Source organism: Tauraco erythrolophus, chromosome 6 (assembly GCF_009769465.1).
Source record: "Tauraco erythrolophus isolate bTauEry1 chromosome 6, bTauEry1.pri, whole genome shotgun sequence".
In the NCBI taxonomy this organism is placed as follows: domain Eukaryota; kingdom Metazoa; phylum Chordata; class Aves; order Musophagiformes; family Musophagidae; genus Tauraco; species Tauraco erythrolophus.
The window spans coordinates 55,002,447-55,074,535 of NC_141470.1; the positions used below are offsets into that span (position 1 = coordinate 55,002,447).

The following is a 72,089-nucleotide window of genomic DNA, read 5'->3' on the forward strand; positions in this document are numbered from 1 at the left end:
TGCAAAAATCAGGTTTCAGACAGGTCACTGACACAGTGTGGGGACTCTCATACTGCAGTAGAAGACTATCTAATCTTGTAGTGACCAAGTGCTCAACTCTTGCCCTCTGTAAAATTTATTGCTGAGAACTGCCCTGTCATGGACATTTCAAACACATTGCAAAAACTCAACCTTGGAAAGTGATTTCATATGAACCTTTTGAAGAAAAGATGGCAAATTATTTTTCCCTAATGCACACTCTTACTTAAATCTGAAGTTACTGATATGTATTCATAAAGTCCGAGCACAAAAGCTTCAGCTTTCGTAGTTAACAATCTGCCACGCAATGCACAATTTTCAGAAACAAAGTGCTAATCTACACTTGGGTGTGATCACGTATGATCCAGCCTCAGACTTCCATCTCTCATTTCCATTCGTATGTGATACATTAACCTACAACATCACGGTCGTTGCAACATTGGTGCTCTGAATGTCCAAAAGGAAATCAACTATTGCAGAAAGGGTCTCTTGTTTGCAAAGGAACTGAATAAACTCCCCTTCACAGGAAGCACTGTGGTGCAATCAAAGCCATCTTCTGTAAATGCAGTAAGGAAGCAGGACATAACATTTAGTATCAAATTAATAACTAATACTATTTAGATTTTTGGAAAAAGGGGAAAGAATGTAGTCACTGAATTAGACCCAAAGTTTAATTGCTGTTTTTCAATTGAGTATTAGAATAAATTTCAAAAGATGGTATCCTTGTAAAGAGTTTATTTTATAACCATCTTTGATTCACTAAAAGTGGTATTCCAAAGGGAATCAGAGGTTTCAAAAAAAAAAAATACCACTAATGCCATCTTCCTTTAGCTTTAATTCTTTCTTTTTTATTTTTGTAAGTCAAATGAGTCGATATATTGGTATTCCTAAATTGTCCATCTTGCATTTTGATGAGTTAGTCCATCATCATTGTTCTGAGTTATGAAATTTCAAAGTCTCTTTGGAATACTAATTTCATATTTATAGGTTTATTTTTTTTTATTCCATCCTATTTACCTGAATTTGTTCTCGACAGTTGCTGATGTAAAATTTAATATAAAATATTTAGTCACAAAATAGTATTGCTTTTATGCACATTGTGGTAATTATTTTTTTTTCCAATAAAAACTATACCATCTTCCATAAAATCCTAAACATATTAAGAACTGTGATGCAGAACAAAATTACACAGGGTGAAACAGGTACCAGCACAACAGTTGAGATTATATTACATCAAAAAATTTTAATGGTCCCAAATATATACTCAACAACTAAGCATACACTCAGGGGGGCAAAAAAAAAAATTATGACACAAAAGTGACCACATCTAGAATTCCACTCAATCTTTAATCAAGAAGGGACAAACAAATCCCCCACCTCCAAAAAAAATTCTGCAGTTTAAAGGGCAAAGGGAACAGATTAAAAAAAAAAAAGAGGAAACTTTATATTCGGCCCTCCCCCATAGAGGTTTTTAAAACCTGTTGTAGCTTGACTAAAATGTTCAGAATGTACGATTTCAAAGGCAGGTCTCTTTTATACAAAGAAACTGCTGGCATTCTCAACTAGTGAAGAATTATGGCAAAAACCACCTTTTCTTCAGAAGTCTCACACCTGGTCCAAGAAAGCATACTCTGATTGCAGCAACTGACCAGCCAATCCAGAGTTCCACTAACAAAACTCCTGCCCTGTTGGCTTTTGTTTGTTTGTTTGTTTTCCATTTTTCCTTCCCTGAGAAAAGGGCAACATGTGGTCCAAGCTGGAGAGCTCAAAGGCGTAAGTCTTCCCGCTAAACAAAGTATTTCCTCTCCTTTTGCTCCTTTGAATTGGCACTTGATTGGCAGAAATCCGTTTGTATAGGTTGGTCTGTGTCACACACAGTAATTCACAAAAGATTGCTGCTTGCTGTGGGTTTGTTTTGTTTTTGGAAAAAATATCCTTCCCCCAACTCGTAATGTTCTTCAGCAGTTGCCATTATGATGACTCAAGCTTTGCTTTCTTTGACAAAGGTAAAGTTTCCTCTTTATCTTCATCTTCATCATCCTCTTCATCATCATCAGGATAATCTACAAGCCCAACGAGGCCTCCCTACAAAGACAGACGCAATTACTATAATTAAGAAAACGTTTGCACATTGATACTTCACATTTGTATTAGAAAACGATGCTTGCACACAATATTGCCATAAGCATACTGATTCATGAAGCTTTGAACAAAATGAAGCAGAACAAAAATAAATCCTTCAAAATGAATGAAAATGACATTGTCTGAAAAATGTTTAAATGAATAAATCCAAAATTGGGTTTTACCTATCCAACTGGATAGAAATATTTCCAGTTGAAATTCAAGAAAATCCAAAAATCTACTTAGTTTTGCTAAGTGTCACTCCAGCTCTATCTGTAAAGATGTACTTTTTTTTTTTTTTTACTGAGCATAGCTGACTGCAGCAACGAGCAATCTGGAAGCACTTCAGAAACAAATACAGAATATCTTTCAATTTGAATTACAATACTTTCAGAACACTGTCTTCGCAAAAGATTTTTTCATGTAATATAACTGAATGAGGTGTACAGGTTACAAAATTTAAACGACTTGGCGACTGAAAATGAAAGCCTATCTAGTAATATTAAAAACTCTCTTGTATTGCAAATAACCACAAATTTTAAGATAGACAGCTCTGGACCCATGAAGAAGCAGCATGAACTTCTAAAACTTCCTCTAACTACAGCACGTTGCAATTTCTGAAGCTTAACCATCATTTGACTACAATGGCACTTACTGGTACTTTACTCAAAGATCACATTACTTATTCAGGTGCCTAATGATAGGCATCAAAATCAGAAAATTTCAGCCAACTGAAATACATACCAAAATACAACTCAATAATTACACCCATTCTATACAGTCACAGACAACGTAACACTGAGTACACTACACCTAAAACAACAGATCAGATAATTAATGAAAAACCCAATTTCAACACTGTTTCTAGTTTGTGACTGTGGCACATTGGCAAACAGTGTGCATTTTAGCGAAAGAGGGTAGCTTATGCCCGAATCCATGAATGTTTTTTCAGTGCACTGCATACCCAGTATAACGTGAGCATTGCTCTTTTGCCACCACAACTTGAAATTTTGGAGCAAATACTGTATGCGATATACTCCATACGTAAAGACTCCATTTCAGATTAAAGGAATTATACTGTCTGGGAGAGAACAAGCCTCCAGCAGAAATTCAGAATAGACTGAACTAAATTCCAAGCCAGTTCTATCCCTTTTAAAAGCAGCGCTTGACTAACTACTGTATTTTTTTTTTTTCATAAATGAAATAAACCTGCCTCACTTTCCTCCACAAAAGGATTTAGAGGAAGCGTCACTTAGTTCTTCCATGGGCCAAACTCTTCTAGTTCAGGTGTTTTCAACAGAAGGTAATCCAAACACAAACTACAAGAAATAAACTAAAATCCCATTTGCCTTTACTTGAAGTTAGGTGAACAAGTAGTATGGTGGCACTAAAAAGTAAGGATGAATCAGAGTTATTCCAAGGCTACCTGAAAACTGAGATACATACCTGACCTTTCCTTTGGTAGGAAAGTAAAGTCTCATTATCCGAACTATGTTGTACCAACACCACCTTATCTGACCCCTAGTGCTGAGAAAACACGTCACTCTATTTAAACCAAGTCAGGGAAGTAGAGCTTTAGCCAAAAAGCTGATAAAATCCAATAGCGTCCTAAAATGTATTTTAAAATGCAGGTATTGGATATTCACTGCAAATTAATACTGACTCATTTAGATGGGCTTTCTTCTTCTACTTCAGTATGTTCCAACCCAAAACTATATGTTATTTCAAAAGGTAAAAAAGTCAGGCTAGGATATTAAAAATTGCTTACGTTTTGGCTTAAAGCAATCACCCCTCCATAATACAATTTATTTCTTTCATATGCGCCAGATATCATTCTGAACAATGTTAAAAATGGTAACAGTAGAAAGTCTCAATGGGGGTGGTGGGACATCATGGAGTCTAGCAAAATTTGGCAACATTTCCAGAGTATTTCTGTATTTCTACCTGCCAAATATCCCTGTGCAATTTAACAAAAGTGAAGTGTGGTCTGCATTTCACAGTAAAGATCACTGCAAACAGTAGCTAGCTGTATGCTTCATATTTTAAGAGTTTGGGCAGTAAAAGAGCTTTTATTTCTTCTTTTTATATACATGTCAGATCTTAAAAATGCTGAAGGCCAGACAAGAAGTACATGCAAACCAGACAGTCCATTACTGCTTAACATAATTCACACAAACTTCAGAGATGCTAAAGCAAATTCCTAGCCCATAACAAAGAAGTCAACCTATGTCCATCCAAAATTACCTTAGTTGTAATAGCTGCCATCTGAGATGTGCTTTTAGAAACTGATCCTGGAGACCCAGGGGACCCTGGGGATCCAGGAGACCCTGGGGATCCAGGCAGATTACTTGCAGATGACTGGCTGGTAAGGTTAGATTTTGTACCACTGGAAAAGGAAAGCTTGAAACTTGGGCTCTGACGACCTGAAAGGTTAGTTTTCAGAAGAACTTCTTTTTCTTCACTCTCTTTTACTGGAGAGAAAAAAATAAACACCAAAAAAAAGCAAAAGTAAAGCAATATTATTGAGCAAAACATTTACTCACAAATCACTTTACTGTGTGGGAAAAGGCTTAATGCTTTATGTACAACTTGGTAAAGTGAGTTATCATGGACTTTTTTTTCTTCGTATTATTATACCACCTACCAGCTCTTGTCATTGGCCAGGAATGAACACTTTTTTTCTACCAATGATATCACCTGAACATTTACATCAAAAATTTTCAATTATAAACCCTAATAAAACACAAGAAAACTTGACTCTCAAGTTTGGTAAACTACCAAGATTATAAATCAAATGCTTTAAGAAATCAACGCTATTTTGTATCACTCTGCTTTTAAAGAAAACAAAACTTCTTTTGAAAGGGTGGTCCACCAACTTGGTGTCACAATCTCAAAATCTAAGAACTTCAGAACAAATACATGCAAATCCTTCACTGCAGTAGGACTAAAGACTTTAATGCAAGTTATAGCTTCTGCATAAGCCACATAGCACTCTTCTCATCACTTACATTTTTTCCTTTCCATGAATTTACTGATAGGGTCCATAATATCTTCATCATTTTTAGTTTTGTCAGAAGGGGGCACCACTGCCTCTCCATCTTCCATATCGTCTTCATCAGTATTGAACCACATTTCCTCCTCATCCTCCAGAGTTCTTGCATCCCTTCTGTATCTATGGTTTCTCAAAATGGAGCGCATGCTGCAGAACAGTAAGTTTTAAAACTTTTGATTCAAAAACCAATTCATATTAATAATAAAACTTCTACACGACATTTACAGTGACAGCTTACTGATACAAATATTGTAGATCAATAAAAATACCAACAAATCGTTCTGTAACGTGAATCTTTGTATTTTCAACGCAAATATCATCAAAAGCTTTTCTTTATAAAGAATCAAATGAAGTACAACTCTGCTAATAGCACATGCGGACTACTCTCTGTTCAAAATCCTGTAGCTTACTAATTACTAATTACTAATTAATTACTACTAAAAGTAATTTTAATAAATATCACTGAAGGGTTGCATTCGGGCTTGGTTTAACAGTTTGCACTGGTAAATAAAAAGTTATAAACAAAGAGTTTGGAAACTACAGACTTCTTTCCTGAAAATACTTCATAACTTGTCAGTATTTGGGGTCCAATGTGTTAAAAAAAACCCACAACACTCAAAATCTAATTTAAAGATGACTCCAGTTTAAAACAGATATATTAGTTACACAGCTATCTTTCTGCAACATCCATTTGTTACAATTTTTGGTCACTATCAGTACTTTTCGTTCTTCAGAGCCTTGGATACAAGTGCTACTTCTCCCTCTCCACTTGATCTATTATTAGTGTTGGTCTATCTCAGCTCCACCTTCGTTTTCTGTTTTCTCACAGAAGCAGTATTATGGCCTTGGAGAAGAGAGAGAGTGATGTGTGCTTTGAGGAATGGGGAGAAGTGGAAGAGAAGCTGAAAACACTCTGTTCATTGCTAGATGTTGATTCTAACAGTCAGTTTCTACCGAAAGTGTGAAACTCTTGACAAATTTTCTGTAGCGGTTCTTCACAGTTTACTGGCCACAACGTAAGTCTGAAATTTAATGTTTTTCAGAAAGTCTCTGTTACTGGAATTAAAATGTTTATAATACAACCTAGGCTTATTCTGTTTAGAGAAAAGGTCTTGCATTACTGATTTCAGGAAAAAGCTAGAAGGGAAAAATTAGGAAATTACAAGGTATTAAATAAGAACACTAAATGTACTTTTAAAAATAAATCTAATTCTGAATAATTTGCTTGCCAACACTATCATCTGGATCTCTACATACTGCATCATTTTACAGTGCATGCAAATTCAAGTTCTGCTAGCAGTGTAAAACTATTGCTTAAGTGGCACCCTTCTGTGTACTTTTGTGGCCCATGTCAACAACATTTTTGGCCTCCTTCCTTACTGCACTGTTCTTTGCTAAAATGCGTAAACAGATTCTTGTTATTTTTGCGTTTTATTATTTCTGGGTTTTCACTTAAGAAATTGCATGGACTGTGACAAGGCTTGAGCAGCCACTATGTAAGATGTACGAAGAAGGTAAAAACTGAGCTGGCTGAGCTGCAAACCTCTGGAAGCTATAGTTTTCTGTTGGATAAACTCATGTGGTACAACTATACAAAATCACTGAGCTCAACTTAAGCCAAGAAAAGACTAATGTTTTACTTCCTATACTGGATAGAAATTACTGAAGGAAGTGGCTGGGTGTTCTTTCCAACACATGCGTTAACGTAAGAATCGTAGGTTTGAATTTCACCACTGTTTAAGTGATAAGCTTAGCTGATACGAGCCAAATAACAACATCCCACCTGTAAAACATTAGTACTCAAAACTGCATATCTCACACATACTCTTGAAAATGCTTGAATATTTTAATATGAATCTAGGATTATACTCTCATTTTAGTTGTTCAAGTCTCAAATTTAAATATTGGTTAAGAAATTTTGTGGCAGGAAATAAAATAACTTAAAAGTCTGAAATTTCAAGATGTCCTAGTCTTACTAATCAGGATAAATTTTTTTAATGTTTTCAAACTAATCCAAGACAACAGAACAAGAAGAGGTCTTGATAACAATTCTAAAGAGTAACTCACCTATTCACACAAGCAGTCCATTTTGTTTTAATGAAAATAAACATAAAAGTAGTATCACTTGCCAAAAATAACTGGAGTAAAGCCCTAAACTTCCTGGTTTTATACACCCTAATCTTTTAACCTTCAGTAACTATGTACTAAGGAAGGAACTTTTGCTCTGGCAAATAGAGTGATTCAAGTGTTACATCACATTGGTTTTTACTCCATCAGCAAATCTAACAGTGAAAAAGTATCCTCTTGAAAATTTCTTCGTATGTTTTATTTGTCAGTCATTTTGGTAGAGTGAAAAAGTATCCTCTTGAAAATTTCTTCGTATGTTTTATTTGTCAGTCATTTTGGTAGACCTTATCTAAATATATATTCTCAAAACTAACTAAAATAAAAGGAAATATGACGTGAATTTTTGAAGGAAAAATCCACAGAATGATAATTCACAGCTGAACAATCTATCAAATCAAACAGTGGGACTCTGTTATTTAAGCAAGTGAGCTTCAGGTACTTGATAGACTTCCAGCTTCATTACAACAGTGTACATAAGTTTAGGCTATGACAATGTAGCATTGTTACTGGGGTCCAGCAACTCATGTTAGCTGAAAGCTGATCAAGAGTTTGAAGCAACGCATCTGGAAATTACACTTTTAATCAAGTAAATTCAACAATACAAGCAGTAGTCTAAATTATTTACATCTCCCACTATCACAGAACAACCCACCAATATTCCCAAAACAGAATTAAAGCACTAATATAGTAATAAGGAGCATTTAGTGCATTTCACCTGTCAAGTTTTGGATTATCTTGTCTTTCCCTTTGTTGCTCAAATCGCAGTTTCAGTCCTTTGAATGTCTGCACATAATCTACATCTTCCAGTGCCTTCCAGTAATTTTCAATTACATGAGCCGTTAATGATTTTATATCTTCCTACAGGAATGAACAAACGTAAAGTGGCTTATTTTCATTCAAATGAATTCATTAAATATAATCTAAAAAAGTAACTGAGAGATTATTTTTAAACATTGCATAGGAAGCATCATATTATTTATCTTATGCAAAAATTAGAATTATACATACAAGTGTACGTAAAAAACTAGAGCTTCAAATATTTGATTAGCAAAACAGGCGTAATAGCAGCAATTTTCTAGCAATATCTCCTTCAAAACTCAAGTAGTACCTAAACCCCTGGTACCAAAACTAATTCTAAAAGGTCTTTCCCACTGCAACTTATAAATATTTTCATACTGATAGATGAACTGATATCTGTTATCATCAGTCAACTGAAAAATATGTTTACAAGATACAGACTTGGAATTTGTATTGTTTCTTTCCTCGCTGCAAATAAATTATTTATGTAAAAATAATTACTCAATGCACTTGTTTAGGATGAGAACAAGGAAGATATTTTGCATCAGAAACTACCGTCGGGTTTTTCCTTTGTGGCCACACAGTGCTGGTCAAGGTCCTTTACAAAAGCCTCCCAACTGTTCTGCTACTTCAGTTGTGGCTGCCCAAAGCCACTCTAGACAGCTGAGACTACCACAGGTCTGCATACTGCAGCAGGAAAATTGCTTCTGTGCATTGTTTGGCTTTCTTAGCAGTGCACAGTCCCTGGAATACATTACAGAATCAACACCTCAATTACCACCTACTAAGGACAAGCAAAGCAACGTAAATCTTAACACACTGATTATCTTCCTTTTTGGTTACATGCTCAAAGGTCATCTCTTATGACTTGTAATACATCAGTAACAACAAAAGCACACTTTTTTTTAAATTTTCTCTCTTTAAAAACAAACTTGGATGAAAAAAAATGACAAAAATTATTGACAGATATCAAGAAGTATTCTTGAAATGGAACCTGGGTATCTATGCAAAAAGGAGGATAAGAAATTACAAGATGATTGATTTCTCCATAGCATGAACTGTAGAATCAGCACCCAATCTCACGGAGTACTGAAAGACCCCAGCACTGAAGTCAGGGCTACCTATATAGATTAACTTTTTTCATAGCTTCAAAACCATTCTTAAATCAGTGATGATTCTACGATTATCAGGTCATCTCAGTCTTGAATTACCTTGAGTCTCAACTCAAAGACAACAGAGGTCATCAGCACAAAAGACTGAGAGGCGACAAAGCCTCCTTCCTTCCTTCCTCACCCACTTACTCTGCACCCTAGCTTGGCCCTGCTTACCACATTTACAGCTTCCTGTCAGAATCTGGATGCAAACAACAGTGAGAAAACAGTGCCAAACTGGCATGAATATTTTAAGAGACTCCTCATGGAAGGAACTTTGTAGCTCCCCATTAATATAATCAAAGTTAAGACTGGAATCTCTTCTGTATGTTTCCACACTCTGTTGAACTGACATTACAGAGCACAGCTAAATTTGATGTTTTTGTAGCAGTAGTTTCAAATTACATTCCTGTCATAACAGGCCCATCCAATCTGCATGATGAAACTTGATTAGTGCTGCCTTTGCAGATCTGTGTACTGTGAGCACACTATTGAGTTTATTTAATTTTCAAGTCACAGTACTATTTGAACATAAGAACTAACAGGTACAAATATGTAACAGTGATATAAAAGAAAGTTCATTTAAATACAATATCATATGGTCTCATTATGATAGCACAATTTAGCGCACAAGCAAAAAGAAAAGTCATCTTAAGCTACAAGATTAAACAACACAGTAATTATCTTCAGCATATAACAGCACTCACCACTCTGATAAATTCAAACATCTCTATGATGGCAGAGTTCATCAGATTATAACGGGAACCATTATTTAGAAATGCTTTGACCACAGGTTCAAACAAAAAACTTTTCATTATGTAACGGTTGTAGAATTCATCCTTTAGTCCAATTATCTTCCTCTTGAAACGGAGGGCACCTGAAACAGAAGTGTTGTCAAAAGAATTTTTAAATTTTTAAATTTAAAATTAAAAAAAAAAAATCCAGAAATTACTCAGCATTAGTTAGAGGAATTTGCAACCTCAGTTCTTATACAACATTACATTATGAGAACCAGGTAATATTTTCAGCTATTCTCTGCTTCTCAACAGTTTTGACTGTACTGCTGAAGACTACTTATCTATTTTATCATAAAGAAAGCCTCCATCATAATTGTACAAGTGAAACCACCTCTATGCGCTGAAAAAATAATATGCTACTGTTCAACTATATTACTACTAACATAAAGGTGTATTTTCAATTTTTTAAATTACTTATGATAAAGGTAAAAGATTTTCTCAGTAGAAGAACTGGGAAATTTGCTTATCATTACTATTATTAAAATGCAAGTTTGATTACATTTAATTAAGTCCTATTTGATTAGGATGCAAAGCATCTCGTTTTAAAATTGGTAAATGCCATTTTCATCACACACATAGTAAAGCAAAGACTTAATTTGCACCCAGTTTAAAGCTCTTTCTGAAACTCCAAAGCGTATGCAAGTATGTGACTGTCCATGCACAACCAGGAAGGAGAGTGTCATCTTGCTGTAAAGCAGCACATTTTGGTTAGCAACTATGGGTCCATGAAAACAAATTATTCAAGGGTTCTAAAACCAAACTCAGGTGATTCCATTACAAATTTAAAAGGTACTACTTATTGTACAGTACTGCTCAGTCAACTTTGGGCTTTTACTCTATATGCACAACAGAATCATGGAAAAAAAAAAAAAATCTCTTACTTGCCTTCAGAATTAAGTCACAATGCTTTGCTATTACTGTGCTGAGCATCGTCAAGAAACTACCAGAGTTTGAAGAGCAGCACACTGAGCTTCTGTGTGTTTAATGCAGTCAGATAATCATATCTCTAATTAAATATCTCTGATAATTTCTACTCAAAAAATATCAAAACTTACAATGGCTTTCTTAGGATATTCCATATTGAGATATCATCTTTTCAATTCACCTCTAGATCAAGATTTAAAAAAATCCTTCTGCGTTTTTGAAAAAAAGACATCTATAAATGCAAAATTATTTACTCATACTCACTGACGTATCTACAAATTGGTATGAGAAACACAGTTAATAGTAGAATTTCTGTATTCGGTCACAAATTGTCATCATCTGTGAACAGTTTTCTTCCAGCAGAACGCAGATAAATAACACTTCACATTCGCAAAACACTGGTTTATTCTTTAGCTTTCAGACTTACACAATGCCAAGAACGCGTGCTTTGAGGCCATGAGAACAAGTACCCTTCGCAGGATATCTTTGTTAATGATGTAGTTCTTTATGTGGTAAGTGTGATGTTCTACACAGAAAGTTAGCAATTCCAGTATTAATGCCAAGAGCTGGGCTGTCTGAAAATCATCTGCAATAAAAAGACCCAACAAAATAATTAAACGTATCTAGGATATTGCCTTCAGAAGCTAACTTCAAATATCCAACTGCAGTCTGGTAACCTTTTCCAAGTTCTTGTATATTCCCACAGATAGTTTAGGGAACATGCTGAAGGGTATGTTTAGTCTTTAGCTTTAGGTATTGAACAAGCTTGTTATGGACTAAGTATTTTCTATTTATACACACATGGCAGGAAATCCTCTTAAACTATAGAAACAATTACATTTTGTCTGTCTTAAATCAGTGTTTGAAGGTTCAGAGAACACAGAACTCAACACTAACACAAGCGGTCAGGCTTATTTAACCCGATCTCATGATGGTGTCTGCACGCCTACATCAAAGTATTGCCCTACATGCAGTGCTTTGACTAAGTCTGCACCAAAAACGTGATCTATCACGGCTTTTAACAAAAGTACTATGCAAGAAATATCTCAAATCTCTTTTAAATACTTCTAGGATATAATCATATCAGCGTATACAAAACATAAGTCAAATCTTGCTTTTAAGTAGACAAATAATAAATTGAATACACTTTAGACTTAATCTTTTTATAAAAGGTACTGCTTTTTAAATATTGCTAGATTGCTGAGCATTAAAGAACACAAGTATTTTAAATAGTAAAAATCTCACTTCCAATCTATCTGGAAGTCAGCTGAGATAAAACAGATTAATTTAGCTAATCCCTTAGAAATCTATGCAATAAATTAAAAAGTCTACAGAACATTTGTGTATTATTTACTTACCTACTTTTACATCCATTTTGGATGCATTATTCTATTAATAAACAAACAGCACTGTTGCTAGTAGCCAGCAAGAACAGCTACTTCATCACTGATCTCTGCTTTCTTAAGTCTGTTGCAGAACCAATACTCTAGTAATCCCTGACCTTAAAACACATTTACGATATTTACAAGTCTATGTCACTGAGCAGTCCCATGACTTACTAAAAATTACACAAATATTTTAATTTTTGCTGAAGCAAAATCTGCAGCAAACGCTGTTCTCTTATTGGATCAGGTCTCTGTTGAATTTTATACTTACAAATTATTCAAATGACTAAATCACGAATCAACATTTTACTTTTAACTATGTATCATAGTTTCAGATTCCCTTTTAAGATAGAAAATGTCTTTTGGCAGTTATTCTATTTTAAACATTGACATTCAACAGCCTTGATGTGCCCAAAATCCAGAGTGGCATTACCTTTGCTAGGTTTGTCCTCTGTAGTATTGGCCAATAAAGGGGCTGTCAGAACATGCATACAATGCTTGTAGAAGAAACCCAAGAACTCTGTCTTTTCTGTTTTCTAAAGAATGGAGGGGAAAAAAATTATATATGTAACACATATTACCAAATATTCTAAAAAAACAAATGTAATTTCATTTGGAAGTATTTTACTTACATTGGCAGTGGCAAGCATATTTTCTGGATCAACTAAAGTACGAAGCAAACCCATAAGTAGCACTGCCCCTCCAAGTTCTGGATCTGTGTCACAAATCATGTGTTCTATAATAAGGTTAATGAGCAATATATCCTGACGGGAGGAAAAAAAAAAGCAAAAATCAATTCTAATGCTACTCCCTTGCCCCAAATCTGAAATTATCTTCTAAAAGGGTTACTGTCGGATTAAAAATAGTGTTCTATCAAAATTTTGCAAAATGTAAACAGCTACCAAACAAAAAACCCCAAACTTAACAGAAACAAATTAACTTTACATGCCAGTGACACATTCTTGTCAGTGGTTCAACAGTAAGAAGGCAAGCAGTGAAGAAGACTCTTTCAAAGCAACTAAAAATGGTTCAAAGGTTAACAACCTAATTTAGAATTTATCTTCTGGCATTTCAGTTCAGACTAAAAAGTTCAACTGATTTCTGGAAGCGTTTTCAGAGTACAGATGTTTTAATTTGTATTCCCCTTTAGAATACATACTAAGAGTTTTATTTCCACAAAGACACATCAGTAGATTTTATAATGCTATTGAACTTGATAAGATTATTTTCACCTAGAAATAAACCCAATATGTTTTTGCAGAAAACAAGAATAACACATAAAAGTACAAAATAATATTTACATTTACAAATCCCTACACTAAATTTGCTCAGTGACCACTGTCCCTCCTATAAAAGACGACAGTCATCCGATGCAAGTGGCTGGAACCACCACCCCTTTCTTCCAGTACAGAAGTAGCAGCACCAGCAGCTTCCTGTTCTCTGACACGGTTTAGAAGATACAGGAAAAAACATTAACTGTCTCCTCTATGGAAAAGGCAGCACGATGTTTTTTCTCCACTGAATACCGCTTTGAAATACCTTTCTTACTACTAGTTGCGTGCTAGCAGTTTGTATTAATCAGCTACAGAGGATCTCTGAGAACGCAAACAACCTTCGTCAAAAAGTGTTCGTAAACACTTAGGACTGTAATTCCACTTTCAACGCGTGTCACAGTAAACCGAAACAGGTTTCTTACAAGTAAATTAAAAACACACGTACATGCTAGGATCAAGACTGAAATTTGTATTTCGCATTTTAAGGAGGCCATCTTTCAAAACCAAGTTTTGCTTGTGTAACAGCTGATGTTAACCAAACAGTGGTGTATGGTAACTTGTTTTACTTCACACACAACAGAATCAGAACATGTAAACAAGTAAACCCTCATGTCACCTAAGAGAACTTTTAAAAACATGGTACTTCAGCAGCCCGTAACCATCTGGACTATATTCCATACTTCTTCAGAAGCTCTTGTCATTAATAGAATTGTAAATATAAAACAGCAATTTCAAAAAACAATACACACATTTCTGGGGACCCTCTACTTACATCATCATTCTGCTGCGCCTCCTGCATAACAAACTCTCGTACCATGGATGGGTTGTATTCAACCAAATATGAGAATATATCAGTGGCCGCACTTCGTACTTGTGCATCATCCATACCCTGGAAAAGTGAAACAAAAATAATTTGTTTCCTTAAAAGAAAAGGTTTAAATGGAATGAAAAACAGCAAACATATAGCTTTTAATTCCTACTTACAAGTCATACATAACTATTAATAAAACTGTATTCTAAAACTGAATTGCCTGTAACTTCTTCTTTGTACATTTGACAACTGTTGGGCAGAATGAATTTTATTGTTTCCCTGCCCTTTGGTCTATTTCCCTATTTCCTTACTTAACTGTGCACCAAGAAGCATGTAAAGACAGGAAAGTGAATAATAAAAACATAAGAATGCAGGGCACTTACCAATGTCATGTTGTAACTGCCTTTATAGTTTTACAAAAATATTTTACATGTTCTGAGTCTCAAGCTAAGACAAGACAAATGAAGGAAACGCTTCAGAAAACCATGTGACTGAAGTCTGGCATACTTACTTTTTTTAAAAAGTCTCTCTGGAGATAAACAAAACTGTTATCACAAATAAAATTGAACTGACTTACCAATATGACTTCTAGTGCTGGCAGTATGCCCATATTTGACAAGGTTTTGAAAAATGCATCTCTGTTTTGAGGTTGCAGTGTTTGAGAGAATGCACAAAACTCTTTCAAAAAATTTACCTGAAAAACAGGAATAATATACTAGTTAGCAATTAAAAAAAAAAAAAAGGCACATATCTCTTTTTAGTAACTGTCCCTTTCATGTATATTTTACAGATTTCTTACCAATTCCTGTCTTTTCTCCTCATCTGTGGCTTCATCTGTTAGTTGTGCAAACAAGTCTGTCAGAAATTTTTCATCTTCCTACAATGGCAAAACAATACCATTTGTTTATTTGACAATATCAAAAGGCATCCAAGTATAAAAAAGTTCTTCTAAACCATGCCTCCTGCAATTAAGAAAACATATGCTTGTGTACCGTAGTTAAATCACAGCAGCATCAACTTTCTAATTCAATTTTCAAACCAATTAATACCAATCTTGTTTTTGAGCTTTTACCATGTTCAACACCATCCCACTCTGCAGCACTTCACTCTCAGTTACGATATATCTTGTATTGCCTTTTTGCTGTCCTTTTTCTATTTTCTACTGCCATTCTTATCATTTTGCCTATGATTTCTTCTCTAACTTCCTTCCTCCTTATATTGTGATTTAGGGAGACAGGCATGTGACAACACCCTTGCTTCAATTGTTTACATATTTTGATAAACATGATCTTCCAACTCAGCTCTGTACACACACATATCTTTGGAACGTTATGAGATCTTTGCAGCAGAACTAAAGCAAGGACATGACGAAGGGAGAGCTGCCTAACAGCAGGAATGAGGTGAGATTCTTTCCCCGCAATGTTGTGAAAAGGGTGAATTCTAGAAAACAAATCAAAATAAGTGTTCCTATTATGTACAGCATCTATTGGGCATTCTGGCTGGCAGCAATCAAAAACCACTCCGTTATTTTTCATGCTGCTGTACCTTAGCAAAACTACAAACAGCAACCAAGACATGACAAACATGCATTTAGACTTAAAGAAGCAGCAATACTTAGCTTCCCATAACCTTTACAGTCCTAAAAACTAGAAGATTATTTGAACAGAAATAAACCTTCGCCCATTGTTTCTCCAATACTATACAGCAATAAGACAGCACTTGCTCGAAAAATACAGTACAAATAGATTTTTTCAAAAAGTTGCCAGTGTCATTTCTTGGGAAGTCAGTAACACCACGTGCAATATCCCTCCATTCCAAAACCACAGTGCTAGAAACCGAAGTTGCCTTGCTTGTGCTTACACAGCGTAAAGCAGAACCATTAAAGGACTTAAGACACATTCATGTAAACTTTCTTATTTTGCAAATTATCTAGGTACCTCATCCAGGCTCACCTTGCAGCCTTGCTGAGAAAACACATACCTCAGTTCTGACAGCCCAGCATGCTAAAGCAGCCATGACACTGTCACAACCCAGGCCAGGATCTCTTCATGGCACTGCTCATGATAAACCCAAGATAGGCTGGCATGAGCTACTACCCTACAAGGCACTTCACCACGCTATAAGGTAAACCCTGTATTTAAGATAGGTCACGTGTTTCCTCTTGTTTGATGCTGTGCTGTGCTTCTAACCTGACCCAACAGCCTAGTGACAACGAAAAAGAATGATTTCTGGACACAATTTCAGGTGCTATTTCTGTGACTGCTTCAAAATCAAAACAAAAAGAGAGCAGAGGCCTTATTTTAAGTTTATCAAGATTCACTCTGGAGGATCAAGCATGGGAAATTTAAAGTTTGACTTTCAGATTTAACAGTCAATGTTCAAAACAACTATTAAAGTCTTTAATTTCAAGAAACGTAACTTAAGATGTGATTAAAGAATACAAGGATATTTGACTGCCTGCTATCCAGCTGTTATATGGCTTGCTAAGTTTTCTGTTCTAGTATTTAACTCGTCAGACATTACAGGTAACATAACTAACTCACAGTAGAGATACTGACATGCTTGTTTACTGTAATAAGAAAAACAACACAAAACAAAAAAACATAAAGAACAGTTCTTCTGAAGAACATGCAAGTTATTCTCCACGATTAGCAGTGCATTGAAGAACAGGCTAAGTAGTTTGCTTTCATTTGTCTTTTTGCTATTTTGATCAAGATGTAAAACTAAGCTCATCTACCAAAACTATTGAGAAGATGCATACTTTTCCCCAACTGGTAACCCCTATTTCCATTCTCACCATGAAACGAACTTTTCACTTCCTTCATAACACCTGACAGTAAGCGCAAATCAATACTACAAAAAGATCTCAGAATGATCATTGGGAAAAAATAATGGAAATTTCAGCATTTAAATACATCAGAGCCCTGGTTAGTGTGCTTCTGCATAAAGGAAGGTACACAATACTACCTAAAATATCAAATTATTTTTCTTAAGTCAAAATGTGGAAGAAGAGAAGACCGTGCACTGCTGGTGATACCTGGGTCTCATCTGCGACCCACTGCAGAACCCCAGGGACAGAGGTGGCCGGGGAAGCTGCACCTCCAGCCCTACATGGCAGAGCACAGCAGGCAGGGCCTCGATGGGCAGGAAGGCGCAGGCAGGACCCCAGCTCAGTTCTCTGACCAGATCCTGCCACATCCCTGCCCACTTCAAGTTGTGGTCATTGGCAGCGGAGGCCAACACACTCACCCTGTTACTGGGCTTGCAAACATCTGGGACTTGTAGAGGGCACTTCCTAACATTGGGAAGCAACGAAGACTTCAAATGCTGACATTTAATGTTTCAGAAGTTCAGTATGTAACCATTTTTCAACCTTCCACATACATACTACAATACAGTATTTTACAATTCTGTATCAAATACAGTATCGAAGCATTTCCCACACCATCTCCTCTCCCCAACTCCATTAAATACATGGTATTTTTAAATTAATAGGATTATTTGAAATCTCTAGGCTTCAGAGCAACTGTGATCTATTTAAAATCAGATGAATTGTGATGGATCTGAGTGATTTAAAACATCCCAGCCTTACATGGGTAATATGCAATAAACGGTAGTTATTCCAAGAAAATAAAAACAACCTACTAACTTCACAGTCTTAGCCCTGAAATGCATTTGGGCGTTATCTCGTCCCAGATGCTTAAAGAAAGATAGATGGGTTGTTATTGATGGGAAAACACCAACCTTCTCACATTTGCAAAAAAACTGTGATTGCAATGAAGATTCTAAATACAAGATTCTCTCTCTAGCTGTAAAATTGCTGAGAAGAGCAGCATATCTAAAGATACATTCCTCACCAACACTGTGAGATCTATGGAAATGCACAGTCTGAGAGCAGAGTTTACACACTTTAGAAGTCAAAGCACCAACATCAAATGCTAGAATTACATGAGCTTAAATGTTTTCCATTTTTTTTCCAACTTGCAAAAATTCCCCCAAATATGTCTGTGAAGCAAACACAGCAGAAATGCATAATTCTTTGCAGTATCTGGCCTCTTCATGCAGACAAGTATCAAACCCCATTTGGATGCATCTTAGAAGCTGCGAAGGTTTCCAAGAAAACAAAGCTGCAAACAATAGCTTATGGGGTAATTGTAGAATCTAGCTATTTTCCCCATGCACAGAAATTATTAAACATGCAATACTTAACTTACGAATTTACCAAACACTAAGTATACTCATTTATGCTTTTGCAAGAACTAAGTACATGCTCCTGGGATTTAATACCTTTCAAAGTTCTTGAAGACAAAATTACACCAGGCCATCTGCTCACTCAATCATTTCATAGAATCATAGAATCATAGAATGGTTAGGGCTGGAAGGGACCTTCAAAGGTCATCTAGTCCAACCCCCCTGCAAGGAACAGGGATATCTCCAACTAGATCAGGTTACTCAGGGCCTCGTCCAACCTGGCCTTGAACGTCTCCAGGGATGGAGCATCCACCACCTCTCTGGGCAACCTGTTCCAGTGTTCTACAACTCTCATGGTAAAAAATTTTTTCCTAATATCCAATCTGAATCTACCTCCCTCTATTTTAAAACCATTACCCCTTGTCCTCTCACAACAGGCCCTCCTGAACAGCCTCTCCCCATCTTTCTTGTAGGCCCCCTTGAGGTACTGGAAGACCGCTATAAGGTCACCCCGGAGCCTCCTCTTCTCCAGGCTGAACAGCCCCAACTCTTTCAGCCTGTCCTCAGAGGAAAGGTGCTCCAGCCCTCTTATCATCTTCGTGGCCCTCCTCTGGACCTTCTCCAACTTGTCCATGTCCTTCTTATGTTGGGGGCTCCAGAACTGGACGCAGTACTCCAGGTGAGGTCTCACGAGGGCAGAGTAGAGGGGAAGAATCACCTCTCTCGACCTACTGGCCACGCTCCTCTTGATGCAGCCCAGGATGCGGCTGGCCTTCTGCGCCGCAAGAGCACATTGCCGGCTCATATTGAGCTTCTCGTCCACCAGTACTCCCAAGTCCTTCTCCTCAGGGCTGCGCTCGATCCATTCACCACCCAGTCTGTATTTGTGCCTGGGATTGCCACGACCCAGACTTATGACTGGGTTATTTACGACTTTAAAGACTCATTATTTATGACTTTATGACTCATTATTTATGACTTTAAAAACAAGAAAACCCACAGACAAAGTAGGATCACAAAAAAAGACACTATTTACATTTGCGATTCAATTCTCAAAGCAGTTCTCGTCCCAAAAGGCACTTAAAAAAAGCATGCTTCAAAAGCAGGCCTCTTAAATATAACTAACTTTCAGTTATCAGATACTTCATATGTCCGTGATTACAGATGAATGATCAAAAACATCCCTTCTCAAAAAAACATTCAAGAAACTCAATGACATCTAAGTTGAAAAAAAAAAAAAAAAAAGAGTATACCTTCCATTCTATTTTCCACCTCCATATGCATGTCAGGCAGAAATAATACTGCAGCCCAGAAAGTGGAAGTTTCATAAAATGTTACCAGCAAACAGAGAATTACAGCTTCAAACATACATTCCTTCCTGCTATCATCCCAGAAGATTTCATAGCTTACAATGTTTCAATCTCCTTTAGCTCACCCTGCCTTCCCACGCATGCCTTCATTTCACTATCAATAAGCTATTTCCACTTGAGACAACATGCAGAAACAGCAGCGGGATCCACCTAATCACATTTGGAGTTTCCGTACATTGAAAATAATTTTCTACAATGAAGAAGTTAATCTCAGAAACTGTTAGCATCCACCACTTGCAAACTTCCTTCACGAAGTCATTTTCCCCATAAAGTGTCATCCTTTTATACTTTATTGCAAAGTAAATTCTGCTGAAAATAAATCTCCAGAGTTTTTTCCTGAGCCAACTACTCCAAAACAGCAGACTGGCAGGAGACATTCCAATTCTAATACATCTGGGCAAAACTATCAACATGCACTGACACAATTCTTCCTCTAGAACAACTACAGATAATTACATTTACATCCACGGGGTTCTGTTAAGAACAACTATCTGTAAAACCACTTTCAAAATTAAAGCGCCTGTAGTTACATATAAATCCAGTAAAATACACAAATGTTCCTAAATGCCTACAATTTTTTAGTTATTGAAAAGGGAGATAGGCACTGTCAGTAATATGATTTCGGTATTTAAAAAAGCTGCTTTACCAGTACAGTAACACCATGTGATCACTGCTCTACTAGACGCATACATTATTTCAACATACGTCCAATTTTCCCCTTCCACTCGCCACTTTCCTGAAAACAAAAGACTCTGAAGTCTAAATGCACATACTTTAAAGTAATCCTAACGATATTCTGCGTTCTGCAAGATAAAAACACCGCAGGATCTTGCTGGCAAAAAGAACACGCCAATGAGAAAGGGGGGAGAGAAAGGAAGGAAACAGTGTTTGCTCACTCTATGGCGCAGTTTTGCAAGTTTTTGTTTTTTAAGAACTAGTTAATAATACAAAGGGAAAGAACTGGTGGCCTCCAGTGTGAACATTAGTATGTATTTTTTAAATTGCAAAAGAGCGTCATATAAAGTAAGAAACACCACTTACCTGTCCCACCCCCACTCTCAAAACTTGGTGAACTCCATGTTTCAGCAAGGTTTCTTGGTGGCTAGGACATCTCAAGACTAGAACAGGCTGGACCCCAAGCAGTAAGAGCATATTAGGAGGGGCTGAAATTGGAAAAAAATGTTATATATCTCTTTTGTATTTACGTACAGCAAATCATAAGACCTGTAATTGAGCAGGTCTCCACAGTGGTTAATTCTGTAGACTGGAAATACTGGTATCATGGGTTTGCTATCCATCATGACCAACAGTATCTAGTTTAGTGACATCTTGATGTAGTTACTTAAAATGATGGATCTTAGACAACGAAATCGCAAATAAACTAACGTCCATTTCTCAGAAAAGACCATCAGTGTAAGCATTTTTATAAAGATTATGGGAAAGCTAACCTTAATGAAGGGGGAGGTAGGAATACAGTTCACAACCCTAAGTGTCAAAGGTGACTCATTTCAGTTTTACCACAGAACGTGCAAAAGTTATTCATCTACTAAAGAAAGCAAAATCATGGATGCAGGTATCTTCCGTGACTACAGAATTTACATCTATTTTATATCCTAATAAAGCCAGAATTCATAGAATCAGCGTACTGTCTTAATAACAGAATTCACTACTTATAATTGAAAAATTGACCTTAAATGTCAGTGACGTTTAATGACCTTAAATGTCCTATCTTGACATCAAATACCTTAAATAAGACACAGCGGCAATTCACCCAGCCTGTGAAAAAACGTAAGGCACAATCTGCACAGTCTTGTACAAATTTCTAGTCACTTTTCTGTAACCAAGTTATGGCTGAGTTAATTTGAGATGAGGGTATTGCAAAGTGCCACTCCAGTTAATACACAGCCTGACATGAAAAGGACTCTTTAGAGCTCATCTTTTTTTCATGGTGGAGGTAACAGCTTTTCTTCTCCTTTCCTTCACAGCCAGTGAGAGAGGAAGGAATAGAATATAAAACAACTCAGTTGTACACACAATAGTTGCAGTGTGTCACAGGATATCAGCTGCTCAGGGAGTTTACTTTTAATCTGAAAAGTAACACTTCCTAAAAAGACATGTCTTTTGTCACACCTCCGGTGGTCCAGGAGAGACAACCTAAAGTCAACAGCAGAAGCATTAACAACTTGTATTACACATCAACTGAGAACTCGAGACTCTTCCATGGCTCCCAGTAAACTACTATGAAGCATCCCACCAGAAACTCTTTAATTAATAACGACTTACAAAAGAAACAGCTTAAGTAGACATGTAAGTCTAGTGACCACCTGGATCGCATAAGATCTAAAATAATGAACACCAGGAACTCAAATCACAGACAACTCTAAATCTTTCATGAAACAACACACACCAAAGTATTGTGACACAACCAGCTCCAGAAACGCATGTTAAACCATCCACTAACGGAAGAAAGTAAGAATTAGTCGCAGAAGTGAAATCAACAAAAGTAGTCTTAATTTTGTTCGCAGAAAATTATTTATTCTGCTTAAAGAAATGAGCAGGAACAGTATCATACATTTTATACATAGACTGTGGGAACGGGGGTGTTGAGAAAGCAAAGGCAGAACAAAACTTTAGGGGGCAGAGATTACAGAAAAGTGCAACCTGACATATTGCTCTATAAATAAATGAATTTTAAAATGCCAGGTAAGTAGGTTTAAACCTTGGTTTAGAGCTACAGTGTGAAAACTTGAAATTTCAATCAATCAGTCAAGCGTTTTAATCTCTTAGAAATGCAATGGGCATATAATTTCTGATTGCCTCTTAATTCCCTCAAAACCCAAGAACCAACCACCAATGTCAAATAATTTCCAACAGATTCTTATTTATTAACTCAATGCTATAGAGTGTACCATGAAAGGACTAGGAATGCAATATAGCACAGGGTGTATTTTCTTCCTTGTGCGCTACCACTCTTGGCTCCTCAAAGCTGTAGAAAGCACTTGAACAATTAGAAATATTTATTTAACTTTGAAAATTATGCAATGCTAATTCTTCTGGCTCCACCACACAGGGAGTAAGCTTTAGTTCCAACCATAGACAACAGCAACAGAAGTGAAGATAAGGTTCAGAAACCTGTGGCACACAACAAACCAAAATCAGATCTGAGCCTCTATTTCAACTGTAAACTGCAAGTAACAAGTTTCACAACCACACTAAACCTTGATATTCTAACCTAAGCTTACCCTATATCTATTAACCTAACACAGGTTGCAAGAGACAGAAAAAAGGAAACTAATCAGCCACTAGTCCTCCATCAAGTTACCTCAGGATTTCTGGCAAACACACCCTCAATGATTTTGCAGGATCAGGTCCCCTTTTTCTTTGCCCAGTTTTCCTTTTCAAAGTTCAAGATGTCTCTCACAGTCAGCCACTGACACCAAGACTCCTGAATAATTCTTCTCCTCCTCAAGCCAAAATGTATCATCCTCAGGACTTTGCTTTTAGCTTCCGAAGAGGTCAAGATATTTCAGAGATGCTAGTCACTACTGCATACTCAAGTTGAGACCCGTTAACTGAATCTTTTTCAGCACTCTCTCAAAGTCAAGCTCATAAGCTTTCTCAAACCGGCCACTCCAAAACAATTAAGGCCTGACTGTTTCAGATACACATTTGTGACTTTGTTTATCAGAGACACACGTACAGACATGAAGAGTTTGTTTCAGTTGGGCAGGAGCTGGGGTTTAGTACTACGGAAGATGCCCCAGGTGTTCTATCAAGCCTCCAGTGGCTGCTCCAATAAGTGATGGTCTGTCCACAAGGCACATGCCTCAGCTGCTAAGCCTGGGTGACATCGTGCATGTCAGGCTGCTTATCAAATACTCCATGTGTGGACACGACAGATTAAAGCTCCCAGAGAGTGGATTAAACAACAGGAGTATTCTCATCAAGTGAGTGTGGTGGATAAAAAGTTAGGAGGCCTAGTTTTGACAATGATTTGCCCTGTGAGTTTGCAAAAGGAATTTTCACTCTCCTTTGCTGTATTTTCCATGAAAGTAAACACGGTGCATTCTGAGTTTCAACTGAAGATAAACACAATTAAGGTAATCAGTAGCATCTAGCACTTTCTCCATTTCTCCAGATCAGACAGCCCCTACAAAGACAGTGGCTATTCATTTATTAAATATTAGAAGAATTAAGTTTATGATAATTAACTTCTACAAACCACAATACATGTGCTGTAACACTTTGCTGAGTTAGTCGAAAGCTTTAGGAAGTTCCCATTACAGAGATGTCCCACCTATTTCTACACAGGAAGTTCATGGGTTGGTGCCCAACACTTAAGACATGTAGGCAAGATACCTAAAGCATCATATAATCTCTTTATATTTGCAATCAAAAGTACGTCATGAAAACCTGGTAATTCCAAGCAGTATTATTTAGGAGACTTACAAGACAAACTAAGAAAACATTCAAGCACCTAAGGCAATGTTATGTTCTGAACCTTTACTTTCCAAATAACTGATGTAATTTACTTCAAAATTAGAAACAGTTATATCCTGGTTTGAGATTATATTTATGAAATTTACGTGAAGTAATTTGTGGTGTGGGTTTTTTTGTCATGGTAACATGGCAAAAATTATCCTTAACTGTAGTGCCTAAGAAATCCCAAAATACAGAAGAAAACCCCTAACGAAATCAACACCTCAAAATGCAAACAATGCAAACAATACTATTAATTCCAAACAACCTCATTCAGGATTCTACAGATATGTTTGCTCCCTTTAAATCAGTTACAGAGAATGTAGTCGAAAATCTGAAATTTAGGAACACATTTAACAGCTCAGTACTCAAATCCATGTCTTTTATATCATACTTCAAAATTACTTTCAGAATCACAGAAGTGAAGGATCCACTGAAGCACCTAAACCACTCCAAGAAAGATCATCCAACTTTCTTTGCCCAAGCACAAATAAAGAGACTGAAATTCTGAAACTTACCTGCAACATACCAACTATTTCCACTTTATTAAAAAAGATGAAAGAATGAAGTGTTGACAGCATATTTTCCTCAAAAACTGAGGGAGTGGGTAGGACCATATCTTGAATGTACTGTACTCTGTATGTCTGATGTATTTTTTGCTTCAGCTCTGGATCAGATATAGGAATCACCTCTTTAAATTTTGCCGTTTTAGTCAGAAATTCCCTGTGTTTCCGCGACTGTGATAAAGACGGATCATATTCTAGGCATCCAATTACGTCCATTATACATTCCTCAGAAAACATGACTTCAAAAAGTGCAGTTCTGTTCAAAAGGAAAATTCCCTTGATAATTTCATATAAGTGATGTAGTCCTTCAATGTTCTCCAAGTCTTCACACACATGAAAAATTTCTAAGAGCTTCTTAATATAGCCCTCATTTTCCAGTGCTAGTGCGAGTTTTTCACGACGCAACGGTGAAGGCAGTGAAGATGCCACAAGTTCTGCAATTTCCTCTAGTCGACTTAATTCACAAGATGGCAATTCTAGACCTGGTGATGACATATCATCAAAACGTTCTTCCTCAGATTCATCGACAAGGTCCTGAGTGATATCGACAGAAGGGTCTTTGCCTTGAACCTACAAAACAAGATGTGTTCAAAAAACGTTTTCTGCTACTTGAACGCTTTTTAAAAATACCACTTCAAACATTGCACGCTTTTTTTGTATGGCCAAAACAGAAGTACAAATGTAAGTTTGACATTGAATATAGCTGGTTTGCAAAATAAGAGATGATTAAAAGATTTCTTCAAACAGAAGGCTTTATAAAATTATTTCTACATTAGATATTTAATTCTATCTATTTTCTACAAAAAGGAGGAAGAACAAAGAAAAAAATCTACATTTTCTGAATACTTCAAATAAAAAAGAAAATTCATAGTTACTAGTATGGATGACAACTTTTTAATAGGCTACAGAACTAAGCTATTTGTTTCCAGTCTTTATTCTCTGCAGACAGATTTTCAAACGCAAACCAGTATTACATTATTGCAGTGATAGCTTTAAACATTTATCTATAGGCTATTTAACTGCTCTTAATGCTTTGCAAAGCTTCTGCTACCTCAAATAGAGGAGAGAGGCCAGTCTTCCTAATTTAATTGTTGCTTTCAGTTCTGGAGAGCTGCAGGTCAAAATCCGCTACCGTGCACTTTCTAAAAACTCAACAGAGGCACAGAATCCCCTCTTAAGAACAGAAAATCCCAAACCAACATTAACAAAAGAGTGGTGGAAATCTGGAGCTGCCAGAAAAACAAGGCACAGGACCTGGAAAGACCTCTCTAGAGATAGGACAAGGAAACTGCAGAAAGCAGGAATTAGTGAAAAAAAAACAGACACAGACGCCTGGGAACCAGAGTCTTTCAGCTTTAATGACATCTTAATTGTAGTATCTGCTTGGAGTCTGATGTGTCAAATCCAGAAAGGCACTGCTGTGTAGAACAGTAGAAGGTATTGTTCTTTTTAATCTTGAAAATCAGCAAAAAAATATGGGAGAAATAATTCTTCATGGATAACAGTAAGCCTATGCTTAGATTAAAATCCAAAATGCCGTTAAAACCCACATACTGTTCTTCTTATATATCAGCAACCACTTCTAGCATAAGTGGTATCAAAGTTTTCCTTTTAGAAGAAGCTTTAATGACTAAGGAAGCTTAACATCTTTAAAGTACACTAGACCAATACAATAGCATGGCCTCAAAACAGGATGTAAAGACACTGGTTTCTCACAAAAATATTAGATCTTTACATCAGGCTGAGGAAACTGGGCTTCTTATCTGGGTTTTTCCCAATAACACAATTTCCCCTTTCCTCCATTTTGTTTCTGTCCCCAACTTTTGGTCCTTTGACTGCTAAGGTGCCTGGATATGTTTCTGTACTTATTTACATAAGTTTCTGTACTTACTTGCATAAGTGGTAAACTGTTGAAAAAAATGAATGATCTACACACATGCAATTAGGAAAGCAGATTTCTTTTGCTTTATTTCTGAAATCAGTGAGAACAAACTCCAAAGGACAGAGTGAAGAGAGCTAGATGTTTTTTAAGAACACAAAAAGACAGCACATAGAGAAAGAATTAGACTAATTTAGAGAAACCCCACCTAATGTAGTATAGAAATTAGGAAAAGTTGTAATGTTTAGAATGAAAAAAAAAAGCCAAACGAGAACTGACAAATTGAACTAACACCGGTGAATATATTGACTGAACTCTTTTGGGTATTGGTCAATAGTTAATACCTGACCAAACGTTATCTGGTTGCAGAATTAAAACATGAGTTAATTAGCACATATTAAAATACATACATGCTACATATAAATTGTCTGATTTCTTTAAAATGTAAGAATTGTAGCTTTAACGTGATAAAACAGAGATAGAGCTATCTCCTACTTGAACTATCAGATCGATCTTTCATACTCTGACAGTCAACAGTAAATACTATCGCATTTACAGGGAAAAAAGTTCTGTTGAGAAAATCAGTATTCCCTCCCCATCTGAAACAGAAGAATGAAATAAGAGAAAGAAAAGAACGAGAAATGTAGAAAGAGAAATGTGAGTAAGATATGGTTAAATTAATGAGAAATACATTATAAAATTCAGTAACTGATCACGTACATTCTTCTTTTTACAATAAAACTTTTGCCAGGTAACCTTTTCCCTTCTGGCCAACGTGGAAAAATTAATTATTAAATTAACATTTATGAAACTTTTTAAGCACTCATTTTGAGCTAAACTTCCTTGGGCGATAGATAAGAGAGCTAAAAAGCTATGTTAAGCAAAAAGACCTGAGAATGCTCTAAAAAAATAGCTCAAACATAGTCAAAGTTCGTATCAAATTTCTGAAGGAAGGAGAAAGCTTTCAAACTCAACTTTCTACTCACTGTGTTCAGATTCACTTCTTAGAATAGTCTGAAAATTCTGAACACAAACATTATTTAGGTTGTCTCAATCTTACATTTATCAAACTTACCTGACATATTTTTTCCCATATTTCATCACATCCTGCTTTTTCTTGAAAGCTAAGTGCCAAATCATAATTTTCAGCTTCAGACCACACAATCAGGGTATCCTTTAAAGAGAGGAAGAGTATTCTCAGGCATATATTTCAGATTTTACAAACCTGAATAGTGTTTAAAGAGTAAAATTTGAAAATAAAAATAGCTTGACACCTAATTATGACACGATAGTATTACAATACAAATGTAATCATCATACTTTGTAAGATTTCTATGCATTCTGAGATTCTTAGTATTAAAACCACTTCTGCATAAATCAGAATAGGGAAGTTCCAGAAAGGTACTGAAAGTTTTAGTTCCTAGTTCACATAACCATAACATTGTAAATCTCAAAAAGGCTGATCTAGAATATGTACTTCTAACTCAATGCATTCTCTGACAAAATATGGTAACTAAAGCAACAGGTTTGGTTTTGGTTGTTTTTTATTTGGTGTTGTGGGGTTTTTTTGGTTGTTTTTTATTGTTTGTTTGGTTGTTTTTTGTTTGTTGTTGGTTTTTTTTAATCCGTTTCAATTGGACCACATAAAACTGCACATCTTTTGTAGGATCAAAGTCACAATCATTTTTTCCATTTTTTTATAGGCTCCAGAAGACACTATGCTAATGCACAGAACAGCTGCTTAGAAAGCAGCCCCAAGATGCTTACTAACTTTAAACAAGAACAGAAGCTTGAATGTGCACACAGCTGCCTAGGAGTACGCACACCTACTACATTGAACCTTGCACACCATTTTTACTTATTTCAAACTACAGCTCTGAAAGGATGTTTTTTCTTAGCATTCCAGAAGTTAGTTGAAACTGGGCTGAGCTATGTTTACTACCCAGACACTCATGCTCTCATCTACTTACTAGAATAGTTCAAGAGTTTACCAGAGCCCTCATAGTGCATGCAAAAACAATATATGGAAGTGGAAGCTGATGCTGCTAACAGCAATATGGCACGCTGATAAGGTATTTGAGGCAGTCGTTTACAGACAGTCTACTAAATAACTGTTAGAATAAAAAAAAAACATGAAAAGAGAAGAAAATATAATCTGCATTATTTACATATTGAATCAAGTTTTATTTTAAAAGTCTTCTGTCTTCCTATAACAGCTAGCTGAAATATAGCCACATTAAATATATATAGCCCCATGAAACTGCATTATTTCAGTTAAGTGCTAAAACATGCATTTACTCACAAGGACAAGGGACATCAGAATTTTTCTACTTATATTTCAATGACAATCATAAAACACAGTATTTTTGCTTCATTGAGTACAGATTTTGCTTATAGTCATTATTCCTAAAGGAATTGATTTTAAATATTTGCAAAAGCACTATAAGTTGCCAGACATTTATAAAGTATAGGACAGTTCATTAATTAGGTTTAATTTATTTCAAATATTAAAGTGAACACTGAGGCTAAAGAGAAATCTTACATTTAGATTTTGATACGCACTTACCAGAAAACTCCTTAAACTGACCTATAATCCAAATAGCACAATCAGCTAGCTCCATTAGGATTCAGTCAAGCAATACAATATAATCAATTTGCCATTACCAGAGCAGCTATACTGCTTCAGAGGCACTAATGGCTTTACCTTGCAAATGGCAAATAGTTTACCTTTTCCTTTTCCAAAGGGTTGAGGAAGAGGTGGTACACAGAAGAAAGAGGTTTAGGAAGACCACCTCCAAAATACAAAAGGAAGAAGAAAGTCACAATTAATAGTTTATTCTCTACAAGACAGGTCACGGTGCAAATACTCTGGTAATAACAGATTGACAGCACCTAGTACTGCTGACTCGTAAGAGAGTAAGAAAAAGAACAGTTTACAAAATTTAGAAAGGAAAGGTCCAAAAGAAAAAAAAAGTTGTGGGGTTTTTTTTTACCATCTTTTAAAAACATTATGTACCTTATTGCAGTACTCATTGTATGTATCAGGTTCAAAAATCTAAGACATTTATCTCTGCAATTAGAATTTACACTGCAGTAATTTTAAAGGCCACTGTCTCATCAGCTTCCCACTAAGTAGCACTTTTAAAAAAACCTAACACTAAATCTTAAGTAGATCCTAGCAGAATTTGCAACATTCCTATCTAATTACATTTCCATTTCAGTGAAAGAGGTTAGATTTCTAAGCAAGCCATTTCCAAAAGAAGATCAAAATGTATTTTCTTCTGTATAAAGAACACGACTAACAAATAAAAAAATGACTAAAAGAACACAAATCAGGACAGCGTTATTTACATTAACTGCAGTAAATTGGATAAACAAAAGCTCTAAGTCTCTGAATAAAGTCCAGCACCGGACCAAAACAGGTCAGTCTGTCTTTTTCTTCTAGGGAGAGGAGGGATGGAAGGAGGAAGGCAGGCAAAGAAAAACAAAAGGGAAGACACAAAGGTAAAGCTGCTTTTGAAAACTATAGTCACAGATGTACAGAAGTGTATTTGGCCATAATATAGCAATTATTGTTGTTAAACATCATCTACTATCATGTGTGGAAGTTCAGATGGTATTTTTTCACCTCTACACATTGTGATTTTCTTATTTTAATTGTTTCTCCTTTGGAAAGAAAAACAAAAAAATGCAGAAAGAAATTATTTTGAGCAGCAGAAAAATAATCTTCGAGTTTGGTTTATTAATATGAGAAAAATATTTTGCAATTGCCAACAATAATTTCAAATGACTAGTTACCTCTTGTCTTATCACACACGGATTTCATATTATAAATTAATATCAGTGCCTCAACAGAAATCTATAAATTGCTACTCTCCAGATCCTTAGCAAGAATATTTGTTTATACATCCTTTCTTGCCTCAAAGGGCTTTAAGAAGAGAACAGGAAACAAAGTGAGAAAAGCACTTCATTCTGTTGCATACTACACAGCTCAGTCAAAGTTTAAACTCATTGTTAAATGCAGAGAGTTAACGTAATTTCATTTTCTTAGTCCTACAAAGCTTATAATCATTACATACAGGGAGAAGCCACTCAAGGAAATTCTAGATGTAGTTAAAGATAAAAAAATATGAACAGAAGTCTAGTTTTTGCTTATTTAAAGGAATCTTTCTATGTGTTTGATCTGAAATCTCCTCAGTGTAATCTGAATCCACCAACTACTTTGGATCTCTCAGCTATGGAACAGGACTATCTGTTGCTTCCAAATGCCAAGCATTACTTCTTGCAACTCCAAAAAGCAAACAAAATTTCTTAAGACTGCTTTCTCCATTCCAAGAGAAAACAAGAGTGTGAATAAATATGCTTAATAGTAGCACTTATCAGTTAGAGAAGTAAGGAGATGAGTCTGGCACATTACCCCTCTATGAGGATAAAATCTTTCATCTTACATGATTCATAAAAGCAGTTCTGGCTCAGTTTGACGAAAAAAAATATCCTTTTTTTTTGCATTATATGCAATATATTAGCCTCTAGACAAGGAACTGGATGAGATGACTGAATGAACAATCTAAAATTTGTTCTTATCTAGCTTGACTTCAAACACAATTAAAATGTGAAACTATTATTAAATCACAGCTACATCGCGTGAACTGAGTCATAAACATAGACAAATGTTATGTCATTGAAGGCTTCTATACTGAGTGCTCTGCAAGAATACTAGCATTCTAGCTCCTCACATTTTTCAAATGCATTAGAATTCTTGGCAAGATCTTTTTAAAATAGGATCAATAAACAGGAAACTAGTTATGTAGAGTTCAGAATTTTATTCTGAGTTTGATATTTTGACAATATTGCCAGTTGGATGGGTCATCACTACTTTAGCCCATACAACATTTGCTGTCTTCCTAAGACCATTTACATAAATTTGCCTTCTTTCATATTATTGTTCATTACAACTGCTCAGATAGAATGAGAAATTCTTAATTTTTAAGCAAAAATTCTAAGCACAGCCTCTTTTTAGAAGACTCATGTATTTAACATTCCCATAAAGAGGTATTTCTCCTTTCTACCAATGAAGGTTAGCTTTTTGCATTCTTATCCTTATAAAAAGTACAGCCTGAGGCAAAACTCCTTCAGAATACAATGGGCATTTCTCTGCTGCTTGTCTCATTGGCTGCATCAAGCCCACATGCAGCAAGTTCTGGTTAGTTAGAGGTTTTCAAGAAAGCACTGCTGTGTGCTACAGCTTTATTTGAGACTGCATTCCTCCTCGGAAGGTAACCTTTGAAAATGCTACTGCTATAATGTAAGCCAGCAAGCAGTGGTGATGGTACTTAGATGGACAGGGCTTAGTATTTACCATCCGATTTCTCCTCACTTTTTGAAATTATTTCCAAAAGGCCTACTTTCCGTTATAGAAAGGTTGTTGAATACACACTATCAGTCTCAATTTCTCACCATAAAACTCACCAGAAGTCATGCTTTTATTAGATGCTAAATCAGTTTTATTTAACTATTAGGAAGCTGAGCAGCAGGTGCGTTGTACAGCACTCATACAATCCCCAAAGCAAGTTCTGAGATTTCATAAAGAAGAATTTCAGAGCAACTAGTAATCAGGATTTGATTCTGCTGTAAAACTGATTTAAGATTTCTTTCCTAATGTGACAAAACTAAGAAAACTTATTATTCAATGCCCTCTCCCTGGTGTTCACATCCTGGGAGAACTCTAGAATTCTCTGTAGTTCCAAAATATTCTCCAGGCATTCCTATGAGATGTAGGCTGCTCTCAAGAAGTAGTGATCCCCCAAATTAAGACAGGTCTTTCACAAATTCTTGCTTTCTATCTTAAAAAGAAAATTAATCTCTTACTAGTAGCCCTCAAACAATTCAGGACTATGACACTCTTCTGGAGCCCACTGGAAGTTCAACACAGGAAGGTTGTTTCTCCCTGTCTTGGACTGTCTGATTGCTAGTCTTCCTTATCTAAGCCCTTAACGATGTTTACAGTTACAGACACTTCCCTGGACACGCCAAGCCACCTTTCAGCATCTTGCTAGCTAATTATTTCCAATCAAAAGTACATTTTTTGTAAGAAGTTTTCTGCTTAGGAAATAAATTACTGGCACTATCCAGGTTTTTTAAGTTAAATATGTACAGTTGTTGTGGTAGGTTGCAGAAGAATCTTCAAGCTAAAAAAACCTGCCCCAGTAATGTAATATAAAGCCTCAATTCTGTGTTTGGTTTTGTGCATTTGTTCACCTAGAACCTGGATATCTGGATGTGTTAACAAGTTATCCCAAAAACTGGAATAACATATCAAAAGCACACTCAGACTTTTGGCAGAATGTATTCTATTAGCTTCTATGAAAGCTCAACAATCATATGTGACTCTTCAGTTAGTGGTTTCATAGCTGCATTCCCATGAATCACAGGGAATAAAATCAGTTTATTAATTCTGTAACAGAACCTTGACTCACTAGCCTAGTAACCACACTCAGAAACAGCAGAAAAATCAGCTTTCACAGGAAAACACACGTGAGGATAAAGGAACATGTGATCACTTAAAACAGATGAACCAATCCACCCCAAAACCAAGAGCAGTCACTCCCCTTGTTTCTCCCCTCACCCCACAAAACCACATGCTTTTCCTTACTATCTTAGCTACAATAGGCACAAATTTTATTGAAATAGTTTCCCTGTTGGCTTGCTTGTCCTAACATCTTCTCTGAGCATTCTGTCAGTGCCTTTTTGGATCTTTTCAAAATTTAGCTTTGTTATTCGTAAGTCTGCTCTCCATCATTCAAGCATCACCACCTTCAAGCTACATAGCTAGCAGATGGCACTCTGGATGAATTTAAACTTTGTATTCCTGCAAGGAACTAAAAGGACTGCAAAAGGAGAGTACACAAGACACTGAGGTTTCTAGGGCAGAAGCAAGACTTTGTAGCTGTAAGCAACTCAAATCTTTCTTGTTTCAGGCACAAAAAGGGATGCAATACATACTTCATCACTGAGTTACAGGATGTACATGGATGTATCTAAAATAAAGTTGAGGATATAAGTCTTTATTGTTTTATTGCCAAAGCATTGCCAAAGTACATTGCAAGTACATTGAAAAGTATATACCCCAGTCCATACCCATATCAGCTTTCTCCCTAGATAAATGCTATGTACATAGAGTTTATTTCTCCTTTAAGGTTGCATAGGAAGAGGTGTCTTGTCCAAAAATACTAGTGCAATTATTCATTTTCTGAATAAGGATCACGTGTTTAACAGCAGCACCTCTGGCACTAGCATTCTGGAACTGTGACATTTTAATGCCTTTAAAAAAAAAAAAACAACCACACCACAAAAACCCAGAGCATAGATTGAAGTGTGTAAACCGACTTCACCAGGACATTACAATTAAAATATCTTCTAACATCACTAGTATATTAAGAAAAGAACCAACAACAGAAGAGGAAAACTAAGAATTTTATGTGTGGTCCAGCAACTCATAGTATAATTACATTCCAATTACTAAACAAAATCTGCTTTTAAGCTGTGTGCTACTCACCCATAACCAAATTCAGTATATTCCATGCCAAAGTTACAGGACCATTATTGTAACATTTTAAAATAAAAATACCAATAAAACTTAACATACAGTCCTAAACAAGAAGTCAGGAGGCCGTGCAGCTGTACTGATGCACATTTTGCTTTTTCAGAAAAAATCTTCTGCCTACAAATTGTAACTTAACATAAGAAATATTAGTCCTTTTTCTGAGCCACTGGACATTAGTTTCTCAAGTTGTTTTCTTTCTAGCTTGTTTTCCTCATAAGTATTCCTTTCTTCTAGTTCTAGCATGAGTAAGGACGAGTTTGCCAGGAAGTACACAGTTCGGACCATCTGAAAACTTCCACTGGTAGCAATTCTGTGTTACAGAATCAGATACAGAGACATATCTTTCTTTTTGAACACACAGCAGAAAATGACTCTTCGTTGTGACAGAAGGACCAATCTAATTTATCTGACTAGTGGAAAGGTAGTTAAAAGACTGTATGTGTTTCATGCTTTAAGGAATTATTTCAAACTTCCAGACGGCAGGTAAGTCTGCGAAGACCAGGGACTAGATTGTGCAGACTTCAGCATCTCAGGACCATGTATAAAAATGAGTCCCTGAGCAGGTCTCAAGATCTGCCAAGTATTCTCCTCTCCAAAGGGAAAAGCAGGCGGTTGTTTTCTACCACCAATTAGGTCAACGTTTACATGCATACAGAGACCTGACTAATCCACAACAAAGGGCAGTCATTGCTGTCAATCCTAAACCCTAACAAATCTAAAGCAGACAAGGTGACAAAATTTTACTTGAAGTTCAGGTACAGGGTATGGTTTTTGTTGTTTTGGGGTGGGTTTTTTTTTGTGGTTTCCATGGATCTTTTACACATCAAGAGGACAGAGGCAGCAAGGCAAACTTGTACTCAGGTCTTCACACTATTATTGTGACAAAGAATTACCTAAGCTGTGACAGTCATCATTAAAATATACATACGTATATGCTGAGATTGCATAATTTGTGATATGAACAATTACTGAGACAATCTGTTTCACACTGGCACTAGTAGTGGAGCATAGAGAGAAGGTTCTTTTACCAGTGGAAGAACTTCATTGTTTATCACAAAGGTATCCATAGGCTTGTTGAAGAACCTAAAGCAACTGGCATTCCAAGTTTCCCCAACCAGAACTGGCATTCCAGCTATCACATCTCTCTCCTTCCTTGCAAACACAAGCCTGTTGGTCCAATAACATTGCTTCTTCTTACAAAAGCCTCGTGTCAGCCTAGACAAAAGTCAGAACTCATTCACTTATTCCATTAGATATCCAAGGTGTCTACGAGCCTCATGTTAAGTATGTCTCAGTAAAAACAGCTCTGATGTACTGCTATGTACCCCTTTAAAAGGGAATGGAGGGTCACCCTCACAACAAAATTTTGAGATAAAAGGCTAGTAAGACCATAACACTGGAAAGTTACTTCGAAGTTTTAAGTCTTATGTTGCTAGGAGATTTTTCTTGAAATTTTATAAGCACAACTGACAGCTGCAGGCAAACTCAAAAGGAAGTCTTCTATCTCAGCCTGCAATTTCACTAGTAGCTGAGGTGACCTAAGTGGCACTCTGCAGCCAAAAAGGAAAGATCTCACTCACTCTTCCATCCCACAGTTGTACAAATGGATCTTGTGTGAGGTGGCTTGAAACTTCTGCTGATGTAGAGAATCACCAGTTTTTGAAGAGAGATCTGGAGTACCAAGCTGACTTTCTTGTGGTTTAATGAGTTTATGCAGTTCAGAGTTCTACGAGCAAAGGTGGAAAGAAGCAACTCTTCCGTTCAGCTGCTAAGCACCAAGCCTAGCTCATATGGAATCAGGTTTAAACTTTGAACTTTCCCTACTAATGGAAAGGATAAGTAGGCCACACCTGAAAGATAACGTGCTACAAAGTAGGATTAATACACACACTAAGAAAGACTTGGTATTTCTAAGGATCATAGTGGAACCCTACATTCAATCTATATTAAGATACTGCTTTGCTTAAATAATATGAACAATCCACCTGCAAATATAAATTTCTGTCTATGCAGCATTTGAAAGCTTTAAGAGCAGCATAGAAAACGTATAGTACTGTTACAACAGAACAGATTCGTGTTCACATTTTTATTTCTCTATTCATGTTTTCACAATCACCATTATTGATTTGTGCAGTGCTAGATTACAATATATGCCTGATCCAGAGTAGCAATGAGCACAGATACGAAATGCTGTAGAGCTGACAGGCACGTGTGGTGGTTTGCACTGATCTTAAAATTTTACGCCTACTTTAAACAGACTTCATGTTTGTTCTGGCATAAAGCCTACTGATACAAAGCTCAATGCTCTTTGAACAGATTTGAAACAGCAAAGCAAGTTTACACTAGATCAGCACTTTATGCCATAGAGCTGTGAAATATTCAATGATGTTTTAGGAGTGCTAAAGCTTGAGTTACTGTATCATAGAACCATGACCTCAAGCTAGCCAGGATTAGAACTAAGAGAGCCTGCTTCACATTTTTGCTGGTCTTGTCCTTTCTTACTCCCTACAATTGATTCTCCACCCCACAGCGGCCTTACCAGTTTTTCAGCACAGACTGTTTATACGGTGCATGATGGATTATAACAAGAGGAAGAAACAGGTTAAATTTTCCAAGGAAGGATATTTTAAACCCAAACTCATTCTCCTCATTCAGTCACACATACAATCCTGCAAACAGCTGCAGCCACACAACCACTGCGATTGACTGTGAGCAAAACTACAGGATGTCTACACTTAAATAAACTATTAAAGCTGAAGACTGAAGAGCATTTTAATACATTAATTGTACCTGACGGGACTTTAGCAAGTCTGAGCTGAACAGACAGGCAAGAAAATACAATCTGGTTCAGCATTTCTAAACCTCTAAGGGTAATTCTCAGCATTTACGAGATAAGAACAGCAAAGTCCAAGACCTACAGTTCACATCTCACTCATCTCAGTAGCATCCTTTAGGGGCTCACAACGTATGGCTTAAATAATTGAAGAAAGGTGCAAACAAGAGGTGAGAAGCTGCTTTTATGCACACGGAATGCTTTGAAGCAATAGTAAGCCATATCCATCTTCCAAGTAAGAGTCAAAGAAAAGCAAACACACAAATAGGTTTAAAGTCTTCTAGTCTTATGTTAAATAAAATACATTGAAAGTTGTAGTATCTGAAATATAAAGAAAAAAGCCAGATGATATTAAGTTTCAGATACTATAATCCTCAGGAACCTCAGATACTTTGTGATCTTTACAACCATACTTTGCCTGTCTCTCCCAAAGTATTTTTTGCTGTAAAATGGAGTGCAAGTTATCTATATAACTTCACAAAAAAATGCAGAGAAATAACATATATTTATCATGAAATGCACAAAAACATTGAGAATTACTTCGCCTCCTATTTTTGGTACAAGAACATACAATATAACTTGCAGTAGAGGCAAAAAAATGACTATTTTGCTGAAGTTAAAGAACCTGCCTTTAAATGTGAGGAAAAGAAGTATGTTTACCTGTTGCTTCTGGTATGCAGTGTTCGGGTTAATTTTGGACTCCAAAAGAAGAGAGCCTAGAAAAAAAAAGTTACACTTATTTACATGTGTACTAAAATTTCAATCTCAACATGAATTTTCTGATCACTCTTTCTTCAAGTAGGTATTAACACCTTTCCTCCCAACAATATGTCTATTAAACCCATATTCTACAGCTTCGCATTTCGTTTTTCCCCTCAAAGATATTTTCCACAGAGTACAGAACGTTAAAGAGTGTTCTAAGAACTGGATTTTTTAACCTCTTCCTCATTCCGAGTAATGACTTCTCCATTGAAAATTTTTTAGAGATTATAAAGCCTGCAAAAAAATCAGCACACAAAAACCGTATTACATAGATCATCTATGGTTGTTTTGTATAAAATTTGCTAATCATGTGGTATTTGTTCTTAAAGTTTAGCTAAAATGTTTACATTAGTTTGCAGGAAAGCGTATCTAGAAACTAATGCTTAGAACGGCAACCATTGCGACTGCCAATACAAAAAAACTTCAGACATGATAAACTTAAAAACAACAGTTCCACAGCAGCTTATACTGATTTAAGACACAGAACAGTAATTCCATTCTCATATCTGCACTTCCTTGCCCTTCCTTTTGCGGAAGCCTTAGTGTTAATGCACGTCACATTTAAATGGTCCAGAGGGTTGATCTAGGTGAAAACAACCCCTTAAAGCTGCTTTTATTTTTGGTCTAATCACTTCCCTCATCCATCTTGCTGCTCAGCTGCACAAATGCCAGTGCATGAGCCAGTACTTACAGTCACGACTTAAACTTACGTATCTGCAGAGCTGCACTCAACATATATGAAGAAGTACTGATAAATAAACTTGCATAGTCAGTCTTGTAATTAAAACATAAGACTACAAGCACCCTTTTAAAAGAGTCACCTCTCCATTCATTTACCTGCTTAAAATTATTATTTAAAAGTCCAAACTTTAAGAAAAATCTCAACTACTCAGTTTCATAGCTACAGTTGTAAGGCAGTCTTGTATTTATATTACTAGAATATTTGCCAAACATCCTCACAAAATCTACACTAAAGAAAAACTAAAATGCTTCAACCACCTCAAATACGGAAGCCAGAGAACTTGAGGACAGGACAAGAAAACAAATTACTTGGATTTGAAAACATACTTGGAATTGAAAATCCAATCTTACAACAGAATGAACAATGACTAGCTAGTTTTCACTATCTGAAGAGTATACGGATTATAAAACTCATGCCAAAAATTTCCCAAACCAGTGTTTGTTTACCAAGTATCACCATCCTCAATCTCACAGGTTACATTTACAAAAAACATCCACACTCCTTTCCTGAAGAATTGCTACTAATAGAGAATCACAGAATCAATCACAGAATCATTTGGTTTGGAAGGGACCTCAAAGATCATCCAGTCCAACCCCCTGCAATGAGAAGTGACAACTTCAACTAGATCAGGTTGCTTAGAGCCCTGTCTAACCTGACCTTGACTGTTTCCAGTGATGGGGCATCTCTACCACCCCTCCAGGCAACCTGTGCCAGTGTTTCACCATCCTCATTGTAAAAAATTTCTTCCTTATATCTAGTCTGAATCTCCCCTCCTTTAGTTTAAGTCCATTACCCCTTGTCCTGTCACAACAGGCCCTGCTAAAAAGTTTGTCCCCATCATTCTTATAAATCACATTTAAGTTCTAAAAGGCTGCAATAAGGTCTCTCCAGAGCCTTCTCCAGGCTGAACAACTCAACTCTCTCCATCTTTCCTCATAGAAGAGGTGTTCCATCCCTCTAAAAACAGCATTCCCTCTTCTGTTACGATCATCAGTTATAGACAGTTATAAACATCACTTTCAATCTCACTTTCAGTTTCAAACCCTCAGTTTCAACTACATGAAGTTTTAGAATATTTTTTTGTGCTATTAACTTGCTTAGCTAACTTCTAGAAATTGTTTACTGTCTAGAAATATTTAATAGCAGCAAATATGAATTAGGATCTTGTAAGAATTAAAAGCAACTGATAATGTTAATATATTTTAACTGCTGAACACAGATTTACAGATACGGAAATCATTAAATAAGCAGAATATCATAGATAACTTGAGTGCCATGTTTGACAAAATATTATTAAAAAAATAATCTTTAAGACAATTGAATGCAAACATTTCTTCTTCCAGGCTAGGAGACACTAGAGAATGACCTCTTTACTAGACTTACCACAAAAGAGCATTTCTTCTTGTCTACTAAACCTGACACTTGCAAGAAAGACAAATCGAGCCTTATAAGGCTTGACTTGCTTCTCAGTACCACATGATTTAACCATTATTCCTCACCATTCCAGACAATAACTAGAAAAATATTAATTTGGAGATAGAAGCATACTGAAATATGCTTTATAACCCGTAACTGCCCCAAATCCATCCTTCTAGAGAATCTGATGCTCTGTTTGTGCAATTTGTTCCCCCAAAAGGGTTCAACAACTCAAAATCAGTGACTATTCTACTAGTTAGTTCAGTGAGTTTATTTTCATACAGGAAGCTTTACAGGATCAGGCCCCCTCCTGGTATGAGGCAGTCTTAGGTCTCTATTACTCGCTTCTGAGAACCAGGAAACAGTAACAGATGTCTGTATCACAAATACATTCTTTAGAAAAATGTTACAGAAATTTAACATACAGCAAATAAAGTTCTTCTCCATTCAAAGTCAATATCAGTATTGATTCCTAAATACACTTCAAGATGCTTACTCTTGCATTTATCATAAGAAATTACTTTCTACGTAGGTATTTTTCTCTTGGTACTATCCTAGAATATGTTAAGACTATCCAGTATATCCCATATAAAAACACACCAACAAAATTGCATTTTAATTGACCCAATGACTATTCAAAGTTAGGTAAGTCCTGAAAACTCACCTTAATACAAACTATGGTTTTAATAAATCCCTCAAAATTACGCAGATCTAGTTACTTTCTAAATTATAGCCTTGAATGAATTTGTAAAGGTAACTGCAAAACATTGGTGCCAGAAGGTAACATCTGAAACCACCTATAAAGAAGAAAACACTGATTTGCAGTATTCTGTTATATGCCACTGTAATGCAACATAGCACAGCTGGGTTTTTGTTAGTATAACACCACCGTTCTGTGTTGTGAAAGGAATATGTGTATATGGAAAGACTTGCTAAAAAGAGATTACATACAGATATTTTCAAAGATCTTTAGAGAGAATCAAATATCCCAATCCAGTAGTCTCAAAAAAGAAATCTGCAGACTTGTTTATATATATGCATATGGAGGAGACCTGCTGATATGGAATACTGCTCTTCTCCCATTAAATTATTATATGGATCCTTCCTCAAAAGGAGAAAAGGTCCAGTGTCACTCATTACTCCTCGCCAGCATAAACATGCTTGTTTAAATGAAAATTTTAGTTCAAGAGCTGTTTTTTTTGCAAGATGTACACACAGGTTTAAGTTCTGCAATCAGTTCTGCTGCTAGTGAATCACAGAAACCAATCCAGAGACTTCAGGAACAGCTCAAACCAAGGTCCAAGAATGCGCTCTTAATTTGCAAGAGAATATTCCTCAGTCTAACACATTTCTGAAGGGCCAAATCCAAACATTAAGGAGAAGAGAGAACCAGGAGAAAAGAAAAACTCAAAAAAAAAAAATCCCCCCACATCCTCCATATTTTTTTCATTTTAACCTAAGTACATAATCATAAAATTTTCTGTGTTGGTCTCCTAAAAATAAACAAATAAAATTCATCCCTTGAGTTTGAGCAAGGTAAAGTGAACTTTAGTCAAATTCTGGCTAAGCCTTCTGCCAGAATTACAAGGTTACTGATACCTAGTCTAAAGAAAGAGCGAGGATGTGCATGCCTACTCTTTGGCAAAAGTAATTAACATACAGAATTCAGAAGGGGCAAACTACAACTTCTGAATAAAAGCCATTAGACAGTTCCTAGAAGAAAGCTGGCAAATATGGCATCTAATGGGGCGGTTCATTATGGCTTGTCAAAAAGTTTAGTTACAGGACTACAAAGCTTTAATTAAAGTTTAAGCTCTCAAATTAACCCAAGTTAGTTGAACAGAAAAGTTCATTTTAGAGGTCACTTCAGTCAGCTGGGCTCAGGAAAAAAAGTGATCTGAAACTATGCAGTGAAAATCTAGAAGCACGCAGACATTTTATGAAAGAGGCAGGTCACAGGAGCCTAAAATACCATGTGAGAAACAGGTAAACAGGTAAATCAAAGGCTGATTACACACAAACCCACATGGAAGGTGATCACTTGTAAGAAAGAGTTCACTACTGCTCTACTGCAATTCAAGTAGAATACACTGCAACTAGGAATCACACAGAGAAACATTTCAGGGTTTTCAGTAAAAAAGTCAACAGTCGTTTAAGCATAAAACACCCTAAAACAACAATTCCCTGTTTCGAAGCATAATATATCTGATCTGAAAGCAGTTCATGATATTTCTGTACTGTAACAGATTATTCCACATTGCCTGCAATGACTGTTAAAGTTTAGAGCCTGGGAGCATTAGACATCTGAGATAGCAACCCAAATCACTCATCTGCTCTAAATTATTTTAAGATGGTGTTAAAAAAACACGAGCCCAAGAAAAAAAACACTCCTATAGATAAAAAAAATTGCACTCATATTCAGTTCTTATTGCTCCAATTCCAGATGATACCTTACCTTGGACTTGGTATACTGATTGTAGCTCCCTTATCTGAAAAACCTTACGCTGCCATAAATCTCAACCACTTGTAAAGCAGCTATGGAGCTACACCAAGTCACAGCTGTACAATCAAAAGACTGAACTATGCGCTAGCCCGCATGGTCAGCCGAATGTACCTCTGGTAGTTCTGCTGTTGCTCTGTGGACAGCCAAACCGGCCCTTTAACAGGAGTGGGAATTTCCCATAGACAGCAGAAACTACTGCTAACATCCCCCACAGCCTACCCCCTACTCAGGAAACCAAGCCCTCAACTTCAGGCAGATCGTGAGGTTTTCAGTCAGCTTCCTGAAGTAAGTCAGTAAGAACATGCCAACGTGCACAGGATGAATCTCAGCTCAAACGCTAGGAAAAGCTGGTTTAGAAAAGGAGGAAGGAAGAAATTTCATTGTGGAAATAGGAGGAGCTGACAAAGAGACAATACAAGAATGCAATGGAAACATGGAGGCTAAAGGTGTATAGGTCAGGTTCCCAGTACTTGTATGTTTTCGACAACTAGGGGGAAAAAAAAAATAAAATAAAAAAAACACAGTCAACTACTTCATGTAGTTAAAAAAGCATGTGAGGAAACATACAAATTGCATAGTACCTAACACACAAGTCTGGCATTACCTTTTTCCAGACCATTTGCTCACATGTAAAAATGACCGTATCTGCCTTCAAAATCAGCCCACAAACAACTGACACTGGGAATAAGCAAAATACAAAACAAATTTTATGAGTTGTTTACACAAGCAAGTTTGAAAAAATAGCCTATTAATAGAGTGCACATTTACCCAGGACTGATACTACCTACTAAATTAAGAACTTAAGCTCTGCATATTACTCAATACTCTTGAAGTATATGCATGCTGCTTGAGAGAGGTCTAACGTGCGTATCCTATTAAACACACTACTGTGTATTAGGTGCAATTAGTAAGCTTGAGCCAGTTCTGCTTCGATAAAGTATCTTAGCTATGCAACACAAAGTAATGACTTCATCTTTGTTTTGGGATCATTTATACCAATTTGTATTTTCCTTCTTACAGATGTTCATTCACAACAAATAAGCTGGCAACAAGAGTTCAATTCAGGTTCTAATCAGTCTTAGGCATACATATTCCACTGAAAGTCAATAAAAGGATTTTAGTTTGAATGGGCTGTTTCTTCACAAGCAGGTTATGAACTGCAGTTCTTTTGCTTTTTTTTCTAAAAAGAATTAAAAAAATAATCATGAAATTGTTTAGTGTATAGAAGACATGACAATTTTCAAACATGAGCACAGCAGTCATGTAGACAGAAAGGACTGTATGTACAACAAAATATACTGTAAAGATTAGCCTAAACATTTAGCGATAACTTTCTTTTTACCTCCCTTTGAAATTAAACTATTTCCATTCTGAATGGTTTTTTTTGCACTATGAAGTTGGCCAAACTATAAATGCATCCTCTTCAGTGTAAAATGAATAAAATCACGTATCAATGTAACTTTTTAAAGTATAATCAAGGAACTACAAAACCTTGATATTCACGCTTATCAGCTCAATTATCAAAATCCTGCTTAGATGAAAGTTTGATTCCTCTATATCTGATCCTCCATTGTGATCTTTGCAGTAGAGATTATTGTACAGTTTGTCAGAACTTTCTCAAACAGTAAGAATTAACGATTCTCAAGTTGCTTTTCATCCTAGTTCCCACAATGAAAAAGCCAAATAAGGAAAATTACAAGGTCTGTTGACAGTCACAAGCTACAACTAGATCTACAAGTCACAGGATATAGTAGCTGTACATCTGATCAAGTAATAAATCTTTACTGACAGACTTTACTAGCAAATATTAGATATTGACAGTAAACAGATATTCACAAGCACACATTTTAAAATCCACTCTGACCACAGCAGTTGTGAACTCACTTAACCAGTAATCAAGACTAGCCCAAACATGTAGCTACAGGGGTAGATAGTACTACTCAACATATACTATTGTCATATGTTGCCAGAAAACGTAAAGAAAGTTGATAATGCATCGTTTTAAATTTATTTACGGGAAGATCTAGAACTGCTGAAGGACTGAGAACTACTGTTCCATAAAAAAAAGCACCTCTGAAAACGCTGTTCTGTCCTTTGTATTGTCTTTACTATGTAACAACTGTACTTTGATAACTGTTGATAGCTTTTAGAATATCTTGCATAATTCTTGCTCCCAAAAAAAAAGAAGGGGAGGGGAGGAAAGGGAAAAAAAAAAAAAAAAAAGGGTGTTAGCCATCCAATGACTTCATATAAATTTATACTAAAAAGCATTATTTAAGTTTTTAACAACTCCTTTCCTGAGGGGATCATTTCCAGAAACGTCTAAGGAAGGACACATCACAATTTTGAAACCGGAGTACACTGGGCATCTAGTGACCAGATATCCAAACCTATACAAGATTTACAACAAGGCCTGAACGTATCTTGTATGCAACGCTGTGTATTCACTATGAACCAAGTGCCTACTACGCTTTGCACTTGATGGCAACCTTCCATTTCTTTCACTTCGCCTAACACCGATGAACTATGGTTAGAGCCTACTTGCTTTTAGCAATCACATTTGAATTATGCAGCAAAACATTTAAGGCAACAGACACAAAGCTAAGCTGAGTTCCCTTTCTGGGTAGGATGAGGAAAGATTGTACCTTCAGACATACACACTTACCATCACTCTCTGCCCTGACTAGCAGGGACATGCCCTTCAGCCTCTCCACGTAGCAAGAGGACACATGCCCTGTGCCTCGATCATCCCACTGACGGTCCTCATTCAGCGTGTACACCTTCACCCTCCGCCGGGTGTCAGTCATCCTGCCGCCTGCCACACCACAGCCACCACTCTGGCTTGCAATCGCTGGAGGAGCAGGAGGCCGGTCGGGGCCTAGGCCCCCCTCAAAGCTAGGGAACAGGAAAGATGGCAGCAGCCCCACAGGGGCACGCCAACCAAGGTCTTCTTATCCTCTTCAGTGCTCCAACGGGATCCTCATTATCGAGGGTAACAGAGGATTGGGGGAAGAGGAGGAACAAGAAAAAGAGGTGAAGATGTGAAGGAGAGCTGCTCCAGGCACAGTCGGGTGCTGCACAAAAGGCGAGTAAGCCCAGGCAGGGGAGAGCCGCAGAGAACAGAGAGGCTCTTTGCAGGGTGAAGGGCAGGCAGGAGAGGCGGTAAAGAAGGGATCCTGGAGGAGCAGTGGATCCACGGGAGCGGAAGCAGCGGTGGACAGCAGATGGCACAGGCGACAAGAGGCAGCCGGCCTGGGGTGACAGGAGCAGGCGCCGCTGGAGGTCGGGGCCCTGGCGACAGAAGCAGGCGGGAGGCTGGCGAGGCCGGGGTGAAGCAGGCGCGGGGAGGCGGGCGGGAGAGGGGCCGCTCGCCCTCGCCTGGAGCTCGGCTCTATTGTGCAGCAGCTGCCCAGGCCCGCAGCCCCTCACTCGCCGTCCGTCAGCGCGGGGCTTCGAGGAGCCGCCCTCCCCGCCGAGGCTGGCCGGGGCCTGCGGGCACTGCCTGTCCCAGAGCGGGATGAAGCGGACGGGCGGGCTCAGCGCCCCGTCTCCTCCATGGGCTGCCGTCGCAGGCGGCGGCTTCACTCCCAGCCCGGCTCCGCCGCCATATTCTTCTTCCTCCTCCTCCTCCTCCTCCTCCTCCTGGTGCTGCGGCGGCTCAGTCCCGACTCCTCAGCACACCCTGCGACGTGGCTACGCTCCCGGCACTCACCAGCCCGGCCGGCAGAGAGCCGCTCTGCCCCGCCGAGGAGGCGACGGCACGGTGTAGCGCGGCGCGGCCCGTCCAACCCGGCTTCCTCCGTCCCCCGTCTCCGCCTCAGTCACTGCGCGGCCGCCATCTTGGTTTCACCTCTCACTGGAGGCGCGGGGTCTCCCAGCCAGCGGCCGCACGGGCCGCCCGCCACCGTTTAAAGGGCCAGCGGCCCCCGAGCGGGCTGCAGGTCCGTTTAGCGCTCGCCGGCCAGCGCGCGGGCGCCACTGGGTCCCACGCGCTGCCGGCCGCCCCCCCCACCCCCCGCGCAGCACCGGCAGCCGCACCGCCCCGCGCCCGGCACCGCCCCCGCGCAGCGCCCTGCGGGATCGCGCTCGGATCTGCGCGGGCGGGACACGCGTGAGGCCCCGGCCGGGCCGTTACCGCGGGCCCAGGGAGCGGAGGCGCGGCGCGGTCCGGTGCCGGCTGCCGCCCGCCGCGCCCTGCGACGGCACTGCCCGCGCTCTGCGCGGCGCCTCGGACGTCGGCGGGTGCTGCCGGGGCCGGAGGTGACAGGCAGCGCGGCCGCGGTGGCGATGGGGGGCACTGCCGGCGGCCGCACGTGTGCGCAGGGGCGGCGAACGCGCGGCCTCGGGTCCCGGCGCGGAGGAGTCCTCGGGGGCGGCTCAAGCCCCTCGCCTCTCACCCCCCCGGGTTGCAGGTCGGGGGTTGTTTCGGGGTGTCTTTGCTTCGTGAGCACAACCGGACCCGTCCTCTCGCAAAAGAGGGTTGTTTGGTTTTGCTTTTCTTTCTTTTTTTCCCCTGTCCCACATAGCTGAGTGATCCAAAAGTGGAACAGCTTCTGGTTGAGCAGCTGTTGGGTCTCCATAGACGGAGATAGGATCTAACAATTGCAATAACAAACAGAAGCTGTCGAGTCTCTGCTTTTGCCTCTGCTGCCAACATCTGAACATATGTTTGACAGATTTCCCTAAAACATGCAAAAACACTATTGCATTTGGGACCCCGCAGACACACCACTGCACGAGAGTGTCCATTTCAGAGTATATTCTAGATAATGCTACCTACATGGGAGCTCATTTATGTACTCGAACTGATTGATTTATTTTTATTTTATGCTTTCAAACAAGTATTGGTATTTGTTTCTCAAAGTGAGTGATATTGGGGCTGGTTTGATCCAAACCCACGGATTATGAGATTTTACCCCAGAATTAATTATGTGTCATGAGGAAGCCTCCAGTCAAGTACTGTTGTCCCTTCTCTGTCTTCTATTTTGTTTGTCCCGTGAGGAAGACAGTGTTCAGCTCCACAATTGATACCCAATTTCCCGATGTGCTCAGGTGAAGCTGTTTGGCCCTTGCTCTCAGGCCTGGCTCTGATGCCTCCGGACTGGTTAAGGATACAAACATCTTCAAGAGTATTTTTCAGGCATCTGTCATGTAGCTAAAGGTATGTTGTGTGCTCTCAGCTAGTGCAATGAAAGGTTTGGAAAGATTCAGTTGTCTGAGAACTGCAGACTGTGGGCCCTGATGTCCTGGTTTCAGCTGGGACAGAGTTCATTTTCTTCTTAGTAGCTAGAATAGCGCTGTGTTTTGGATTTAGTATGGGATTTGATATGGGAAGAATGTTGATAACATACCAATGTTTGTAGTTGTTGCTAAAACATCCAGTAGTTTTTCAGCTTCCCATGTTTTGCCAGTGTGCAGGTGCACAAAAAGCTGGGAGGGAGCATCGCCGGAGCAACGGACCACAACTCCAAGTTTAGGATTTGAGTTTAGGTTTAGGATTGAGGCCCAAATTAGCCAATGGAATATTCCATATCATGCAATGTCATGCTCAGGATATAGATGAGAATTGACCAGGAAACTCTCTGTCTTTGGGGCTCTTGCTTTTCTGGGATTGCAATTTTTAAAAAATAATTATTAGTTTTAATTTTGTTTTATTTCAGTTATTAAATTGTTCTTATCTCAACCCACGAGTCTCCTTCCTTTTTCCCCTCTGATTCTCTCCTCCATTCCCCAAAGGTGGGGGATGGTGAGCGAGGGGCTGCGTGGTCTTTGGTTGCCGGCTGGGTTAAACCTCGACACCTGATGAAGGGAACCCACCCACCATGCAGCATGTGCACAGAAAAGCATCCATCACCTTCCCTTGGTGTCCAGTGCAGCTCCCAAGGGGATGGGCCTGGGGAAGCGCTGTGCCAGTATTTCTCTTAGGCAGTTCTGGAGATGGATTTTTGTGAGCTGAAAAAAGACTGATGTCACTAAGGGAAACCTCCGTGGGACCATTACAGTCATTTACAGTTTACAAATTGTACCCTCTTGTGGCCATCAGGTTAAGCGTAGACCGCTGTTCACTGTGGTTTTGGTTCTTTCAGGCTTTTCTGTGAATTGAAAACAAGAAGTTCAATCAGATCTCAGTTTGCATAGTTTGCTTTATGAAAATTTTGGGGTCAACTTATTTTCATTGGCACTATATTATTTTAATATCAGCCAGAACAATGCTCAGCCCGACAATAGTGCCCGCTTGTCAGGTTTCATCTTGATTCTCATTATATTTGCCAAAGGCTTTTATTTTTTTTTAAATGTTTTCACCCCCGTGATTAAAGAAGAAAGGTTGGGCATTGAGGGCAACTTCCCATGCTCAAAAGCATATGTGAAAGAAAAAAACATTCAGTTTATTTTTCTTGGAGTCATGATTTAGAAGGCCAAAATTGTGTCAGGTCGCATCTCAATTCCTTCTCTCCTTTTCCAGGGGTTTGAAGGATTGTGTCCAGAAGGAAATATCTTCAGCAATCGTGAGAGGCCATTCTTAACTAGTTAAAAGGTTAGGCTCCCTTAGTTCCTGTAAATAATCAAGGACCTTGCCCTGGCAGAGATTTTGGCCAGCCAGGAATTAAGTAATAAATGAGGAAATGGCATATTGAATACAGTTTTGAACTTCTCATATTCCTAGGAAAGTAACTGCATGTGGATCAATGTTATAGCAATAAGCCTAAAATGGGTTTACCCATGAGGGCTTCTTGCACAGCAGTCAAGACTAAAGAAAAAGATATTTTCTTCTTTCAGTATCTGCTCATAATTTTGGGAAAGAAAATTACATTGTTATTATGAAGAACTTCAGATCAGACATATAACTTGGAGCTATGCACTAAAGCATTATTAGAGTTCTTAAAAATCCTGGCTAATTATTTTCACAGAATCACAGAATCACAGAATGTTGGGGATTGGAAGGGACCTCAAAGGATCATCTAGTCCAATCCCCCTGCCTGAGCAAGACCACCTAGATTAGATCACACAAGAACGCGTCCAGGCGGGTTTTGAACATCTCCAGAGAAGGAGACTCCACACCTCTCTAGGCAGCCTGTTCCAGTGTTCTGTTACCCTTACTGGGAAGTTCTTCCTCATGTTTAAGCGGAACCTCCTATGTTCCAGCTTTTCTGACAAAAAAAAAAAAAAAAAAATCATATATTAGGGAAACTAACAACTTCAGACTTTACTATGGCAAAGATAGTTGCTAGAATGAAAATCAGTGTTTGCCCAAGTGTTTAGGTACAGCTACATTCAGTTTGTGCACACAAGTTTAAAGTCCGTACTATATACACACACACGGACACTGGCTAGGTCTTCTTGTTCCCAAGATGTATGTTTTGACGTGTTCACAAAAAAGCTGTGGAAAATGAATGACTGAGTGAAAAGAAAAATTACAGAGAAAAACTGATCCAAGTAGGGGGAGTCTATAAAGAAGAAATTGGTTGACATAAGTTAGGATATTTTGATCAAGAGAGGAGATTCAGAAAAATACATTTCTAGTTTAGTGGGAAAGTGAACACAGCAGTTTGAAATAAATACATACAAGAAGTAAAAAAAGACAAACCTAGCAATCATTACAAATTATACAGCGTAGAAAAATCATAGAGTCGTAGAATAGCAGGTTGGAAGGGACGATCATCTGTTCCAACCTTTCTTGGCAAAAGCACAGTCTAGACAAGATGGCCCAGCATCCTCTCCAGACGAATCTTAAAAGCGTCCGATATTGGGGAATCCACCACTTCCCTGGGGAGATTATTCCAAGGGCTGATTGTTCTCATTGTGAAAAATTTTCCTCTTGTGTCCAGTCGGAATCTCCCCAGGAGTAACTTGTAACCATTACACCTGGTCTTTTCCATGTGACACTTTGTGAAAAGGGAGTCTCCATCTTCTTTGTAGCCACCCTTTAAATACTGAAACATGGTGATAAGGTCTCCCCTAAGCCTTCTCTTCTCAAGGCTGAACAATCCCAGTTCTCTCAGCCTTTCCTTATATGGCCAGCTTCCCATGGATGAGAATGTCAAGGAATGTGCATGGTTGATAGCTTTAGCAACAGCTTAAGTTTCCTAAATCTTAACACTATTATAGTTCTATTATATCTAGATTTTTAAAAGTGTTAATATTGCTACAAAAAAGTAGAACGGTTCAATAAATAAATTTGTTCTGTACTTGAGAGAATGTGTGATGTGTCTGTATCGTGATGATGACTGAGTGCCTTCCTGGTCATTATTAAGAAGGATATTGAACAGCTTTTCTTAGAGAGAAACATTTTTAAAGTACACAGGCCCTAAAGAACTTGAATTTGAGAGTCCTAAAGGAGTTTGCATGTGTGATCTCAGGAGGCATGAAACCATATTAATTTTTAATGAAGCTTAAATTATTGCAGAAGTTCTGCAAGACGTGAAGACTGACTATAAGTATTCAAATCAGACAAGTGAGAATACAGATAATAATAGAGTAATTTATCTGACATCAATCACATGATAAATGCTGATACAGGATGCAATAAAGAATTACAAGATGGGAATATAGCAGTGGCAGCTGATGGGGCTTTATGGAAAAAATTGTTTGATTTCTTGTTAAATTACAAAATTGCTCGTAAGGGTAATAATGCAGATGTAGTATACATGGATAGTTCTCGGATATTTTTCTGGAAAGTCAACGTTGTATTCTATGAAGAAAGCTCGAACTGCATGGATCAGGTATGGGGTGACTGACATAGCTCGAAAGGAATTACCAATCAGTGGAGACGATTCTAGGTGATTGTGCAGAAATCAAGAGAGGACTGATGCTGTTTAGGATTTGTAGTAATGATTAAGAAGTAAGCATAAAATCTTTGCAAATAAAAACTGTGTATGATTCAGAGAGCCTGGAAGAGTTATATGTATGGCTGAGGACGGAGTGATTATAAACAGACAGGTTCACCTACTGAAAGCTCTGATGGAGGAGAAGGAATGGCTTCACCTGGGACAGCTGGGAGGGTTACTGGCAGCTGCTTCTGTCTTATTTCAGCTTGACAAATGTCTGTGAGCTCATAAGCACCTCCCGGTCACCACTGCATTTTTAAGGCAAACAATGACACTTTAACTTAAAATTCTAGGCTGTAACCAGTGTTGATTCAAGGGCTGATGGATGGGGCAGCCAGGGTGGGGGGCACCATGGTCAGCTAGAGATGGCCTGGTTGTGCTCTGACTTACACCTCCTAAATGGGACCATTCAGATACAGCCAAATACAAGGTCACACCCACGGGAATAAATAATAAAAAAAAATAAAGCAGCTCTGAAAGAAGCTAGGCTGCGTAGTAAACAAGCAAACCAACACAAACTTCTTAAATCACACTGTGTCTATAAGATGTAATACCTTTTGGGTATATTGTGAGATAAGCTGCGGAAGAACGTAACATCAGGACTCAAAAGCACTCAAAAGTAGCTTTAATGCCACGTTCTGTAATTCTGGTGTCCTCACTGTTAAAAGATTTTAGGAAATTGAAAAGGATCAGAAAGGACTGTTCTAAAGGACTTTGTTTTTTTGCAGATCCATTTGTTGCGCTTCAACATCTCTGATTCCTGCAGCTTGCACCGTTTTGCAGCATGCCCTGTGAATCATGTCTCACATGCCGCTGCTCAGTTTTCACATCCTGCCACAGATCCCCTAGAAGCAGTAGCCCTGTTCTTGTACCTGAACCACAAACCTGAACCTATGTAGAGCAGCAGTTAGAATTCTGTGACTCTTCCTCCTACACGATGTGCGTATGAATCCCCTCAACAGAAATGTCATCTCTTTTCTTTCAACCCATATTATCTTAATTTTCACAGTGCCTGAAAGACCCTAGTCTTCCAAGCAGCGCTTCCTTTTAAGAATTCTGTGCAACTGTATAGCCATGCAAAGGCTGTATTTGTTTTGAATTCCTACATGCCTCTCTGTATATGCTACACTTTCTCTAAATATGTTGGCCTCGTCATCAAAGACTGAAGAGTTTCAAAGCACTGCTGAAGCTATTGGCTGCAGAGAGCATGCCTGGGTCATTTATTCATCTGAGAGTAAAAATTCTGCCTTTCTGAGTTAGGGGCACTCTGAGACATCTGGATTATGCTAGCTGTCCCTATGTGATGCATGTTTCTATTTTTACATTTCTTATTGTGCATTGAATGTATTTGTAAACTTTGTTAGTAGGATATTAGTGAGTACTTTTTTCCTTTTTCTATGGCAAACTTCCTGTTGCTAACTTTTGCTCCCATGTATCCTTTTTTTTTTCAAATGAGATTTCCAGGACTTTATCTGTAACTCAGACTGCAACAGGCTTTTCTCAGACCATACAGTTGGTGGTCTTTTGAGAAAGTGATGGACAGAGAGGCAGGAAGTACAAGTTCCAAGTCGTAACCTTGTTTCCAAGAAGCTTTGAAAGTCCACCAGAAATCCAGAAGAGAAAAAACTAGCCTCATTTTCCTATTATGTATCTACCTAATCACCTCAAAAATTTCTAACCGATGCAATACTCTGATTAAAATAAATTCCTTGTTACCTTAGGTGCATCCCAGCGTGGGTGTGGGAACTGTTAAAGCTGTTTCCAGTTTGTGTAAATAAGAACTACATAGGTGGAAAAGGAAGAAAGACCAAAAGCGGAGGAGAAGGGACATTGTCGGAGCAAGACAGCAGCACATGGACACAGACAGATAGACACTCATCCATACACACTCATACACAATCTCAGTAGGTTGATACTTCAATCAGAGCAGTCATCTGGGATGACTGGACGGGACTTGTGTAAATTTAGGATCAGGTTCCTGAGCAAAAGCTGGTGAGGCTAGCAATACTTCTGTACATAATAAAATGTAATAATATTTTTTTTAAAGTCTGAAATTCGAAAAAATTTTCTGGGAAAAAAGAAGGAACATGAGTTTTTTGAAGGAAGTGTTTTAGAATCAGCCATTGCACTGACAGCAACTCAAAAAAAGACTTATTTTTTTCTGGTTTAAAAGTTATGAGTCACTTCAGTGTTCATGACAATGATGGCCTTAAAAATGCAAGTAATTTGAGACTTGCCTAAAGCAGGAATGATTGTGGTACAAGTTGCACCTAGCTAATATGAAGAGCAGGCAGATTGGGGACACATCCAACTACTAGAGAGACTACTTTACTAATTATCGAAGTCTGCTCTAGTATCTTTTGTTCTGTGTATGAAGCTACCAAGCAGAGGTGAGAACCTGACACCCAGGCTCTGTAATCTTTGGATGAGCTCTGCAGTAACAGAGTCGAAGCATTCAGGGAGGGAATTGTGCACTGTCCTCATGTCGCATCTCTTCTTTAGCTAGAAGTGAAGCTAAGTAGACCAAATGCAAAACTGGAGTTTTCACTACTATTTGCACCTAAAAATAACAACCTAAATTGCTTTGGAATGGGTGTGCCTCAGTAGTCATGTCGAAATTCTCCTGATTCTATATTTCCAGCCTAGCCGCCTGATTTTCCATACATTGGCTCCTTTCTGACTTACGCCAGAGATAGGACGTGGCAAATGTCTGTAACATCTTGAAAAGCATGAAGAAGGTCAACAAGAGCCAGTTGTTTATTGTCTTCCTCAGTGTACGAACTGACGAACAAGAAGCCCAGGGAGTGGGTGGGATGATCAAAATAAGAAAAAGAGGTCTGTTTTTCCTACCTTATGGAAGAAAGTGACCGAATGCTCTTCTGCAATGTGGCATGGATGGTGAAGCCCACCGTACTTGTCCAATGGACTAACCTACTACCAGACTCTCTTGCAGAGAGTATAGATAGCCTCAAAGCAGAGCTCTTAGATCAGAGACTTTCTGTGACTAATTGGCAAAGACATTAGCGGCATGTGGGGATTATCAGCGGATGTGCGGGAGGAAGAAGGTTGAGAGTGGTGTGTGTGCTAGTAAGGTCTGTAGCAGTGAGGTGGAAAGGGGATATGGCAGCTTTCACGCCCCGGTGCGTTGAAGTGTCGTGTGAATGCAGTCACACGTGCTGCAGGGCCGTAAGGCCTCTGCTGTGCGGTGGTCTGATGCATGCCAATCCGGCGAGGAATAGGCCTAAACAAACAGGACTCATAAATAGTCCTAAATAAATACCACTAAAAGCACACTTGGACATTGCTACCAAAGGCAGTGTAAGCGCACACCATTTCATTACTCATCACTGCAGCTTGTCACTGTGTAGAAATTACTTAACGGTTATTAAATATTAACTCACAAGTGTCTAAACTGAATAACATGCAGGAATTATTTATGGGGTTTACGGTTTTCACTGATGATGGAAGCTGAGAAAATAATAATGAGAGTATCTATAAGAATCTATCTTAGTTCTAGCTGTTTATTAGTGTTTAATACTAACTAAAACAGTATGGTGAAAAGAAAACTCTTTACATTTTCTGAAATCTTCTGCATAAAAAGTCATGTAAATATATATATACTTGAAAAACAATTTGGAAATGATAACTCAAATTCTAATTGAGAAGTTACATACGTAAAAATAAAATTTTCAGAAGATTGGTAGTATATTATCAAATCAGAAGGTACTTTTAACATAAAGCACCTGTAAGAGGTTCAATAAACATGCAGGGAAAGAAATAATTTTATCTTTTGGGTATCTTCTTGTACATAATTTGAAAACACTGCTCCTCCACCTAGGCAGAAGTAGCACTTGCAGTATTTGAAGTTTGTAATGATGATCCTTTGTTGTTCCTCCTGAATTTATGTCTTTGTTCTTTATGATTCCATCATAATTTTATCTCAGAGATGTTGCAAAGATAATATCCACTAATAATACAGCTGCTGATACACAAATAAAATGTTTTTCAGAAAAGGTCACAGCATCATCAACATAAATCTGAAACAGTAAACATTTAAAATATCTTTTATTCAGTTATTACTAAAATGCTGTACCAAAGTTTTAATGCATTGAATGTATTATTTCTAATACAAACCCTAAATTGTTCTCAGCACAAAGGTAGAAGAGTACCGTCTTTTTCTCTCAGATGCAACCAACCTGGGATCTCAGCAAAAATTTTGTCCTGCTTCAGGATTTCAGAACAAAAACGCTAGGTTGCAAGGTGGAAGGTGAATGGTCACCACAGGAAAGCGATTCAGTGATGAAATGTCAAAAAATATATTTTTACATAGTAGATATATATTGTGTTATGGCAACACAGTATTTTGTAAATAAAAAGCTGAGTAGTTTCTTATTCCACCTTTTTTGTGTTTTCTTTGACTATGGGTGTTTTGAGCTAAACGCTGTACCTACATAGATGTTTTATAAAATATTGAATCATGAAGCCCCAAACTCCAGCATGGATCTTTGTGTGTTATCATCTTCCAACTGAAAAACAAAGATAATGTTAATGACCTTTTAAAAGCACTTCTGGACTGTTTTCTGACTATCAGTAAATATCATCTTAACAAATGATATCTACTGATGAAGGCCCTCTCCGTGTGAACCTCTGTGGGGTCACAAGGGTCTCCCGTTGGAGAAGCACACTAAAAGCAGGCAGGTCAAGAGCCACGACAGGCTCCGGGGATGAGACTAGAGCTGCAGAGGTTCCACATCTCTGTGCAACTGGCAGGTGCAGTCTAGATGAAGTCTGAATTTGACGAAAATGGATTCAGCTAATGATGAAGTTGCTAAGCCACTATCCATCATATTTCAGAAGTTGTGGCAATCTGGTGAAGTTCCCAATGACTGGAAAAGGGGAAACGTAGCCCCCATCTTTAAAAAGGGAAAAAAAGAAGACCCAGGGAACTACAGGCCAGTCAGTCTCACCTCTGTGCCCAGCAAGATCATGGAGCAGATCCTCCTGGCAACTATGCTAAGGCACATGGAAAATAAGGAGGTGATTGGTGACAGCCAACATGGCTTCACTAAGGGCAAATCCTGCCTGACTAATTTGGTGGCCTTCTATGATGAGGTTACAGCATTGATGTACAGGGGAAGAGCAACTGACATCGTCTGCTTTGGACTTATCCAAAGCATTTGATACTGTCCCACACGACATCCTTGTCTCTCAACTGGAAAGACGTGGTTTTGATGGATGGACCACTCGGTGTATAAGGAATTGGCTGGATGGTCGCACTCAAAGTGTTGTGGTCCACGGTTGAATGTCCAAGTGGAGGCCAGTGATGAGTGGTGTTCCTCAGAGGTCAGTACTGGGGCCAGTGCTATTTAACATCTTTGTTGGTGACATGGACAGTGGGATCGAGTGCACCCTCAGCAAGTTTGCAGATGATACCAAGCTGTGTGGTGTTGTGGACACGCTGGAGGGAAGGGATGCCATCCAGAGGGACCTTGACAGGCTGGAGAGGTGGGCCTGTGAGAACCTCTTTAAACTGAAAGAGGGCAGATTTAGATTAGATATAGGAAGAAATTGTTCACTCAGAGGGTGGTGAAGCACTGGAACAGGTTGCCCAGAGAAGTTGTAGGTGCCCCATCCCTGAAAGTGTTCAAGGCCAGGTTGGATGAGGCTTTGGGCAACCTGGTGTAGTGGAGGGTTTCCCTGCCCATGGCAGGGGGGTTGGAACTAGATGATCTTTGAGGTCCCTTCCAACCCTAACCGTTCTATGATTCTATGATTCTATGTTTAGAAAGCTATGATACAATATCAGAGGGAAACTGATTCAGCAAATGGCCAAATATGTGATCAGGACACTGCTCAACAAAAGAGTTGAGGTTGGACTTGCACAAGTGAAGCTTTTAATGTGACTCATTGTTTTTTCGTATGAAAGGGTAGGATTGTTATTTTTAAATAACACTCAATTATAGTGACACAATGACACATAATGGCTATAAATGACATAAATTACGGTCTATTTATGGTACCTGAAATTCATTGGACAGGTGACAATGGGAAAGTCCAGGAATAGTTGGTACTTTGAAGTGGAAAAGCTCGTATACCTTTTAAAGGAAATCCTTGTTGTCACTGATAGAATCTTTGTTTTGCAGAAAAAAAAAATAAACAAAATGGAAGCTTTGCTGACCAGAAACATTTGACACCATTTACAATCAGTTCCATAAGAATTGCTGAAGTTTGAATATAAAGTCGAGCAAAAGTAAGGCTGAGAAGGAACATACCTATCCTGCTCTTAAAAGCAATCAAGAAAGATTTAAATAAGGACCTTCAGTTGACTGAGAATTTTGTCTAGCAGTGGGGTATTTTTTGCATCCTGGTGCTCACAAAAGATCTGTTATCAAGTGACTCAAAGCTGGGTCACGGTTTTCTTTACATATTTTATTTCTTCTTGATGGATAAGAAAGGTTTCCTTATGAGTCAGATTGAAATAAAAGTGCAGTTTCCTTGTGTCCTTGTTTCAGCTGGGATAGAGTTCATTTTCTTTTTAGTAGCCAGAATAGCACCATGTTTTGGATTTAGTATGGGATTTGGTATGAGAAGAATGTTGATAACATATTGATGTTTTTAGTTGTTGCTGAGACAGCAAGGACTTTCTCAGCTTCCCATGTTTTATCAGTGTGCAGGTGCACAACAAGTTGGGAGGGAGCAGAGCTGGAGCAACGGATCCACAACTCCTAGCTTAGGGTTTGAGTTTAGGCTTAGGACTGAGGCCCAAATTGGCCAATGGAACATTACATATCATGCAACGTCATGCTCAGTATATAGATGAGGGTTGGCTGAGAAACTCTGTCTGTTTGGGGCTCTCACTTTTCTGGCCTTGCAGTTTTGAAATCTCTCTTCTTCGGGATCACTAGCCAGGGCCAGGCTGGGCGTTGGTCAGCAGATAGTGAGCAATCACACTGTGCATCACTCGTTTGTACATATTATTATAATTTAAAATATTATTTGAATTATTATTAGTTTTATTTTTGTTTTATTTCAATTATTAAATTGTTCTTATCTCAACCCACGAATCTGCTTCCCTTTTCCCCTCCGATTCTCTCCCCCATTCCCCAGGGCGGGGGAGGGTGAGCAAGCTGCTGCATGGTATTTCGTTGCTGGCCGAGTTAAACCACGACACCTCTTTTGGGCAACAGGGCCCCATTTTGTTGCAGGATATAGTCTCATCATCACAGCTCTGCTCTAAACAGGTGACGTGGGCTATAATTCCCATAAGGAAGTGCATTAGGAGAAGACAGCTTCCATAGAGACAGTGCATATCAAGCAAACTGGTTAGTTTAAAAAAGCAAGATTTTTAACAAGATGACTAAAGCAATTTATCCCAAAGGTTCATATACAGAAGACTCATCAAAATGTTCCTTCATTGTCTCTGGGACTATCACCTTAAAACATTACATGATGCATAAAATAGAAACCCCAACTTAACCCATCTAGATATGGGCCCAAATAATTGTATTGTTGAAAAGATATTTCAATTCATATAGAAACTGCCTCAAACATAAATAGTGTTTAGTTCTGCAACTGTGGCTTATACCCATTTCTGGTTATAATATTTATTTTAATTTTAATTAGAAAACTTACAGATCTGTTTAAGAACATAGACTCTGGATTATATATGATAGTCTGGAGTATTTTTCCTGAATAGTATTTTGGTTTTAGCATTCCTGGTGCTTCATTGGTACATTTAAAATTAAAAAATATTTTCAATTTTTTATTTTCCCCAGATGTGTTAAATGCACCTAATGAAGTTTTTGGTTTCACAGAAAGATAGAGAAAAATAATTTGTTAATTTCTTTTTGTTGTTGTTCTAACTTTTCCCCTAAGTGATTCCCATGAGGCACTGAGCACTGTCTCCCATTAGGTGACAGATTACATTAACCACTGACAGAGGCATTTGGGATTGTTTGGAATCCTGTCTCTAACACAATGCTCAAGGATCAGTAGAGCAAGCTGCTGACTGTGAGAGAGTGTCCAAATATACAAAGTGAAGCTTCACAAGAGGCAGAATAAAAACCCAGCATGCATACCTGTGTTGTCATTCATAAGCTCCAGGTCAACTTGATCGAGCACAATCAGTGCTCGACAGTCTTGATATCCCTTACAAAACAAGCCCAAATTCCTTGCATGTGGCTATAGGTGCTGTTCACACTGACTGAGACATTTCAGTAGCCATGGACTTGCATCTTTGGGTCAGCAGCTGACTCGGGATGCTATGAAAGCTGTGTGGGGTCGAGCTCTAGGGAGTCCAGTACTGGACAAGCTGGATAAGCAATCTAACCCCCACCTCGTTTGGTGAACGTCGTATATAAACAGCAGCAGGAGGTGTCAGATGCATCACATTCTTGCAGCAGTGCATGAAAAATTCATGGGCTTGATATTTCCTCACTGTCATTTGTTGCCTATTAGACTTTTGGGGTTTTCTGATTTTTATTAGCCTTCATAGGTGTTTGAGGCTCACTGATTTCAAGACATTCTCTAGTATTTCAAATATGTGGTACCACAGCCATTCAATTTAATGCATATGTACGGGGACAACAGAATTGCCATCTACCAATAGGCATGTGTTGAGGTGCCCTGAAACTGAAGACCCTGCCACCCTAGAGCCCTGGTGACCTTAAGATCTCACAGTGCTTTGCAGGCATGACAGAATTCTAGGGCAACTACAGATAAAGGAAAACAACTAATTTCAGTCAGTAAAGCTGCAGCCTTGATCCCTTCCTGCTTTCCTCTGTGCTTCTCACTTCTTGTAATCCCAAATCATTTGGGTTATGATTTATGCTTTCCTGTTACCTTTACATATCACACAGACCAGCACTAAATCCCTTCCCTGACCTTCTCACCTAGGAAACCATGGATCCAGTCATGCTTATCTCCCTCCTTCACTCATGCAGCTGCCCTCTTTCTATCTTTACTGCAGTTCTCCTGATTCCTTTCAGCACACCAAACGATTTGTGCTTAGGCTATGGTCTCACCTGCTATTCTGCTAATACCCATCACTATTTTGAAATCTCTGCTTTACCATGTCCCCTGCTATAGGACTAATCTCTGCACTTACAAAGTCCTACACAACTTGGTTCCCTCCTCAAGCCAAATACGTTCTCAGTGTTTTTTACTATCCTTCTCCTTCCTGTCTTATACTGCCTTGAAAGCCTTCCCCTGTCAATCGGCATGTATCAGCCTCTGGTTTATCCAGTGTATAGTGCCATTTCTTCACATTGCAAACACTGTTCTCAGTTTTCCTAGGAAGTGACTTGTTGGGGATTCTTGCACACAGTCTTGTCATGTAGTTCAGCCTAGCCTCTTTGTAGGCATGCGGAGTGGCAAGGGGAAAAACATTCCTGAAAATATTGCAAAATAACTGTATAGAGAATCCACTGTAACCACAAACATGGTGAAGGCGCAGACACAAGAAAAGCAACAGTATGGAGGAAAAGGGATGCTTTTCTTGGAGTAATACTCAGAAAGATTTCTGGCTTCTGTTATCATGCAGTTACCTTTAAAGATCATGATTCCTGATTTCACTTAAATAACTAGGTTTTGCCATGGACTCATTGGGGTCAAAAATGTTCTATAATTTCAAATCCCAAATTATCCTTGCTTTTGGCTTCCCAGCTTGGCCTTTGGTTGACTTCAGTAACCGTGACAAAATAAGAAAATGAAGAATTTCTAGTGGACCTGAAATGCTTAAGCTGGAAAGTGATTGAAAGCATTGTAACTGGATACTTCATTCTTAGAACCTGAAATTTAAGTTGTATATTGTTATATGGCTACGTTAATGGAAAAACTGCTCTGGTTATTTCAGGCATTCATTAAGACTTTCAAGACTTGGTGCTTGGAATGTCTCCTTTATAGTCCAATTCAAGCACAATTTTCCTTGAGCAGTTCTTAGTCTAATACTGGTTGAATGTCTGACCAAGTACCAGAATTTAGCTCAGAGACAATAATTTTCATACGTCTGCTTTATTTCTTACCTTCTCTGTACAGTTTGAGAAAGCTGAAAGTGAAGACGTTTTCAGGGGTAACGGCTTTAAACTGAAAGAGGGCAGATTTAGATTAGATATAAGGAAGAAATTTTTCACTGTGAGGGTGGTGAGGCACTGGAACAGGTTGCCCAGAGAAGTTGTAAGTGCCCCATCCCTGGAAGTGTTCAAGGCCAAGTTGGATGAGGCTTTGGGCAACCTGGTGTAGTGGAGGGTTTCCCTGCCCATGGCAGGAGGGTTGGAACTAGATGATCTTTGAGGTGCTTCTAACCCTAACCATTCTATGATTCTATGATTCAACCCTCATCTATATACTGGCCATGATGTTGCATGATATGGAATATTCCATTGGCCAATTTGGCCCTCAATCTTAAGTCTAAGTTCAAATCATAAGAGAAGCTGTAGGCCTTTTGTCCTGCTTCAGTTGTTAGGAAATGTCTGTAGGAGATCTTCAAAGTTTAGAAACCTTTTGTACGGTAGGCAAAAGCCAGGAACATAGAGAGGCGGGTATGAGTTAAAAAAAACCTCGTGAGCACATTCCACATGACATTTTCACAGAGGAACCACAAAACTTCTACTACTTCTTGGTATGGTGTCAACTCTGTGTTAACGTTTTAGGTTTATTAACACACAAAATAAAGATCTGTTTAAAAGTGTAAATTTGAAAATTTTAATTAAAAAACTATTTTTTTTTCCATGTGTCTTACAATTTCAGAATTATCATGACTGGCACACTATGCCAGTTGTTTTAACAGCAGTGTTTTGGGAAGGAAAGAGCTAGGTTTACAGATATCCTCTCCTGTCTTTCTATTTTAACTCATGACATCTTATCAGTACCTCTGCCAGTGGTGATGAGAATAGATTTGAAGTGGAAACTCTGGCACAGGTGCTTTCCTCATTAATGACTATGATTTAAACATTTACACTGAAGTTACCTGATTTTGTATTTCAGTTCCTTTTCTGTCCCATAGTTTATCCTCACTGTTAATGTAATATTAATAATTTTTCACTATCACATCCTTTAGAGCCTGATGTAAAAATATGTATCCTTCAATAGTGTGTAACCAAAAGGTCTTAATTGAAAGAAAATAGGCTTCAGTAAGCACCCCACTGAACTGTCCTGTCTATACAGTCTGCTTTTCGAAATACTGATTATTAAAGTAAGTTGTAGAATAACAAAAAACACTGTGTATCAAATAAACAATGGCAAAAAATTCAGTTTAAGATATGTTCAGTAACCATGAAATTATTAGAAAATACTTATGTTTGAATCCTTAGGCTAATTTCTTGTTCTTTGTTTGCTGAGATAGGCATTATAAATGTTTTCGCCGAGTGGAATACCTGTTCTCTGTTCACATACAGGTCTGTAGTTTACCTGCATATAAATGTACCTTAAGACAGAGGGATGTAGATTAAGTATACATTTATCGTGCAGAAAAAGTTATTCTTAATGTCAGGATAACACAACAGAAGAAATGGTATGGTGTTAAACTCCAAAGCATAAAAAACAAAGCAAGTCATTCATCTATATCAAATATTTCAGTTCCTAGGAAGTCATTCAGAGAAAAAGAACTATCTTTTTTTTTTATTCTTAACCACCACCTCAGCAGTGACAACTGAGCCAACAGATGCTTACTACTCATATGAAATATATGGCCATAATTTCTTGACTGAGTCCTTCAGACTCAGGATTTCCAGGTGATCTCTCACCTGACACTACTTGACACTGCTCAGAAACTACATTCAGAAGACATCGGATGCTTTCAGTCCACTGTTACTGAACCCTAGAGATCTTTAGGATGTATGTTACTTTTACAGGCTTGTCTTAGATTTAAATCAAAGAGATTAACAGAGTATTTGTCTTATTTAGGCAATTAAATCAGAAATACGAGTTTAATATGAGAGAAAAGTTTTGTTAATCAGTTTCATTTCAAACACAGGACATATTATGCAGTTTTATAATAGTTTAAACTCAAGACCGTGCATTTCACAAAATGAAACAAAAATTTGTTAGCAAAAGAAATCTTCAGTCATTTAAACAAGAGTGTTTATGGAATAACAATTAAATGGTACTTTTCTAATAGTAGTACAGTGAATGGTATCATAATTGGGAACTGTGCTGTTTCTTGCCTCCAGCTATCTCAGTTCAGATTTTTCATAGCAGAACTTAGAGATCCCAAGGGAAATGTCTTTTTTTTTTTTTTTTTTTTTTCCAAAACACTATACTGAAAATAAAAGTCCTGGGGGTTATGAGGTTACATAGAAAGTAGTAGTTTAATTTATTCAACCTATATAGCAAAAAGCATATTTTAGCATCCATTAAAAATAGACTCCTTTTATGCACTTTTTCAGTCTAGTGTCTGATTTTGCATGTTGATTTATTTCTGCACAACACATTCTCGCCATAGAAATTGGTAGGCTGTTGTTGACAATCTCTTCAGATAAACATGCACATAAGTATACACATTCTCCTGGTTCTTTTGCAGAAATGAATGCACAAGGTAGGTCCTTCCCTTTCTATACCAATTCCTAGGCACCTCCTAATGGCTGCTTAGCTTTCTTACTGACAGTTCTTTTAGGAGAGGAAAACCATTTTCATCTTTTGGACCTTTCTGTAGCCACAGTTCAGCGGTCATTGGAACTGCAGATATGTAATGAATTGACTTCCCATGTATGCTGCCACTCTTCGGCTTGTTATAATATATGCTAACATATCACAAATGCACAATGCTTCTGGGATAATCACAGCTATTGTAGATGTACCCTATAGGTAGTTATGTTGTGAAAAATTACTACTCTCAAAACAAAGATAACCATTTAAAAGAGTGTAGTAAATACTATGTTTGCACTGGCAGATACATCTGCATTGCAAAGTTTGCTCCTCCTGCCTACTAATCTAGTGCAAGGCTATAAAGGGTTTGTTTTCAGTTTATTTATCTTGGAATCACTCATTTCAAAACTGGCTTTCTCCCTTTGTAGTGCTCCTACAGTAATGATCAGAAGACCATTTAATTGATCCCTCTTTTTGTTAGGAATGGCCTTGTAGCAGAATGTGCTTAGCAAGGTGTCTTTGACTGAAGAATTCATAGTTCTAACTTTAATGTAACAAAGCTTGATTTTGTTAGTTTTCAGTGTATGTGGCAGTGCCATATTTTTACCAGAGTACTTGGGGGAACCAGTTGCCAGTTATGAATTGGTAAAACTGATAACGGAAATGATGTGGACAAGTAAGGTACAAGCAGATCACTGCCACACATGATTGGCGCTGATGTTATTTATGAGCTTGTGTATTTTTAGCTACTGGCAATGCCTGCCACGGTAGACAGGGGTGGTAGATACTAAAGGAAAGAATACTTTGAAAAGGGTGTTATTTTTATACTGAACTTCTCATATTGCTCAACTGATGTTGCCTCAGCACGACACTGAACACAGTCAAAGAAAAAGTGTCTGTCACAAGACTGTGAGGAAAACTGCCACACTGGGCAGACAAAAAGTCCATCCGTTTCAGCATTCTGTACAGTGACCAGTAGTGACTGCTCAGAGAAAGAGTGTAAGAAACAGAATGCTAAGCTGCCACGCGAGTGCTTGCTCGCTGCCACCCCCACCCCCCCACCCCATGGGATGGAGAGGAGAAAAATGTAACAAAGGGCCTCAGGGTCGAGATGAGAACAGGGAGGGAGCACCCACCAACCATGGCCCTGAGCAAAACAGACTAAGTTTGGGGAAAAAACAATTTAATTCCTTATCAGTTACTTAGAATCATAGAATCATAGAATGGTTAGGGTTGGAAGGGACCTCAAAGATCATCTAGTTCCAACCCCCCTGCCATGGGCAGGGAAATCCTCCACTACACCAGGTTGCCCAAAGCCTCATCCAACCTGGACTTGAACACTTCCAGGGATGGGGCGTCCACAACTTCTCTGGGCAACCTGTTCCAGTGCCTCACCACCCTCAATGTAAAAAATTTCTTTCTTATATCTAACCTAAATCTGCCCTCTTTCAGTTTAAAGCCATTGCCCCTTGTCCTATCACTACACACCCTTGTAAAAAGTCCCTCACCAGCTTTCCTGTAGGCCCCCTTTAGGTACTGGAAAGCTGCTATAAGATCACCCCGGAGCCTTCTCTTCTCCAGGCTGAACAGCCCCAACTCTCTCAGCCTATCTTCATAGCAGAGGTGCTCCATCCCTCTGATCACCTTCGTGGCCCTCCTCTGGACCTGTTCCAGCAGCTCCATGTCCTTCTTGTGTTGGGGACTCCAGAGCTGAACACAGTATTCCAGGTGGGGTCTCACGAGAGCTGAGTAGAGGGGCAGAATCACTTCCCTTGACCTGCTGGCCATGCTTCTTTTGATGCAGCCCAGGATACGGTTGGCTTTCTGGGCTGCCAGTGCACATTGCCGGCTCATATTGAGCTTCTCATTCACCAGCACTACCAAGTCCTTTTCCTCAGGGCTGCTCTCAATCCATTCTCTGTCCAGCCTGTACTTGTGCTTGGGATTGCCCCGACCCACGTGCAGGACCTTGCACTTGGCCTTGTTGAACTTCATGAGGTTCTTACAGGCCCACCTCTCCAGCCTGTCAAGGTCCCTCTGGATGGCATCCCTTCCCTCCAGCGTGTCCACAACACCACACAACTTGGTGTCATCTGCAAACTTGCTGAGGGTGCACTCGATCCCACTGTCCATGTCTCCAACAAAGATGTTAAATAGCACTGGTCCCAGTACTGACCCCTGAGGAACACCACTCGTCACTGGCCTCCACGTGGACATTGAACCGTTGACCACAACTCTTTGAGAGCGACCATCCAGTCAATTCCTTATCCACCGAGTGGTCCATCCATCAAAACCACGTCTTTCCAGTTTAGAGATAAGGATGTCGTGTGGGAACACGACACGTACTTCAGAGAGGGTAAGAACAAACAAGGCCAGATCTTAAAAAAAACCTTCCCCCCACCCCTCCCTTCTTCCCTGCCCTCTCTCCTCCTCTCCTCAGCGGTGCAGGGGGATGAGGAATGGGGGTTGTGGTCAGTTTGTCATATACTGTTTCTGGCGTTATGCCTCCTCAGGGCGAGGACTCCTTACACTCTTCCCTGCTCCAGCATGGAGTCCCTTCCCACAAGAGACAGTCCTCCATGACTTTCTCCAATGTGAGTCCTTCCTGTGAAATCCAGTCCTTACTCATCAGACTTTTCCAGCACCAGCTTTTCCCATGGAGTCACAGCTTCTTAAGACACAGTCATCCACCCCACTTCCCACAGCCTGCAGATGCATCTCTACTCCCTTGTTCATCTTCAGCAGCATGGAGTCTTTTTCCCATGGGAGAAAATCCTCTACAAACTTCTTTGGGCACAGGCATCTCTGCTCCAGCATGGGGTCCTTCATGGGCTGCAGGCAGATCTCTGCTCCACCGTTAATCTCCATGGGCGGCAGGGGGACAGCCTGCCGTCTCACCACCGGCTGCAGGGGAATCCCAGCTCTGGCACACCTCCTCATCCTCCATCTTCACTGACTTTGTTGTCTGTGTAGCTGTTTCTCTCAGATCTCAGTCCTCTCTCTGCTGCAGCCACGCCAAGCCCGACCCAGGAGGCACCTTGGGAGCAGGGCGCTTCGGAGCTCTCCAAGCCATACTGCTGTGGCCATCTGCAGTCAAGTGGCGGTGGCCCAGTGTGAGCAGCTGCACACCCGGGAGGGGCTGGGGGCCAGGCATCCCACCTCTCTTCACTTCAGGTCCTGCCTGGCGTGGGTTCCTTTGTCTCCTTCTTAAATATGTTATTCCCAGAAGTGCAATTGGCTCAGCCCTGGCCAGAGGTGGGTCAGACCAGGCCAGAGGCAGGTCCAACCAGTTTTGGAGTCAGGCAAGCTTCTCGCGTCTCCTTACAGGGGCTATCTCTGCAGCTCCTCCCGCTCCAGCAAAGCCCCACTACATAAACCCAGCACACAGAATAATACAAAGTGGTCATTATTTCTGGCAAGCAGAATGTTAAAGCATTTTGGACCATTGAATTCAATAGCAAACAACAGACAAATCCTCCATACATTTGTCTAATCCCTTTTTAAACCTATCTATACTTTTGATTTCCAAAGCATCCTCTAGCAAAGAATTCAGTAATTCAATTTAGCGATACATAAAAAAAGTGTTTCCTTTTGTTTGTTTCAGATTACTACATAGCTTTTGCACTCTTGAGAAACAACAAATCACCATCTTTATGCCACTGATTTTATGCCCTATCCACCTTTAATCGTCTCTTTTCCGTGAAGGAATGTCCTATTCGGTTTTCCTTATATAGAACCTATTGATTGTTTCTGATCACTACTGTTTACCTTTTCTGTGTCTTATCTGGTGCTACTACATTGATCTTTGAGATGAATGGCCAGAAGCGCATGTATTTGAGATTTAAGACTTGTAAAATAGCATCGTGATGTTTTCCTGTTTTGTTCTTTATTAGCTTTATAAGGAAATAATTGTAATAGTCAGTTTGTCTTTTTTTATTTTTTTGCCACAGAGCATGGTGCTGCCTATCCAGCAAACTTCCAAATCCCTTTCACAAGTAGTAACAGCTAAGAGACCTCTGTTTTGTGTTTTTATTTCAAGTGCATTTGTTTGAATTTGTTAAGCATGCATTATACCACAGGTTTTACTGTCTGCCTGCTCAGCACTGGTTAAAACTTTCAACTCCTTGCTGTCTGCTTTAGTTGTGACTTTGCTGCACAACTTTTTATCTTTTGTAGACTTTCCTGCTTCAACATACTCCTTTTTGTTGTCATTTGTGAATAGCTTGTACAGCAGGTTCTAGACCTCTGTAGATCCGGTGGTACCCCACTGGCTATTTTCTCTGTTATTTGTGAAAAATGACCATTTATTTGGATCTCCCATCCAGTTGCTAGCCCACAAATGATCTTTGCTCCTATTCTATGATAGCTTAGCTTCTTTGAGAGCTTTTAGTAAGGTACCTTACTCAAAGAAGCATTTTACAAACCCAAATACACAAGAATCACTGAGTCAGCCTCATGATGGCTACATTTGCTACACAATTTCCTTTCTCAAAACCCATGCTGATCTTCCCTCATATTTTAATGTATTCAAATTTCTACTAGTTCCATTTTACAATAATTTCCATCAGTTTGCCACCAATGAAAGTCAAATTTTGCGTGTTGTAGTTCCTCATATTGCCCCTGAAGTAGTTTTTGAAAACTAGTGGCATGTCTGTTATCTTTTGCTCTCCTGACTGACTGAAATGACAGGTTACACACCACAACTTTCAAGTGAGGAATTTCATGTTTAAAATTCTTGAATGACCATTCTATTCCCTGGCAGTTATTTACTATTTCTTTATCTGATTTTTCTGCAACATTTTCTAATGATAGTGTGAGAGAGTTCTCAGGTTATTTTCCAGTTCTTGACACCTCCCATTACCCATCTAAGATTACCCTGCTATATCAAGGTAGTTCCATTGCATCAGAAGACATTCTTTCAGAGATTGATCTCACCCAATGCCTATAGTTTGATCTCCTTCAATCTTTCTGAACTACATCTCACGCGATATTCATAATTAAATGCACATCTCTATGTAATCAGATAGGAAAAGAACTCCAAATCAAGAAAGTTCAGAAATAAACTGGCTGTTTAGAGGATGATATGAAGGAATTACAAGAAGTAATAATAAAGAAACAAGAGTGAACCAAAAAGAGAAGATGGATACTCCTACCTGAAGTTTCACATATCATAATAACTTTTTGAACGATGTTCATTATGTAGAGGAATGCTTTGTTGATGTATATTAATATTTTATCCAAGGACTGAGAAAAGATGATCAGGAAATTTCAGTAAAATTTTACATACTTATTTTTCACACCACATAAAGAAATCATTACTTTCTTGAACTCAATCTAAAGATAGCTCCTCCATTTACCAAGACTATTCAGAATAAAATAATGCCGTATTTGAATAACCGTTCGGCATAAAAGAATGGTGGAAGAACAGCTATTGCTCAGAATGAATTATCTTCCCTTACTGGCTTGTAATGTTTGTTGCAAACAGAAAATTCCAGTGCATAAGTATCCATTTCATCTCAGTCCTCTCTTGCATTCACTTCCAGTAGTGATGGGTTGCCAACAACAAGGTTTATTAATCATACTTGAAACATTGGATAGGCTGTGAAATTGAGCAAGAAAGTGAAGCTATGTATTTAATACTCTGTTCTCTGTAGGTGAAGAAAATCCCAAGGAAAGAAAAAAAAATTAATTCAAGCTGTAGAACTTACTTCCATTCAAAGCTATGTGAATGGAATAGGGAAAATTTATTCAACATAACTCTATGAGTACTCCCTCCACAATACCAGTAATTGCTTCTTGGCCCGTTTGGCTGATGGACTAACTAGTCCTTTATTGTACTGTAGCCAAGGACAATTAAAGTAACTCTGGAAGCATATTGAACTTTTTTGTCTGTAGCCTTTCCATCTGCACTTCTTTCACACTTTAAAATCTATACAAAGTGTTGATTTCAAAAATTTCTTTCTTACTTCCACTGCTTTGAACTCTCCAGCCCTTGGATTTGATTCTTTCTTACAAGTCAGCTCCCTCCCTCTTTTTGTTGATTCTTTTTAAACATCCACATTCCCCCACATACACTTCTTTTTAAGTTTATCCATGTTAGTGCATGAAAGAAAATACATGCCGCTGTAAAGAAAGATTTTTTTCGCAGCTGTTTTTCTTTGCTTTGATCACAGTGAGGACTTGGGTATTTAAAATAGGATTTTTCTGAGTTTCAAGCACCAAAAGCTGAGTCTGAAGCCAGAGTTTGCCTTTCTGTTTGGCCTTCAAATTCTCAGTGTTCACAAAATCACAGAACAGTTGAGGTTGGAAAGAACTTCTGGAGACAGCTTAGTCTAAATGCCCTGCACAAAACAGGATCCACTAGAAAGGGCTGCTCTGGATCTTGTTCAGTCAAGTTTTGAATATCTCCAAGGATGGAGAGTCCAAAGGTGGTGTTTTACCACTCTCATAGGAAAACAGAGTTGTCTTATGTTTAAATGGAATTTCCTGTGTTTCTTTTTGTGACCATTGCCTTTGTCATTGTGTTCTTTTGACACTGCCTCTGAGCATTACCGGGCTGCTCTGGCCTATGCAAATAACCACCCAGCTCTCACATAAGTGAATAGGGATCCAAATGTAAGTAGAGCGGCACATCAATTTCCTGAGGAGATCTGTCAGGTTGGCACACTAAGTCAGGTTAAAAGGAACCTTAAATGCCCTTTTCAGTTTTAAAATGTATGTGTAGCTACTTTAGTTTTCCAAAACCAGCTGTTGCTAGGCATGCTGATCATTGGCAGTACAGTCTGCTTGTCAGAGCACTCACCCAGAAAGTACAAGTGCTCTGTTCAACTTCCTCCACAGCCTGAGTCCAAACCCTTTTCTCAAGAGAGCATCCTGTTAGCTTATAATGCCGAGTGAGCATGTTGCTGTCTCCATCATTCCTATTCCTGAAATACTTGCTATTAGCCATGTGCCCAGCAAAATGAAGCCAGAAATACAGCATGCACAGGGGAGCAGGATGGTTCAACCTGATAGCACTGCAGGGGGAGGAGAGAGTCTCAAGTTTCTGGCTGATGGCTGGAACTTGTTTTCATTTCTTACTCCAGTGACTAATAACAATAGTCTTAAGATCAGAGACCTGAGTCCAACTATTAAGCTGCAAAGTCATTGTGCAGTGAGTGAGAACCCAGAGTGAAAGGCTATCTGCAGAGGATGTACTCATTTGGTAGCTATGGGAAGGACCAGTTCGGGCCACAGCTATCAGAGCAAGATTGTCAGTACACACAAGCATCAGTGGCTGCAGCACAGTTGCTTGTTTTTCCTTTAAGGAGAAGAAAGGTCAGACAAGTACCACTGAAACTAACAACTGTCACTGAAACTAGTAAATTGACGATCAAGATTTTAGCATTCCTGAAGGATGTGCATACTTTTTCCATGAAAGAATTTCCTTATGTAGCTATGTGGCATCTTGATAGGTCACCTACTCCCAGCACAATCAGCTATCAGTCCTGGTATTACTCTCTGATTACTCAGCAGGGTGCTTGCTCAGCATAGGATAAAGTTCTGCAGTGTCAAGAATAGCTGCAATTCCTTCCTGCCTCCCCAGATAGGACTGGTGTAGCTCACATCATATCAGATGCACAGGACAGGACTTGGTCTCCTCTCCACAAGTGAGAGTTGAGATTTTCAAATGTGCCTTGGGATTTAAGAGCATAAATCTTTCTAATTTCCCAAAGAGATCTGCATTCCTAAATGCTGTAATCTTTAGGAATACGTCTTTAAGTCTTTTGTCCTCCTCATTTAGAATGTTAAATTCTTATCTAAACACTGTTTTCCTTAGTGTTTTGAACTTGAACACCACTGACATTACCATATGCTTATGTTTTCAGCAAATGGCCGGT

The 72,089-nt window shown here is 38.6% G+C and overlaps 1 protein-coding gene across 3 annotated transcripts; it reads right to left on the minus strand.

Moving 5' to 3' along the window:
• Nucleotides 1-849: 849 nt before the first annotated feature.
• PPP4R3A (protein phosphatase 4 regulatory subunit 3A) lies at nt 850-46,120 on the minus strand. Of its 3 annotated transcripts, XM_086614100.1 has the most exons (15): nt 45,468-46,120; nt 38,040-38,095; nt 28,019-28,117; nt 25,017-25,634; nt 15,258-15,335; nt 15,036-15,152; nt 14,420-14,536; nt 13,006-13,137; nt 12,807-12,909; nt 11,416-11,574; nt 9,975-10,144; nt 8,034-8,176; nt 5,148-5,338; nt 4,384-4,610; nt 850-2,103 (listed from the first exon to the last, which is right to left on the minus strand). In XM_086614100.1, exons 1-15 carry the CDS (start codon nt 45,607-45,609, stop codon nt 1,990-1,992), a joined length of 2,466 nt encoding a protein of 821 aa, XP_086470226.1. In that variant the 5' UTR covers nt 45,610-46,120; the 3' UTR covers nt 850-1,989. The 3 variants fall into 3 exon arrangements, with proteins under 3 accessions (XP_086470226.1, XP_086470228.1, XP_086470227.1); XM_086614102.1 differs by lacking the exons at nt 38,040-38,095; nt 45,468-46,120 and adding an exon at nt 36,127-36,180; XM_086614101.1 differs by lacking the exons at nt 38,040-38,095; nt 45,468-46,120 and adding an exon at nt 29,671-29,732.
• Between the last annotated feature and the right edge of the window lie 25,969 nt (nt 46,121-72,089).

Bases quoted from the DNA above. Each gene is read 5' to 3' on its own strand.
- PPP4R3A (XM_086614100.1), bottom strand. From the start codon at position 45,609: ATGACTGACACCCGGCGGAGGGTGAAGGTGTACACGCTGAATGAGGAC. The intron at 28,118-38,039 runs GTAAACATACTT...CTCTCTTTAAAG, and splicing joins CTGCATACCAGAAGCAACAG to GATACCCTGATTGTGTGGTC. The intron at 11,575-12,806 runs GTAATGCCACTC...TTTTTATTGCAG, and splicing joins AGAGGACAAACCTAGCAAAG to ATGATTTTCAGACAGCCCAG.